Here is a 62425-nt window from a genome sequence, read left to right as displayed (position 1 = left end):
AATAACTTAGGTATCATCTTTAACAAATATGATTAAAACTCTTAAAAGATGCTCTGCAGTGCAGGAGATGATGGTTGCAGAACTAGCATGCGTATACTGTAGAGAAGATTATGTTTTTAATGAATGCCTATCCAATCCAGCCTTTGCATATTACATGGGGAATTTTAATCGTAGCAACAACAATTCCTACTCCAACACATACAATCCAAGGTGGAAACAACATCCAAATTTCAACAACAATTCCTACTCCAACACATACAATCCAAGGTGGAAACAACATCCAAATTTCAACTGGAGTAACTAAGGAATGGGAAATGCCAACAATGTTAATCAACAGAATGTGGCTGGTGTACCACCTGGATACTATCAACTAATGCCGCGGAAAAATATGCAACAAAGTTTGTCATCTTCAAAGTCAACTATGGAAGCTCTATTAAAAGAGTATATGGCTAAGAATGATGCGATTATTCAGCTTCCTTAAGAGCTCTAGAGAATCAAGTTGGACAAATTGCCACTGCATTAAGTTCCAAACAAAAAGGAGCATTTCCTAGTGACACAGAAAGTTCTCAATCTCAAGGAAAGGAACAATGTAATACCATAACACTCCGAAGTGGCACTCAATTGCCAAGAGTTGTGAATGATGCCTTTACTAGGGAGGAAAGTTTAGAAGTTCCCGAAAGCACAACTTTCGAATCAGTGATGGAACAAACTACAAAAGAAGGGAGTAAATAGAAGCATATAGAAGCCTTTATACTAACCTCATAAATATTAAATAATAATATTTACAAACTCGAATATCAGAACTTTAGTTCTGAAACTGACATTTTTGACACCAATGAAAAATGAGTTGTTATATTTTATATATAAATTTAATATTTGAAAAACTAATCATAGTATACAAAATAATAGATTTTTTTATGAGAAGTTGGACAGCTTTTGTGGGTGGTTTAATTTTTTAAATAATTTTATAAAAATATTATATAAAAATTTAATTATATAGTATTTTTATAATTTTATTTTTATTTAATGATATATAGTGTAAATATAAAGAGATAGTAATTGGCATTTTGTTTGTCAAATCTTAGATTACATTATATAATAGGATTACAATAATGTAAGATTACGGTGGGATATAGATTACTTTGTTTGGTTTATTTGGCTAAAACAAAAGATTTATATGTTTAATTAACAAAATGTTACATCATCTAAAAGCAATTTTTTAACCTCAATTTATTTTTTAAGGATCATATGAATTCAATTCAGCCATCACTAAACTTAAATACGAAGATTTATTTATTTGGTTTGCGAATTGATTGTTATAAAGGAATTGGTTGCTTTTAATAAGAAAAGAGAAATGAATTTTTTTAAATATGTCATATATATATATATATATATATATATATATATATCAATAATAAAATTGCAATGTCCTTTAATAAATACTAATCGTTTTTGTTTAGTTGCTAATCCCTCGTTCAACCAATATGCGATGACAACTTTTATTTGTTAAGTTTATGACCCAATGGTATGTAAAAGTTAATTTTTTGGGTTTCTAATTCTTTGATTCACCTTTTGAAAAAAAAAATTTCTCACTTTAAAAAACCCAGTTACGATTGGGGCTGATGATGAAACCCTTTCAACATCTCACTGCGTGGGTTGTTGATAGCAACACAGCCAACAAGTGAAACACAATTGAATTATTACTGAAAATATATAGAATTATATTTTAAAACCCAGAAATTAATTTTTTTCTTCTATTTTTTAAATTCATAAAACATAAGAAAAGGAGAAATAAAAATTTTTCAAATGAATTCAAAAAAATCTTTAAAAATTTTAACAATTTAGAAAATATATGGAGATTTATATAAAATTTCTAGAAATTAATTATATTTTTTCTAAAATGCATAAAACTAAATAAAAATCTAAAATACATATATTTGTCAAAAATTTTCCGAAAAGTCTCATAAACATTTTATAAAGTCAGAAAAAATATAGAAAGCTTTAAAATATTGAAAACAACTTTTTCACTTTACGCATAGTGTAATATATTCTTAAAAGATTTTGAATTTAATAATTTCCATGTAAAATAAAATAAAATAAACTAAAATATTTCCATATAAAAGATTTTGAAATTTTATATAACTTTCCATATATATTTTTCCAAATTTTTATTTTTTTGAGAATTTTCTCTTTTTTACAATTTTTTGTATTTTCTCTATTTTTGTGTTTTATGTATTTTAAAAATAAAATTTAATTTTTAATTTTTAGATTTTATATAATTCTATTTTTTCTGATTTCTATAATTTTTTAGATTTTCTTTTTACTATTTTTTTATTTTTACACTTTTTAACAACATTAACATATGGGACAAACTGATAATAGATTGGAACCTTCAAGTATCAAACTGAAAAAATATATATACCAAAATGACAATTGGATGCAACTTTGAGGGCAAATAGTATATTAACTCTTACATTTATTGTTTGGATAAAAAATATATTTAAGGGTTTATACATATTTGTGTATATATCTAATTTAAATTGCTAAAAAATATTAACAAAATATAAAATAAAATTTGAATAATTGGACGACAAGCTATCATCCATTTCAGGTATCCGGATCGAAATTTGTATAAATTTTAAATAAAATTTAGGTATTGAATTTGCAAATTTCTTTATTATTAATCTAAAATTAAGAATAATTTTATCCTAAAATTTAAATTCAATTTAATATCTTATATTTCATAATGAATGCACTCTATATTACGGAATCACCATAATGTAAAATTATAAAATGTATATTTCAAAATGTGACTAAATGATAAATAAAGAAAGCCAGAAATTAAAAAAAAATTACATGTTTAGGCCATTTTTTTGAAAAATGAGAAAAATAGGTCGATTTTATGAAAATGCTTCCACTTGGCAGTGTTTTCAGGTGAAATATAGAAAAACATATCAATGTGAAAGCATTTTCAGCTTACGCACAAGACAACACTTCCAACTAGAAGCGTTTTTCCCAAACGGTCATCACCTCAACGACTATTTAATTAACCGTTGGGACCAACGACTCCCCCCCTCCCTCCCAACCCCCACAATTGTCAATTTCCATTTCTATATACCACCCAACTTATTTTTCTATTCAATTCAATCTCAAAACTCTCTCACATTCTCAAATCTCACTTAAATTTCTCTTAGTTCCCTCATAATTTCTCACTAAAAAATTATTTCTCTCCCAACTCAATTTTTTAAAAATAAATTGTCCTAAGTTTTTCGTAAAATATTTTTTATATTACAATTTATTTCGTGTTTTCCTAATTTAACAATGACACTATCTCTAATCTGTTTGGACGAGAAGCACATTTCCATCGATCAATTGCAAATAGTAAGATTTTTTTTATTATATTTGATGTACATTAATTTAAATATTTTATTGTTATATTGGAATTTAATATTTTGTATTTTTTTTTATATATAGGCAGAAGATCGAATTTTGGAAACTTATATTTTTAATTTATCCACTCCTCAATCACCCTTAATTGAACCGTATTTAAGAGATGTCAGATTTTTGCACGTAGCCCTTATTGGTCGAGGGTGTAAATTGGACCACTCACTTATAAACATGTTGGTGGAAAGGTAGAGACCCAAAACGCACACATTCCACCTTCCATGCGACGAGTGCACTATCACTCTGGAGGACGTGCAGTTACAATTTGGTTATTGATGGATGGGTCAATAGCGACTGGGTCTGTTCACGCAGACGATTGGAGAGATGTATACGAACAAATTTTGGGGCAGGTTTTGAAAACCAGTTTTGGAGCCCAGATAGATATGCATTGACTAAGAAGAAATTTCGGTGGGCTCAATGAAGATTCGACTAAAGTCCAAAGAAAACAACACACTCAGGCGTACATCCTTATGATTATTGGGGGTTCTCCTAATGCCCTATATGTCATATTGGCGACGTTGTACTAGGAGATGTTTTGAGCAACCGAACCACATAAAATCAAAATTGGTGGTTGTATGCTTTTACTACAATCATGAGCGCGATACCAGCTACCATTTTTACGTCCTCGAGTGGACTACCCTTATACATTTCTACTCGTAACAAGGTAAAATTCATTAGTTAATATATTTACCATAATAAAATTATTTAAATTTTAAATTGTTGTGTTAACATATTATTTCAATAGATGGAACCATGGTCCAAGTTATGGGACTACCTGACAAGCTCCGAGAAATGCAGCTTCTGTTAGGCCAACGAACAGAAGAAAAGGTATATATTTTTTTTAATTTTGAACTATATAATATAAACGTAGTTCATTTAAAAATTAGTAATATATATAACTAAAACTTTTATAATTTTAATATAGTTTGAATGGGCGTCTTACTCTGATCTGACAATTCAAAAATCCATCCTGTCGGAATTCTTGGTTAATCCCAACATCTGGCATGTAAATGTGCCATTGGTAATGTATGCTATTGTGGAGATGCACGAGTCAGATAGAGTGTTGCGATAATTCGGGTTCAGGCAATCAATTTCAGTGGCACCCTAAGACCTCGATGATCTGCATCCCGTTGATTTGCGGGGGAAGACGGATGAAAATTAGACTACATTTCATGCCCAATTTATCAACATGTAAAACATTAGGTACGAGTTTTTACCTACTCACGAGTCCATTGTTACTCCCAAGTTAGCCTGTTATCCGGAATATATGCCATGGTTTAAGGTCCATAGCAAGCCATGTCTACTACGTAAAGAGGTAGAGGGTAGGCCACCACATACAAGGAGACCACGATAGACACCTAAGAATCCAAGGCAATGATACCACAACGAAGCTGATGAGGCGGGTTCAACATCTACACCGACTTAAGAACCAACACCAATGGTCCACCACCCCTTGGTTAATATGACTCGACTTATATTGGTACTTATACTAGCCCATTTTTTTCTTATACAAGCACCACACATTGTACCACATTTTATTACTTCTACTTTGATGTTAAGTTTTACTTATAAGCCTCCATCCTCAACATATGCCAATGATAATGTATAGGTCATCTATGTTTGGCGCACCGACCGGGAGTCTGATTGCTATGCACCAATGTTGTGGCAGCATGTATAAGAGCCGAAATAGGAGTAGGCCCCTCCATGGCATCAGGTAACCATACATGAAGAGGAAATTGCGCAGATTTAGCAAGCTAGCCAACAGTATGTTATTATTTCAATTTCACGAGTGGTGCGAGGATTTAACGGATTGGAATCGAGAAATGCATGTTAAATGCACTTATAATGGTGTTCAATTATCCAAACAGAAATTCCAAAAAGCTGGTTAATGAGACGGTATTGAGATAAAGATCCTATTTCCTTTTTGCACGAAACCTTGGCACGATTTAAACTACAACCCTCTCATAAAGATCCAATGAAAAAAAAGAAAGGTCAAAAGAATGATTTTTGCTTTTTAACAGTTTGGGGAATGGAAACTGAACTACCTTTCGGCTCTCCTCGAAAATGAGACACAATATAGTTATACCCCTTACATCGATGGTGTCGTAAACACCTCCGGGGTTACTGGTCTACCAAGGTAGACCATTTTCACAACCACTTATTTCTAAACCAGAGGATACACGATGGCAATCGAGGAGCAACTGATCGCAATCAACTATAGGCGAAGGTGAATAAGATGAGAGGAGAGATCATAACCTGTACCAGAGGTTGAACCAAGAAGGAATCCGATTCACAACCGTCGACCACCGCGATGTGGCACACATTCTAATCATGGATTGAATTGATATATTTTATTTTTGTACTTGTCATGTAAAATGTTTAAATAAATATGCAATATTTTTATTGTATTGATGTTGTAAATCCTTATGGTTTTAAATAAATATCGTTTTTATATCAAAATTGGTTACCGTTGTCATTTTATATTATTAAATCAAGTATGTACATGAATAATGGAGCAAAGTTGTATTAAAAATACGTGCTTACAAATTACAACAAAATATGTGTAAGAATGAAAAAAAACAACAAATAGATTATAGTTAATAAGTTAATAAACAGGTTAAAATTTAATAAATTTGTTAATGAGTGTTGTCCTTATATCATCCTGTCGATGTGGATATGACAGCATTGTATACCCCAGGTTCCTAAATCACCCACATAACCTCGGTTGGTTTGACATCTCTTGAATGTCTATGTTGTCGTGTATCCTAGTCGATGTCGGTCGACTTTGTGGTTTGCGACGCAATGATATATCAGATAAAAACTTAAATAGAGTAGTCGATACAAGCGACTACATATGTTTATCTAGGATAGGTGAGAATACGTTTCTCCACACATTATATATGTTTTCTAGTTTGTCAAATTTATCTACAAAGCTCATGTGATCCAAACGAAGATTGCTACATGTTGCAATTGCATCAGCACATGGAAAATAAAGTGCATCAAATCTCCTACAGTCACAAGTCGTTGTCTTAAGTCTACTTGATATGCTCCCCCAACAATACATTGGTCTGGTCTATCAAACTCCGTAACCCGAAACCATAGGTCTTCACACGAGTGACATACTGGATGCATATAGTTTGCTCATGTTGTAACCTTCCTAATTTCTTTTAGTACGTCATCACTCCAAACGTGGCTGTCCTACATCTGTTTGACATATTTAGCCACTCGCTTTGGAAACAGTTTAGCCAAATGAAAATATGCTTCTTTGACAATCAAGGTTATCGAAAAAAATGTGTTCCCTTTAATACGGAATTGATGCATTTCGTCAAGTTTGTCGTCATGTGCCCATATCGTAGACCCTCATCATACAATTGTGTCCACTGACCAAAGGGTATGTTACATAGATAGCTCACACCTGCATCGTTAACGACCAACAAGTTTTCTAACATTTAACGAAAATAATGTCGAACGTGCTCGTACCCTATCGGTGAAAGTAAATAGGTTATCCATTAATTACAACATCTACTGGCTAATTAATTATCAAACAGTTAGTATAGTGGCAAATACATACCCATGTTGATCACTTGTACATGCCAAGCTGTAGAATTATATTGTTTGTGGTAGTTTGCCGCAACATGTCTTAGACAATACATACCCATGCACATCTGCTGTCTCGTATTGCGCACTTCGCCTCTAACTTGTCAAATTGAGACTTAACAACATTGAAGTTTACCTCGTTCTTGATATTGTATTACTTCATTGTAGCAACAAAACCATCTTTAGAGGAAAACTCTTTCCCCACTTTGAAATCACCTGAATCCAACGAAGAACTCTCATAGCCCGGTTGTTTGTGTGATAGCTTTGCAAACTCTAACACATTTTCTGTTGATAGGTCTACATTATGTATGTAGGCTGGAGATGAGTGTGCCCTGAACTGTGGATCTTCTTTGACATCTTTTCCTAGACCTTCACCGTCTGAACCTCCATCTTCTGGCTCAGTTGGAACCAACTCCGGTAAAAATAATAATACAATTCCTGATTCATCGGCACTAGGCTCTTGAATTGGATCGGTATCGAAGTCAGTTCCCTCTTTATTCTCAACCCCACCAATATCTCCGGGGTTAGATGTCTCCTCGATGGTGGAAGTCGTAAGAAGTACATTATCCCTTTTTTGTGTAGTTGTCAAAACAGCCAAAATCAAGTGTTGATTGCCAACCGTTGAAACTTGATGTCATTCTCTTGTAAGTGTTCCCGACATTGAACATCAGTTGGCCGAAGTTCAAATCAAAACCACCAACTAAGTGTCATGCAAGAGTCCAATATTTTGTGTTCCCCCTGCCATTGTTGACATCTAGGGCCAAAACAAACAACAACCATCAACTATAACCCCAAAAGAACCCGATTTCGTAAACAACATAGAGGAAGAATGAAGGGGATATCTTATCGAGGTAATCGGAGAGTGTCTTCCCATTGAGGATTTTGGGATATCATAATGGGAACTTTCTAACAAAGCGATGAATCCAACACACAATTGTGTCGTTGGACTCTCGGCTTGTTCTTCTATTCTGGCCTCTTAAACAAGAACATATATCGAACTTCGAAGGCCTTCACCTATCCTTGCAAACTCCGCATATAACTCGAGAAATGGTAATCCAATGCCAATATGCGTCTGCACCATCACCTCCAAGCCTCTAGCACCTCTGATATTGAAAGTGTTATATCTGACGGCATCGACCGAAGCACAAAATCGATATTTAAGGGACGATGCTTTCATCTGGTTTGATCCGACGATTTTCTGCCTAATTCTTGTCCAAAGTTCTGACAATTGTATGTTCTGGTTAAAAGTTAATCGTGCTGTGTTCTCTGATAAAAAATGACCCTTCTCTCGGTGTCACGTACTTCATTGTCGTAATAAACAATTGCATTAATTTGTCCACTCATTTTCAACGAAATAAACTTGTTCCACATGTTTGAAACAAAAAAATCATGCAAAGAAATAGTGTTGTAATTAAATATAAACAACAAAAAATGATAATTACTTTATGCAAATTGAGTGGTAGCTCCAAATTACCCTAATCTGTGAACTTCTCTTATTTTGATCTTCTTTCAATTTTCTTTACTCGTAAATGTCTTATGGCAATCAACCCTAAAATAGTTTGCTTTTATAAACCCGGGGGTGAGTGCTAATTGATTCAGAAAATTTTCTCAAGCTAGTGGGAGTTGAAATTCTTAGAAAGAAAGTGCTCCATGTAGGACACATTTTCAGTGCATATCAAAGAAATGCGCTGAAAGCGCCTCCAGCAAGATGCATTTTCCTACCACGTCAACTAAAAACACATCTAGCTGGAGGGGCTTTCAGTGCTTTTCTCTAACATGCACTGAAAAAGCGTCTTACATAGAGCACTTTCTCTCTAAGAATTTCAACCCAAACTTTTAGCCACTCAACCATCACATATCCCGGGGTTCCCAATATATATTTTTTAAACATACATCAGTGTTCGAAAATAATGCACTGAAATATTTAATTAAACCAAGTAGTTCGAATTTCAATTATGATGTGAATTGAATTTTAAAATTCGAATAATTAAAATATACAATTGGTGTAAATACAATGTCTCTAAAAATCGAATTAAATAATCACTGATTTTACATCTCAAAAATTATAAAAATTATATATAAAAATTATAAAACTATAAAATATATATAACAAACCCTAAAATCTAAAAAATCCTAAACCATAACTTTAAATTAAAAAACAAAACCCTAACTTTAAATTTAACATTACACATGGAAAATATTTTTCGGTAGACGCGTTTTTTTGCATTTCACTTGAAAACACTACTAATTAAAAGCGTTTTCGTAAAATCAAACTATTACTTTCATTTTTCAATAAAATGCCTTAAACATGTAAATTTTTTTTTTTTTGGCATTTCTAGAATATTTAATCCGAAAGGTTTCATTCCAATATGTAACATTTAAACAAATAAATGCATCCCTGTTTAACTTGGCGTATATGGATTAATCTCTTTTGAACTTTTAATGTGTGACGTTTGATGATAGTGACGCATATACTCGGGTGGTCACGCATGTCGAGTAGACTCATGACTGTTAGATACGAGATCTATTAGGCGAATAAGACTACGACACGTAAGTAGACAAGAAAAATGAAGGCTGGTTGAAGATATTAAAAATATTTGGAGAAAATATCATTAGTGTTGGGGTCTTAAGGGTTAAGGTGACGTTTGGTCGGACGAGACATTGATAGTGACAGATTGTGAGTGCTCTCATCCTCTGACAGCTTTGAATTTCAGAAGAAATAATAATAACAAAAATAATCCAACATTAAGATGCAACCAAATTTTTCAGGAAACAAATGGAGCCAAAATCTTTTAGTATTTTGAACCATTACTTTGGTAGTTACAATGAACCATTGCTGTTGTAAAATAAACACTCTATCAAATCTATAGTTTTGATTCGACCCAAAACCCTCTCCACTCATATCTTGTTTCAACTTTTCAAGTGAAGTTTTAATAACATTTGGCAGCTATCTTCTTCGCCAACAAAGTACTTGGTTACATGATTATTAACACCAACACTGCACGTCCCCAAATATTATTAATTCTCAAGTTTCGACAGATTAGCTCACAACATCTAGGAGATGGTTAGGCTTAGGCAGGTCCAGGACCAGGCTAGCAGATGGCAATAACCAAATGGCAATGGAAGCCTAACCAAAAGGGCAACCAACTTGCCAACTTGTGCAAGCAATCAGTTTCCAAGCATTGGAAATGGAGTAAAACAATCGAACCCGACCCTCTTTGTCAAACTGGTGAAATTCATGCAACAAAATAATCAAACAACCAGCCAGGATAAATTATAGTTCAGAAAAGAGAGATTTTGAAGTTAGGCAAGCAAATAAACCCTGGTTTAATCACTCACTCGCTGGTAATTACTTTGGTGTTGTTCGGTTTGTGTCAGTGACTAAGGAGTAGTGAGTGGTGTGATATAGTCAGTCTTCAGAGACTAAAATTTACTGAGAAGTGAGCAAAAGCACCCGTACGAAATACATTGGGATTAGCTGATTAAGCTCTGGGAAAGCCTGCAAATGTTGTGACCACTCAAACTCTAGCAAATTCCAAGGTATCGAATGCAGAAGATACTCCACAGTAGCCAAAAGCCAGCCACCAGCTAGCTACATCCTTTTGAGGTGGTTTTATCACTGTATCGCCATTTCAATTTACAAACTAGAGAAGCTGAATATGATTTTCAGTTATGCACCTTGTTCAAGATTTTGGATATAAAGAAAATTTAGAAATATAAAATTCACCAAACTATATATGTGTTTGATGGTAAAAATGTAAATGGAAGGAGGTATCAAATAGTGTGGAGATAGTGTGATGCATGGGGAGAAATTTATTAAATTCTATTTATTAAAGCTGTCAATTTTTAAGTATGGAAAATTAGCACACTTACGATGACTTTTCGAAGATGTATCTCTTATCTTCGAAAAGTACTTTGGATCACTCGATTTCGAGTTCGGGAGCTCAAGTTTTTGACCATTTTAGTGAAAACTACGCGAATAGAATTTCTAGACGGGATTACTATAGAAATTACGAGTTTCGGTCTTGTAATTTGAGTTTAATTCATATTGGTTGATTTTTAGGCTTAATTTTTATTATAAATGAGCCTAATATTGTATTTATTAGGTTTTATTATTTTATTATTTATTTATTCCGAATTTTGGATACTATTTAAGTATTTTAAGTTTGTTTAGGAGTTTTTGTTTCTTAGTCAAACAAGAAAATTTAGTTTAAAACCACTTCTTAGTTAGATTAATTAGAGTTTCAGTATATTTTAAAGTTTTATTTGGATGTACTTAACTAGCTTATATAAAGAATTATTCGTTGTTCATTAGATTTCTTTCTTGTAATTTTTAGAAATAGTTTTCTTCTCAATTTTTTTTTGGATGGTTGATTAGAGCCATTAATTGAGTTTATTGGGATTTATATCTCAAAAGGTTCAATTGGACACTTATCCATCTATCCATCATATCCATCAATTTACTCGTTTCATCTTCCACTTTGGTTTAATCTATTTTTATTTAGATATTATTTATATTTTTTCTTTATTTTAAAATTTCTTATTTTTGTTATTTCTTACTTTTTTCTAAATCTATTTAGTTTCTTCCTTTTAGGTCACATCCAAATATTTGTTTATCGAGTCAAACAACTTGAATATAATCCGGATCCACTTCCTTCGCCTCTTCTTTATCACAATGATTCACTCTATTAGACGGAGAGTTGTGAAGATAAAAGAAAGTCGTTGAGCTATTGTAGTTTTGGGTCATAGGGAGAGAATGTTGATTTAGAAAGAAATTGAAGAAGAAGAAGACCATCCTCTCCGCAAGAGCTAGGAGAGGCATATATAAGTTTGATCTATCCATGTCATGTAACCTTCTTTGATAGGCAAGTCTGTCATTTTCTTGGTTCCATATTAGGCTAGCAATATGATCTTATATGACTTGATTGCAGGGTATGCGGTTGATGATAGTTGTCTAGTCAGAATGGTAAGGTTGTCAAGGGAAATTGACTGGCCTACCCTCGACCCCAAATAGAGTGTGCCATGGCCCTATAGTAAGGGGTATCGGAAAGTGTATTTCTAGAACTCCGTTCCTGTAAATTGGACTCCTAAATATTTTTAATAAATATTTACGAAGTTAGTTATGTAGTTAATTAGATTTCGTTTAAGTGAATTTGCTTGAAATTAAAAGTTATTAAGTATAAGGACTAAATTGCGTATAAGATAGAAGCTAAATTTTGATTTAAAAACAATTAAAGGGACTAAAGAAGCAATTCTACCTTTGTTTCTTTAAGTGGACGGTAAATGGTTAAAACAATATAATATATTATATATATTATAATAGTTAACAAATTTAAAAGTATGAAAACATATATTATATAATATATGATATATGATAAAAACATAATAAATGAAATAATAAAAGTGATAAAAAGAAAGTAAGTGGAAAAGGTGGAGAGAAAGACATGCAAAATAAAAGAAAAAAGAAAATAAGGAAGGACGCACGATATGTCAGGGTTTTTAAGGTTAAAATTTAAATTAGTTAATCAATTTATTCTATTTTTTTGTAATTTTTATTTTTTGAAATTTCGCTATTTAGTACTACCAGACCTATGCTAAAATTTTAGCAATTATTAAGATTTTAAATGTTGTTAATGTTGTATAGTTTTAGTATTTAGGATTAAATTGATAGATTTTAAGCTAGAAATGGGAAAGGATTAAATTATAGAACAAATTGTAAATTTTGTGTAATACGGACTAACTTGTGAAAAATTCAAATTTTAGGGGTTTAATTGGAAATAGAGAGTTAAATTTAGCTTAAAGTGAAATTAGTATAACAATATAGGATTAAATGTGAAGAATAAAAATTAGTCTTGATCTAGGGACTAAATTAGAATTTCAGCAAATATTAAGAAAAAATTTAAGTAGTCAATGTGAAATTGAATTGTTTGAATTAATGTATTTTAATTGTTTTAATTTCGTACCTAACGTCATACCGAAATCCTTAATTAAAAAAGGGAAGGAAAAAATCGACGTCGAATAGCTTGGAATCTACTGTTTGTATTTTTATAATCTGAATCTAGTTACTAATTGCTATATTTTGATTTAATGCACATGGTAAGTGGTTGAGGTGAGTATTTTGGCACTTTGATATTTAATTGAAATTATAATTGATTGAAATGGATTAAATTGGTATATAAATTATGAATGTATTGGGTATTTGAATTGAAATAAATATATGTGTAAATGTGATAATGTGCAATTGTGATAATTGGATATTGGTTGTCTTTGGAAAGTGAATTGGAATCCTATTAACTGTCTCAGGCTGAGTTGCATGCCATAGGATAGAAAGAGTTCAAGGATTTCTTTGACTTCGAGTCGATGAGGCACTGGGTGCCAATTTATTTCAGTTTAACCGATGAGACACTATGTGTCAATTTATATAGCGCCGGGAGCAATTATTACTTCAGATTTATCCGATGAGGCACTGGGTGCCAAACTGATGTGTTGGTTGGATCTGTGTATCCGTCCGAGTCCAAGTCATGTTAATAGGGGTAATCAAATAATAAGTTTTGTAATTGATATTGAATGATATTGTATATGAATTGAAAATAAGATAATGATTTGAAACATGAAAAAAAAATGAGATATGTTGTAATTAAATGAGATGCATAAATTGAATATTGAATGGATAATGTTATTGTATAAACAAATGTGGTTTGATATGTGAAAAGCTTTTTGTAAAGCGTGTGAATTGGGACATTTGTTAAACAAATGAAATATGACAGCATGTGTAAATTGAATATAGTATGAAATGATATGCTATTATGTATGAATTCAAAAATGTGGCATATGGTAGTTGTGATCTTAGACATTAATATGTTTTTATAATTCAATTCTGCATTTTGTATTCTCTTGTCTTTAAATGTTTGGATTATAGAAATATCACTGAGTTTTACTCAGAGTATGGTTTTGTTTTTCCCGTCCGCAGGTTAGGTACATCTCTTTTGATCACTGATTCAGTATCTAGCAAACGATCTCGATCTCAAATGTGGTGACGTTTATCTTTTTGTGTTGGCATGTACTTAGGATGTCTAGTTGATAGTTATTTTGTAGATGGATTGTAAATGAAGTTATAAGTGTAATGTTAGTTTAAGTATATAAATGTATGTTTGTGTTTGAAGCCATAATTTGGCATGTTAGTTTGAACCAATGCTTGTTATGTGTATGTGAATATAAGTTGATGTTTTAGGTAGATATGAGCTAGGCCAAATTGATGGATTTTGGTATGTTTAAAATTTTGATTTGAATGATGCATTGATGATATATTTGGATTATATAAATGTTGTACCAATGAGGGTATATTGGTTAGGCACCTAAGATGATGGTTTTGGCATGTTTTGAGTGTGTTTGATTGTGATTTGAATAGATTAAATGAATGGTTTTTGAGTTGCTTAATGCCCAAGCAATTAGGAAATGGTAAACTTGTAGTTTAAGGCACATTTTAAGTCCACACGACTAAACACACAGGCGTGTAACTTGGCTGTGTGAGACACACGACTAGCACACAAACGTGCTCGAGGGTTACACATCCTGGCACACAGGCGTATGGCTTGGCCATGTGACCTAAGTCAGTGAGTTACATAGGCACAAACACGAGCTAGGACACGGTCATGTGTCCCTACTTCGAATGCCCACACGGTCGTGTGTCCCCTACAGTTAAAATTTTTCTAACTTTTTCCTAAATTTTTCAAATGTTTCTGATTTAGTCCTAAATAGTTTCTAAAGTGATTTTTAGGCGTCGAAGGCTTGAATAAGGGATGTTATGCATGTTAATGATGAATTATATTATGATTTTTGAAATATTTTAAAATGAATGATTTAGATTATGGTTACTCGGCAATGCTCCGAAACCCTCCAGCAACATATACGAGTTAAGGGTGTTACATTTAGTGGTATCAGAACATGCAGGTTTAGTCGATTATTGGACTAAATCGAACTCAAAATTGAGTCTAGAGGTACATGCCATAGCTGAGTTGAATTGAGTCAGGATTTGGATGCTGATATATTTGTTTTTGTTTTATAGTTGAAAATGTCGGATGATTATAATAACGATGTTGATCAAAAGATGTATACCGGAGATGATGTCTCCAATGAGTTAGATGGAACCGAATTGGTAACACCAAATATTAATCCAGTTACTACTCAGCAACTTAACATTAAGCGACGTAATACTGAGGGAAGAGATAATTTGCAGCTACTTTGAGCTATTGCTGATGCTCTTCAACGTGTTGCGGGAATCATATCCGCTAAGGCATCTGCACCTCCTATTCATCGAGCTCCGATAAAAGAGTTACGTAGATATGGTGCGATCGAATTCTTAGGGTTGAAAGAAGTTGATCTTTCCGCAAGTGAAATTTGGATTGAATCCACTAAACATGTTTTGCAACAACTTAAATGCAACCCGCATGAAAGCGTAATTTGTGTTGTTTCTTTAGTGCAAGGAGAAGCATGTACTTGGTGACAGTCAGTGACACGCCACGTATCTGCAGATCAGGCTAATTGGGAATTTTTTCAAAAAGAATTTCAAAAGAAATATGTGGGTGAACTGTATATCGAAGATAGAAGACGAGTTTTTAATGCTAAAACAATGTGGAATGTCTGTGGTTGATTATGAACGAGAGTTTTCGTGACTTAATAGGTACACCATTGAATTTGTACCGACTGAAATTGAAAGCGGCAAGCGATTTATGCGTAGTTTACACGATGAGCTACAGGTACAGTTAGTATTGCATAGAATTACGGAGTTTGTGGATTTAGTTGAACGGGCGAGAATGGTAGAAAAAGCTATGGGTTTTGATAAGAAGAACGAGATTACTCGTACTATTTGAAAGCATCCTGGAGCTGCTAGTTCAAATCCACAACCAAAGAGATCAAAAGAATTTCGTGGTAGCTGGAGGTCGACTTATAAGTCAGATAAAGCTGATGAAACCATGATTGACAATCGACTGTGCCCACGAGTAAAGTACAAGGTCCAATCTGGGATATTGATATTCTAATTTGTGTGCATTGTAAAAAAAAGCACCGTGGTGAATGCTAGAAGTTAACTCGATGTTGATTTCGCTGTGCCTGCACCTAGGGGTTGCGGGTCGAGTTGAGGTGGTTTATTTTCGAGAGGTGATGTCAAAAACGGAAATGATGCTGTTACTCATCAATTGGAGGCCAGAACGCCAGTTCGAGCTTATGTTGTACAGACATGTGAGGATGGCGATGCTAATAACGTTGTGACAGGTATCTTTTTATTACATCCAGAACCTGTTTATGCTTTGATAGATCTAGGATCTTCGCATTCATATGTTAATACTGAATTGGTAAAGTCGAGAAGTTTAAAATTTAAGATGTCTAGTGTATCGATATTGATGTTTAGTCTGTTAAGACAATCTCTGTTAGTGGATCAGGTGTGTAGGAGATGCCCGTTAGTGATACAGAATATAATATTCCCTGTTGCTTTGTTGATAATTCCATTTGGCGATTTTGATATGATTTTGGGCAGGGATTGTCTTACAGATTACGGGGTGATTCTTGATTATCGTAAAGAAAAGTTAATTGTTCAGAGCAAAGACGGTGGTATGATTGAAGTGAATGGTGTTCGAACGAGTGGTTCAACCTGTATCATTTCAGCAATTCGAGCTGATAAACTTCTCAATCAAGGTTGTGGTGCTTTTCTAGCCTATGTTATCAATTTGAATTCTGGTGATAGTCAGAGCAGTAAAATTTAAACTGTTTGCAAATTTCCAGATATGTTTCCCAAGGAATTATCAGGATTACCACTCGATCAAAAGGTTGAGTTTAAAATTGAAGTGTTTCCTGGTACAACTCCGGTGTCAATGTCCCCCTATCGTATGGCACCTACAAAGTTAAAAGAATACAATTGCAAGACTTACTAGATCGCGGCTTTCAAAGCCCTAGTATATCACCTTAGGGAGCTCTAGTGCTTTTTATCAAAAAGAAATAGGCTCAATGCGGCTTTGCATTGTCTATCGGTAATTGAATAAGTTGACGATTAAGAATCGATATCCTCTACCCCATATTAATGACTTATTCAATCAACTAAAAGGAGCTTCTGTCTTTTCAAAGATAGATTTGAGATCGGATTACTATCAGTTGAAAGTGAAAGATAGTGGCATATCGAAGACGACATTTCATACGCCTTATGGTCACTATAAATTCTTAGTGATGACTTTTGGATTGACGAATGCTCCAGCAGCATTCATGGATATCATAAACCGTATTTTTCAACTGAATTTGGATCAATTTGTGGTAGTTTTTATTGACGATATTTTGATCTATTTGAAATCCGAATCCGAGCATGAGCAACACCTCAAAATTGTTTTACAAGTGTTATGAGAGAAACGGTTATATAGAAAGCTTAGTAAGTGTGGATTCTGGTTATCAGAGGTTGTATTTTTTTGTCATGTTATCTCAGCAGACGAGATTAGAGTTGATTCAAAAAAGATCGAGGCAATTGTTCAGTGAAAAGTACCGAGAAATTTGTCAGAGGTAAGTAGTTTTCTTGGACTAGTTGGTTATTACCAAAGATTTGTAAATGGATTTTCGAATATAGCTTTACCGATGACAAAGTTTTTGCATAAGAATGTTCAATTCATCTGGGATGATCAGTATCAAGAAAGTTTTGAGCAATTGAAGCAAATGTTGACTGAAGCGTCGGTTTTAACTTTACCAGAATCAGGAAAGGATTTTATGGTCTATAGTGATGCTTCTTTCAGTGATCTCGGCTGTGTCTTGATACAAGACGGGAAAGTGATCACTTATGCGCCTTATCAGATAAAGATGCATGAATGCAATTATCTGACATACGATTTAGAGCTAGCTGATGTGGTTTTTGCTCTAAAGATCTGTAGGTGCTACTTGTATGGCAAAAAGTGTCATATCTATACCGGTCATAAGAGTCTCAAATACCTCCTATCTCAAAAGGAGTTAAATTTGAGACAACGTCATTGGTTAGAGCTTCTAAAAGATTTTGATTGCGTTATTGATTACCGCCCTAGTAAAGCTAACGCCGTAGCTAATACGTTGAGTAGAAAAGCAGCGGTTGATTTAAATAGTCAATGTAAAATTGAATTGTGTTGAATTAATGTATTTTAATTGTTTTAATTCCTTAGCTAACGTCGTATCGAAATCCTCGACTAAAAAAGAGAAGGATAAAATCGACGTCGAATATCTCGGAATCCACGATTTGTATTTCTATAATATAAATCTAGTTACTAATTTTTATATATAGATTTAATGCATATGGTAAGTGGTTGAGGTGAATGTTTTGGCACTTTGATATTGAATTGAAATTATAATTGATTGAATTGGATTGAACTGATATATAAATTATGAATGTATTGAGTATTTGAATTGAAATAAATATATGTGTATATGTGATAATGTGCAATTATGATAATTGGATATTAGTTGTATTTGGAAAGTGAATTGGAACCCTATTAATTGTATCGGGCTGAGTCAGATATAGATTGCATGCCATAGGATGGGAAGAATTCAGGGATTTCTTCGACTTTGAGTTGAGGAGGCATTAGGTGCCAATTTACTTTGGTTTAATCGATGAGACACTGTGTGTCAATTTATATAGCGTTGGCACAGTTATTGCTTTAGATTTATCCGATGAGGCACTGGGTGCGAAACTGGTGTGTTGATTGGATTCGTGTATCCGTTTGAGTCCAAATCGTGTTAATCGGGGTAATCAAATAATAAGTTTTGTAATCGATATTGAATGATATTGTATGTGAATTGAAAATGAGATAGTCATTTGAAACATGAAAAAAAAAAGAGATATGTTGTGATTAAATGAGATGCATGAGTTATGTACTCACGAATTGAATATTGAATGGATAATGCCATTGTATTAACAAATGTGGTTTGATATGTGAAAAGCTTTTTGTAAAGCAAGTGTGTGAATTGGGACATTTGTTAAACAAATGAAATATTACAGCATGTATAAATTGAATATAGTATGAAATGATATGCTATTAAGTATGAATTCTAAAAGGTGACATATGGTAGTTGTGATCTTAGACATTAATATGTGTTTATAATTCAATTGTGCATTTTGTATTCTCTTGTCTTTAAATGTTCGGATTATAGAAATATCACTGAGTTTTACTCAGCGTACGATTTTGTTTTTCCTGTGCGCAGGTTAAGTACTTCTCTTTTGATCACCGATTTAGTATCCAGCAATGATCTCAATATCAAATATGGTGATGTTTATCCTTTTCTGTTGGCATGTATCTAGGATGTCTAGTTGATAGTTATTTTGTAGATGGATTGTAAATGAAATTATAAGTATAATGTTGGTTTAAGTATATAAATGTATGTTTTTATTTGAAGCCATATTTTGGCATGTTGGTTTGAACCAATGCTTGCTATGTGTATGTGAATATAAGTTGATGTTTTAGGTAGATATGAGCTAGGTCAAATTGATGGATTTTGGCATGTTTAAATTTTTTATTTGAATGATGCATTGATGATATGTTTGGATGATATAAGTGTGGTACCAATGACAGTACATTGGTTAGGCACCTAGAATAATTGTTTTGGCATTTTTTGAATGTGTTTGATCGTGATTTGAATGGATTAAACAAATGGTTTTTGAGTTGCTTAATTCTCAAGCAAGTAGGAAATAGTAAACTTGTGGTTTAAGGCACATTTTAGGCCCACACGGTCAGACACATGATCGTGTGACTTGGCCGTATGAGACACACGACTAGCTCACGGGCGTGCGAAGTTACACGGCTGGTACACTGGTATGTGACTTGGTCGTGTAACACAAGTCAGTGAATTACATGAGTTGGGACACGACCGTGTGTCCCTACTTCGAATACCCACACGGCCGTGTGACCCCTGCAGTTAAAATTTTTCTAACTTTTTCCTAAATTTTTCAAATGTTTCTGATTTAGTCCCAAATCATTTCTAAAATGATTTTTAGGCCTCAAAGGCTTGAAAAATGGACGTTATGCATGTTAATGATGAATTCTATTATGATTTTTGAAATGTTTTGAAATGACTGATTTAGATTATGGTTAATCGGTAATGGTTCGAAACCCTATTCTGACGATAGATACGGGTTAGAGGTGTTACAGAATGTGCATAAAATTAAGTAGCTTTTGTGGTAAAGAAGGCCACTGGCAAAGGTACCTTAAGTAAAGTATGTCTAGCAATGTAAGGTGGTGAATGTACCTTTAGTTGAGTATGTCTAACTCAAACACCAATAGATCTAATTAGTAGTTTAAATAAGTTATAGTACAATGAAACATAAAGAAGAATTTTTGGATTTTTATAATTGACGAAATAAAATATGCATAAATAAAGTAGACTTCGGAAAACTTAATCTATAAACTTAATCAAATCTACATATCGATGATTAGCTCGCTTTGGTGATTATAATTAATTCCTATTTTAGGTTTCTATTTAATCAACTAGTCATTACCCTAACAGGATCTCTCGATCTTCCACTAAACTAATGAGTCGGCAAAAACTAATTATCTTTCGACCTGACAGTCTAGACCAGTTCAGGGCTAAGGTGTTCATAGATAGACCATACCAATTTTTGGTTAATTCTCACCTAAATAACTTCTTAGGGTTTAAGTTCTTCCTTTTCCCAAACAGTTGATCCGCTAAGAAAACCCTACATAACAATTAGTTAATCACACCTCCACTTGCTAATCCCCCATAAAAGGATTAGTCCCTCATGGAATCAATAAACATAGTAAACTTGATGATAAATATATGTATGAAAAATAAATCAAGAATAAGTTTAGAGAATCTTGATTGTATTCGATTAATGAAGCGTAGAAATCCTCAAACATTTGATTGCATCTACAAATCAAGTTATCTGAAGAACACGAATGAAAAGAACTGAAAAGAAATCTAAACCCTAAGAGAAAGTGATAAACACACTAATTTACATGATTCTTGTGTTTAATTTGGTTTATTTCTGAATTAATCCCTACTTAATTGGTGTTTTTTATGATTTAATCTTATCAGGGATGCAATTGGTCAAAAACGAGCAAAAAGAGACCAAATTGAAAGACAAATCATTGAGTTGGGGACAAATCATAAAGATGGGAAGGCCAAGGATTTAACATCAATTTTGACTTTGTAAAAATCTAAAAATAGAAGATATTATTTTGTTTTATTTAGCTTTGTTATTTATTATTTATTATTTATTATTTATTATTTATTATTTATTATTTATTATTTTTATTTTTATTTTTATTTTTATTTTTATTTTAGAATAGGGTATTTTTAGTAACCCTATGTATATAAATAGGGGCTTTTAGTTTCCTAGAAAAATCATCCTTTAATTTGTATTCCTTCTTCTACTTGGAATAGAATTACTCTCTCTCTTGTATTTCCTTTTTCAATTTGGAGTTGGAATATCATTTCTTTTCTCTTCATTTTGACGTTGCATTTTGTAGCTTTGTCTCCAATTTTTGTTTCTTCTCCACAACTGGGTCAATTGCTTCCAAGTCCCCTTTCCTTTCCAAAATTCCATCATCCTTCACACCAAGCCAAAACACAATCCACAACCTTCAAGCATGATTAAATTCATGCCACACTAAACCCCTTTCAGCTTTAAGCCGTTGTTAACCCCGTCAAAAACCCGTGAGTTATGAACCCGAGCTGTTTAACTCCCAATTTTTTATATTTATTATTTCTCCGGATTAAGAGTATGACTTCGTCAACTCACAAAGTCAAGTCAATACTAAGTCAAAAAGGACGTCGTTTGAGTTAGTGTGGCTAGACGTACAGTTGGAATTCCGAAAGGATCGATTGTCTAATTGGTTTTCCGTGAACACATTGGCGTGCCAAGTGGGGATTGTTGTTTGGTTCCTTCAAGGGAAATAGTAACCGGATTTAAATGTCCCGAACGTTTAAGGGCATTGGTTCGAGCTAGGCTCTTCTAGAACGCAAAGTTGCCGGAGTTTTAAATCACGAACGTTTCGTAAGTTGTTCAATCGGTAAGGGTTAGTTATAGGACGTTCCATAACTAATTTACACAAGGAAGAGTTGGTGTCCAAGGCGTCCTTGGAAGCTATAACTAGCTTATTGGAAAAGAGGAGTTCACCTAATTTCGAGGATCAGGTCAAAGATGGAAGAACCCGTGCTTAAGGCTGAGCTAAGTTTAATTGATTTTTCTTCAGATTACTTCGTTTTTATTTTATTTTATTTCATCTTTTACTTTTTACGTTTTTTGTGTTTATTTCAGGTTTCATATTTTATTCCCCCCCAAACATCGCAGGCTCGACGACTGCCCAGACATAAATCTGGTCGAGAGATAAACAATTTTCAGTAAACCCAGTCTCTGTGGGATCGACCCTACTCCCTATACTGCTTTAATTTGCAAATTAGGTGTAGGTTTATATTGGTGGAATCGACAGCCATGAGAAAGAAAAAAACTAAAAACTAAATTACAAAGAAAAACTTAGAATATCAAAAGTTGTCCATAACAATTGTTAAATGAGCCTATTTATAGATTTATGGTAGCTGTCGTCCTTAACCCTTTGTTAGCTAACATTCTCATGTTAAACATTTGATTGTGTAGACTAAAACACCCTTAGCTCGTAAGTGCTTCTTGTACAAGACCGATGTCACGACTTTAACTTGAATTTTGACATTGAGGGTAGTACGGTCATATTCAGGGTATCTTCAGAGGTGTTGCGACATCCTTAGGTAGTGTCGTGACACCGAAGGAAGTCTTGGAATTCTTCTATTCTGCTCCTTATGTTGCGACATCAAACTCTCTGTAACACCCCTATCCCGTATCCATCGCTGAAATAGGGTTACAAAGCATTACCGGAATTTACAGATCAAATAAACAGACATTTCAAACATTTCATATCATATAATATTCATGTCAAAAACCAATCGAAATCAAACATATTGTCCCTTATACAAGCCCTCGAGGCCTAAAATACGCGTTAGAAACAAGTCAGGACTAAATTGGATACTCAAAGAATTTTTCAGAAAACATTGAAATTTTTCAAAGCTGCAGAGGTCACATGGGCCGTGTGGCCAGGCCATGTGACTCACATGGCCAAGAGACACGCCCGTGTCTTAGGCCGTGTGGACATTCAAAATAAGAAACACATAGCTGTGTCCCAGCCCATGTAACTCACTCACTTGGGTCATACAGCCATGCCACACACCTGTGTGCTAGGCCGTGTGGGCATACTAACTTGTGCTCTTAAAAAGATATAGGGGACACATGACCGTGTCACTGTGTCACACACGGCTAAGACACATGCCCAAGTCTCTGCCCATGTGGAAAAAAAATAGACCATTTTACAAGCCACATTTCTCCCCCAATTGCCATCCACCTTTACTCAACATTTTGCATATATACAAGTCATAATTAGGTATTCAAAACAAGCCAAAATTAAGCTTTAAACATGTAAAATCATCACATACAACCAATATACCTTTAGGCACTTCAAATGACAATATGCAAATATGTCAACCATGTATCCAAATTTACCTAAGCGACCCAATACATATATGCATAATTATTGTACCAAAACCTATCATGTAGGTCATTTATCAAGCTCACCCATTTGGTACCAAATATACCATTCTAAACCAATCATCAATATACCTATATGTTTTCCATAACAAATCACTAAATCACTCCAAGGTATATAACATATCTTATATACATATTCAAACCACATTTTAATTTCCATCATTCAACCATATCAAACACACATTAAATATGATAAGGCCACATATATATACATCAAAACATACCAAACACAAGTCAAATAAGTGACTAATCTCAACAAAAGACTTTTATGCCAACATTGGCCAAATTAACCTATACATGCCATTATAACCAGAATTAATTAACTGAAAGTACCAAAAGAGCCTATGGATAGTGTGATATGGCTCTGACAGGCTTTCAACCCGAACGAGCTTCCGAATTACTATAAAACAGAGAAAATAACACAGAGTAAGCATTTAAGCTTAGTAAGTTTGTATAACAAAGAAATTAACTTACCATTTAATCACATTTAAGGTAAGCATACAAAACATATCCAACTCAATTTGGCCAAAAGCCTAAACACATATCCTCAACAACCATGTTAGTCATGTAATTCATATAATATCAAGAAACATGTATGAATTCAACCACTATTCAAATTTCATATACATGTAACATCTATACCATGTATCCATATAAATCATAAAAAAAATTGTAAATTAATCCTCGAGCTAGCTAGATTAAGCTACAACGATTCCGGGAACATATAAATCATAAAAAAAGGGGACAAAAATTCATACATAATTGAGCAAAATAAGCTTGCTAAAATTTCAAGCTTCCATGGCTAGGTTTTTTTTTAAAAAAAAAATTGGTGAAAGATGATAATAGTTTGTTTTATTTACTTTATCATTTATTACCTATTTACTAATTTAACTTTAAAAACTAATCAAAATTTAAATAATAACAAACCATATTTATCCACTAACAACCTTAATGGCTAATTACCATATAAGGACCTCCACTTTAAAATTATATAGCTATTTAATACCTTTAGCTATTAAAACATAACTTTTGCACTTTATGTAATTTAATCCTTTTTATCAAATTAAGCATGTAAACAGTAAAATTTCTTATCTAAATTTTTATATGGTATTTCTATCATACTATAGACCATAAAATAATAAAATAAATTTTTTGACTTCAGATTTGTAGTCCCGAAACCATTATTCTGATTTCACTAAAAATGGGTTGTTACACTCACACGATATATTAGCTCGCCCTTAGGCCTCATTCGGCCCCTAAGGTCAATGAAAGACTCAAATTACACTTTTTATTGAATGTAAATGAAGTTATAAAAACTCGACTAAAACATAACAAAACTGCTTGTATTCAAGCTCTTCAAATGTGAAAACTAGTTTAATCTGCTACACCGAATTACGGTAGATCAAAGAGGTATGTTAGATTATAATAAAAAATCTTGTTGATGAGGAACTTGCTTATGAATAGGTTCACCAATTCATTGAAAGAATGAATAAAGCCCTTTGGCAATAACATATACCAAGTTCTCGTGTGGTCCCTCAATATCGTTCAAAGGGCACAACACTTTAATGCATTGGAGCGCCTAATATATTCATATGGTTGTTGCAGTGTGTCAATGCTCTTGAGGTTTACCTTGATTGATGTACATTTCCTTAAGCAATTTTAAAATTGGATACATGAATTCCATCAGCTCATTGGAATGGTCCCATTCAAACTTGACAAACCCAGCCTTACAAAAAGCTTTCATCTCTTTTTTGAAGGCTCGTACTTGATTTTTGAAGGGTTAAATTATTGTTGAAGATCTTACATTTGAAATCAATATGGTGTCTGTCAATGGGTTTCCATCAAGCCTAAGGTTTCTCCACCTATTGGGAAAGGATTGGGAGGTTTCTTCTTGTTGTATCTTTAGTTGGGAATTTTGTTGTTGAGGGTTTTTGTTTACCCTGAGCTTACTTCCTACTACAGATAAAATTATTGTTGCATAGAAATTTGTTCTTTAAGAATCCTCATATTACTTTGCATTTTAGTAAATTGTTTGCGAGCCTGAGGTAGGATTTTGTGAAGTTGTCTCACTATGAGTGGCATAGGGGTGACTCTAAGGAGGTGGTGGGTGGGGTTGTTGGTTTGGATACTAATTGTAATATTTGGGTAGGGGATATTGTGTGTACTTTGCATAATATGGACAATGTGAGTCACATGAGTTGTATGAATCATCGTGGCAACATGGTTAAGGTTATTGTTAGGGTAACTACTATCGTATGTTAGTTTGAAATTGGTTGTTTAAGGTTATGGTTGGGTTTGAGGATCTTACATTTGTTCATCTTTGTTTGTAAGAATGTCTGGGTTGGAATGAGCCATGTTCAATCCACGTTTGCCATGCCAATTTTTAATGGTAAAATTATGGATGAAAGGAGGTATCATATGATGTGAAGATAATGGTTCACCCTATTGGGTGGAGAGTCATGAAGAGAGGAGAGATCAACAAAGGTATTGTAGTGTTCGGTTGTAGGGAGAGAAGGTCAATTCAGAAGAAGATAAAAGAAAAAGATCATCCTCTACCTTAATAGCTAGCAAAAGCATATAGAAGATTGAAATATCCATGCCACATGTCCTCCTCTAATTGGCAGGCTTGTCATTTTGTGGTTCCTTATTAGGTTGGCAATGTCATATGATGTGACTCGAATATAGAGTATGTGAGTGATAGATAATAGCCGCCTTGTCATGATGGTTAAGTTCTGTCAGAGTGTGCATGAAATGAAGTAGCTCCTATGATAGGAAGATCACTGATAAAGTTAACCATTTCCATAATGAACTTGGACAAATGGTAATAATAATTATTTTTAATAATTTTAAAATAAATTTATATATTTTCTATAATTTGTTTATAATTGCTTAAAAATCACAACTAAGATAAATTTGTCCAGGTTCAAATAATTATAGACAACTATTTATCTAAGTTCATCTTAGATGTGATTTTCTAAATAATTATTTAAAAAATTCGTTTTTAGGATTTTTATTTTTTAAAATATTTGCTACAAGATATATACATGCTCGTCATGTGTCGTCATCCTATTAATCTATCAACCATGTCATCAAAACTTAATAGTTAAACTTGGTCAACATAAAACCTTGGTTGATTAAAATTTTCAACTTTAAAATTTAATCTGGTGTAAATTTTTCACGAGAGATTAATTGATTTTTTTATTGAGGGTTTTTTACTATTAAACCTAATTTCAATAAAATTTACATAAAATCTTTTAAAACAAAATAGAAATAATTAAATCTTTTAACAAATGATATCATATAATTCAGTAAATTTGTATATCGAAAATTTATTAAATATAAAGTCATATTTATAAATATTTAATAAATCCAAATATATAAGGATGGAGGTCGGGGTCCAACATTATAATGGAAACAGAAATTACAAAGACAATACCTCATGAGAGCATAGAGAAAATAAATCTGTTGTATCCATCATTTGGGACTACACTTTGTCGGGGTTATTATTATTAAATGAAAAAGGGAAGGGAATATCAATACCAGAAGTAGAACCCTAAATTTTAAAAATACCAACACAAAAGTTTAATCAATTGCACTTATGGTTATCGGCGACTTTGTGTCAACTTTGAATCCAAATCAACAACAGCTGGCTATCAGGATGACCTCATTTGTAGATTTCGGTGACGCTTATTTTGGCTCATTTCCTTCAATTACTAATCTATTTTTATCAACCCTTTTTATATTCTAGTAAAACTGAGACATATAGGCTTTACATCATCTAAATCTTATCTTAAAACTAGACAAATCGAGATTATTGCTTCGTCGCTTTGTAACATTTTGGAGCCCAAAGATGTTTGTAGGGAAAAAATGAAGCAAGTAAAATAATTACCTTTTTTAGTAGTTGGAAAAAGTAATTTTATGAGATCATATACAAGATTAATTTCTATGTAATGTGGCATGCTCATCGTAAAAGTAATATTTTTAACATTTACATTCAATTATCATATTTGAATAAGGATGATGGTAATGAAATATTATTGATTTTAGATGGATAAAGATGATTCTCATGATTTTATCTTTTTATGATGAAAAGTTTAACTTTTACACTATATATAACCACAATCTAATCATTCACTAATTGATATGAAGTAATATTCCTTGTTTAACTTATTTCTAATTAATTTCAAATTTAATGTTTAACAAAATGATTGACTATTTTAATTAAAAACAAAGAGAAGCAGTTGCGGGACCAATTTATGACTGAATCTGTGTCCGAAAACACATGAAACAAACAAAAAGAAATTGTAAAAGTAATAATAGGGTTGATTATTGATTAATCAGTATTTAAAGAATAAAGCCATGATTTAATGTCCCCGCACGTGCCCCCGTGACCGTGAGTGCGAGTTTACCTGACACTGTAGTAAAACTTTCTTTAGTCTCACCTTGATATGTCACTATTGTTGTTTGACCGCCCAATCATTCGCCGTAAAAACTACACCTGTTCCCGCCTGTCACTTTTTTACATAAGTCTCTACTGAATTTAATGTAATGTAATAAACCATAAGTTAAAATGCTAATAATATAATTATTATATTACAAAATCATCCACTCTTTATTTCACAAATACTTCATTTTGTCTTTCTTTTTGTCGTTAGAAAATAAAAACCAAACCGTGCAAAGCTTTTACGTTGTACAAACCAAAAGCCAAAGCAAAAACGACAGTAACCGAAGCACATGGATGAAGAAAAGAGAAAAACCATTTTAAACTGAAAAAAAGGGAAGGCTAGAAATGGGAGATAACCTTAACCTTAACATGTTTCATTATAAGAATATCAATAATAATTGCTATAATTATAATAATGGGACGTGTTTACCTCCTCCTCCTCCTTCAGATGATATATCCAACCTTCTTCATCAAATTCTAGGTCATTCTTCTTCTTATTCTTCTTCGTCTTCGTCATCTTCTGGAATGGCCCACTTTGGGGGACCATCTGAGAATCCACGGCGGTTATCACCGTCACCAGCACCGCCCGGTGGTGGAGTGAAGCAAGGTGGAGGGTGGGGTTTGATTGGAGCTCCTGGTGAGAACGATACCGATGAGTACGACTGTGAAAGTGAGGTGAGCTTCTGTTTTTTTTTTTTTTTGATGATTTCTATTTGTTGCTGAGAAAAATGGTGCTTGGAAAGGGATAAAATTTGAGACGTTTTGTTGAGAAAGGTTAAGATCTTAGTTAAAAATGAGTTAAGATTGCATGCACTTATATTTGATTACATGAAGCAAACAGTACGGACCCATTCCAAGATTCTGTTTTTGAATGTGAAGATATTCATTTTTTTAAAGAAAAATATTACCTTTTAGCTCTGGTAAAGTAAAGGTTTCTTGCTTTGTTTTTCTTTGTTATAATTCAAATCAAGCAAAGTCTCAAACTTTTTTATATATATAGTTTGAAATTTGTCATAAGCAGGAGGGTATTGAAGCACTGGTGGATGAGGCACCACCAAAGCCAGCTCCACCTCGTAGTTCCTCAAAAAGAAGCAGAGCTGCGGAGGTTCACAATTTGTCTGAAAAGGTTAGTTTGATTCTAAATCTTTACTAATGGGGAAGCATTTATTCGATTTGATTTTATTTTTATTGAAAGTTTCTTCATGGATTTCTGAACTATGGAGTTTGATTGTGGCAGAGGAGGAGAAGTAGGATTAATGAGAAAATGAAAGCATTGCAAAACCTTATTCCAAATTCTAACAAGGTATTCTTTTTTTTCCCCAAATATTGCTGCATTACTCATTTGGGTGATATATAAGAGGGATTGAATCTTATATTCATGGCAGACTGATAAGGCTTCGATGCTTGATGAAGCTATCGAGTACTTAAAGCAGCTTCAGCTTCAAGTTCAGGTATATATGTCAACAACTTTACTACTTTTGCTCTTTTGTTGGTGAATCCACAGCTGTAGTTTAGTTTATATTGCCTCTCTTGGTGAATCCGCATATGGGGTTTTGATATGTAAAAAGAATTTGCATAAATATTGGTTAGGCTATTTTATGACATTGAAGAATCTCAAAGCTGAGTAGCAAGTTCGTAAATCTACTATTGTCTTCTTTCAGAAGCAGAAACGGTCTATTTCTTGAAAGTAATCTTGAAGTTGGTTGAAATAACCACATTTTAGTTTGCTTTAGCACGTTTGGAAAAATATGATCCTATTAATTTCATTGTTAGTCTAGCTTGTTGATGATTGAAGTTCAAAGACTCTAACTTGATTGTAGATTGATATGTCTATAGAACTTCAGCATCCACAAGCGGCATAAAGTTGAAACTTGACCAATAGGGTGTCTATTATGTACTGTGACATTATGAAAAATCTGTTGAATTAATCCACTCATGGTATAGTTCCATGGAATACTTGCTTTAGAGGTGTTGCCAAGTGTATATGACATGGAAGCTAGTTGAAAACAAACATTATATAAATGAGAACTCAATGTCGAAAACCCCGTTAGTGCAAGAAGATTGTCTGTGAGGGTTTTAGTGGCAGCTTACATCTTCTATTACAAGATAAGGTTTATGTGACACGTGAATGCCTCATTTTAGGTCTGCATTACATATTAATAGTTGTAAATCAGTAAAAGTTTTATCATAAAAGACTGTTGACTTCGGTTCTATCTGTAGCAGGGTGTTGTTTCATAGCCTAGTTAGTATATCCTTTTATTTTCAATGTAGAATTGCTAATAACAAACAGAAATACGTGTAGAGTGAGAGATGTGTTTAGAAAGTTTGCTTCTGATTTGTTTACATTGTCTTAATTTTTCAGATGCTATCAATGAGAAATGGATTAAGCTTGCATCCAATGTGCTTGCCTGGAGTTTTGCAACCACTACAGTTTTCCCAAACAAGAATGAACTTCGGTGAAGAAAATGGGTCTCTACCCATAAACATGTCGGAAACAGTACCAGCAAATCCGGAAACCTCGGTGCAGATGGTTTTTGATCTACCCAACCAATGCAGTTCCTCAAACCCTGGATCAGTACCAAACATTTCAAACATAATTACTTCGGAAACTTCATTTGGATTGGAATCAATCCAGGCTCATTTTTGGCCATTTCAGCTCCTCCCATCATCTCAGGTAAGTCATATGCGTGACAAAGCATGAAAATTTAGGGGAATTATCCTTACTGGTCATCTTATGTTAAGGGATTGTGAAGGATATTTGCAGGGAAGACATTCTGCATCATCATCAACTGAAGACAAACACACCAGGTATGCACAAAAGCTTGCAATTTTCAACTTAGTTGAAATGGTATGACTTCTTCCTGGTTTATCTGTCTGTCAGAATTTGGTCTAGTTGCAACGACCACAGTTTCACTTCCCTTTGATACACAAGAATCTGATCTAAAGGAAATCTATTCCCTTGATGCTAGTACGATGAGAACAGAGCAATCAAACAGTGTACTCTTAAAGAATTTGGACCATGACCTTATACTTTCTCCGCACCATCCCCGGTAAATTCGCTTCCCCCCCCCCCCCTTTTTTTTTTTTCCTTATTTTTCCACATATGCAGACACAATATCATTCCATGGATTAATTTCCATCTTTTAATAAACACTTGAGCAGTAAGCAAGCAGGAAGAAGTGACACCGGTGATGAAATAGGGATAGACAGACCGAACTTCTGAATCTTCTGGTTAACTAAGGCTAGCATGTTAACATTTCGGATTTATATAGAGATAATTACGGTCAGGTTTTGTGTCTTTTTTGTATTTCTCACAAAGCCTCCATAGAAACATCCAGAAGTGGATGAGTAGAAATGCAGCAGTAGCCTCAGATGTTTCTGACTGAAGTAAACTTTTTTTTCCTTAACCTTTTTCTTGGGTAAATTTAGCAGCTGCTACTTACTTTTTCTGATAATTTCTATCATAATTTTCTTGCTCAATCATCTGTAATTTACATGGGAAAAAAAAAAGAACTCAACTGATAGTAATTCATAGTTCTTGCTTTCTTGAACTAAACCGGGTATTTCATGCAGTAATCATCTATCATGATAAGAAATGCAAGTCATTTCTTCATAAAAATATATTATTTATTAAGTCACCATTTATAAACACTAATTTTCTGGGCATGCGTATTTTAACTAGTTTGATGGTCTTTCTAAATATTCTTGGATTCTGTGTTCTTCAATCTGCATTAATTATGATCCTCATCTTTCTAGCCGGAGGAAACTTGAAAATGAAATGTCATCTTTTTATGTAAACATTGGGATCTTAAATTCCTGATAAGGGTGAAGCTCAAACCATGGCTTATCTATGCTAAAAGATCATTCTGAAGAAGATGACGATAAATACAATGACAACGAGAAAGACAATTTTCTCTTTTCTATAATAGCAAAACATTAAAAAAAAAACAAATAATAAAAACTAAATTAAAGAACTAAATTGAAATATATGAGATGGAATAAAATAATAATAATAATTAGTTTATCCATTGAGCATTAATCTCAAAAGTAGTATCAATGACAATGACGAGCCAGGGTTACCTGGTAAGAGAATAAGATAAGGAAAGTGACCGGCCAGGTTTCCCTCGACCACGAACATGAGAATTAGATGCTTCTTAACGTTTACATCAATTTCGTTGCCTATTTTATGTTTGCCAGCTTTGCTCGGACTTGCTGTATGGAAACTTTCTTTTACGTCAGTAGGAGTTTTTGTAACACTAGTTCAAAGCGGCATTGACTATTCATATTATGATATAGTTAATTTGATTTTTTTTTTTTTTGGTTCAAAGAAAGAGATAATATGTTAGTATATTCCAAAGTATTTTTGCATTGATACAATGGGAAGTTCATATTTATTAGACCTTTTTTCAAGCATATGCAATTTATATTTACTAAAATATACGCTTCTTCAGGAAGGAAACAAATCCAAGGTTAAAACATGGTTTTTGTAGATGTTGTGCACCACTCTTTTATCTCCTTTGTGTCAAAAACCAACTCTCCTTCATTTATCCGTAAGTTTAAGAACCACAAGTCACTTTCATTAGAAAGATCATTGTTAATGGGATAATGCCTCCCATGAGTAAAGATGATCTTTCTGATCTAGGCAATTTTACCAAAGCAAGACCAGCTATATGGACTGATGCAATTATTGTACATGAAGTGGTCCATTTATTCGAAGGGAAAAATAGACGGAGCGAGACCTATGATTATTAGGTTGGACTTAAAGAAAGTTTAAGATAAATTTGAATTGACATTCATTAGTAAACTCTTTCAATATTTCTATTTTCTATAGAAATGAATTTAGTTTTTTTATGAATTGTGTTTCATACAGTCCCTTTTCTTGTTCATGTCAGTAATTGTGGATGAAGATAAACTCCAAAGTTTTACCCCTTCACACATGACCCTTGTCCCCTTATACTTTCATTCTATGCATTGAGTTCCTACATCTCCAAATCATATAGGAATATCAGGCAAAAAAGTGGAAACCTATTAGAACTTATAACAGAGGACCAACTATATCGCATCTTTTTTTTTTTTTTAGATGGTGTGATTTTATTCTCTAGGACTAATAGAAACTCAATTGCTGCAATTGAAAAAGGTCTTAGAGAAGTTCATCGAGGAACTAGGGCAGAGTGTAAGCCTCAGTGTCTCGAATATTGTTTTCACTTTAACACTAATGAAGAACAAAGAATTTTGGCGATTAATAGACTGAACATCGGACCAGCGGATGAGATTGCCCAGTACCTTATCGTTTCAATGCAAACGAAAAGAATCAACAAAAGGGGTAATGACTTCATAGTTGACAAAATTCTGGCCAAGCTGTTCTTTTCGAAAGCCAAATTGTGTTCCCTACTGGCCAAGTGATCTTGATCCAATTCACCATGATAGTTCTTACAACCTATTTCATATAGCTTGCATCTCTTATGGTGGGAGATGATCACTAAACCTAAGAAGCAAGGAGGTTTTTGGAGTTAGAGAAGCAAAGTTTAGAAACCAAGCACAAATCACTAAACTCGACTAGAGACTTTAGAAAGAAAATGACAAACTTTGGGCCAAGATCCTTCTATTTATGTATGTCAAAGAACTATCAAAACTTGAAAAGTGTAAAAAAATGTCTCCATAACTTGGAGGGACTTATGAAAAATTAGCCTTTTTCTTGAGGAATGGATCAAATGGATTGTGTGTAATAGTGAACATTTGTTAATTTTTGAATGGATAATTGGATGGCCTAAGTCCTCCCAAAACTTTTGTGGAAGACCATATGACGCTTAAGGAAAGGTCTTAACCTCCCTGAAGCCATCCTTCAAAGCTTCTACCACACCTCTATAACTATTCGTTACAATGTGCGAGATGGTTTTTTTGGAATTTCTCAACCTCATATGAATTCACACTCGATAGAATTTATCAAATTGCAGCAAATAAACCTATGGAAAATCAGAACAAACAAGATGAAAACTGTAGTTGGATCTAGAAACAGAAAGTACCTTCTAGGCTTGTGCTTTTCATATGGGAGTGTTGCCATTAAACCCTTCCCACAAGATTCTTATTGAAACATCGAGGTGTAAATTTGTAGGACCCAAAGCGAAACCACTGGACATTTCATAAAGAATGCATAATGACAAGAAACTAGCGAGTTACTTTGTTTCCAAGCGAATTGTAGCAAACTCAGACAACATAACTTGGAAGGACTGGTTAAAACTCAACATTAACGCTAACTCTTGTATCAAAACCACAGGATACCCTATAAATTAGTTTTTACCTTCACGATGTGCTAAATTTGGTTGTTTAGAAATGCGGTGGTGTTTAAAGACAAGCATGTTGATAACATTACATCTATTCGAACAATGGTGAAACAGGTGAATTGTATTTCTTGTTGAACCTTTTTAAGAGCATGTCGCCACCTATAGCTGTTGGGAATTATATGGAAGGCCCCAACTCATGGATGGCTCAAACTCAATATAGACGAATCTTTTGTCGAGGATCCCAAAAAGGTATGAGCTAGAGCAATTAGCAAAGATCATGATGGAGGTTGGATTGTTAGTTCCTATCGTCACATTTCTCTCACGTGTGGAAGCCAATTTATGGGCATTAAGAGATGGTTTTCAACTTGCTAAATCCATTACTGTTGGATACCTTGAAAGCAAAGTTGATGCCACTTCTGTGATCAACTTTGTGGTTAATAAGAATGACATTAACAACTCTTCTTGTTGAGCTTCTACATTGTGTGCACACATTAAGGAATAAGTGTGTCAATGCATTAGCACACATAAGAAGCAATTTTTCAATCCTTTAAGCTGAGGTTAACCTTAACATTTTTAATCTTTTGTGTGTTTATCTAGATGTATTTTATAACATTCTTCTTTTTAAGGTTCAGACTAAAATTGAAAATGTTACGTCTAACAATATTTTAAGTTAATAAAATTCTTTTCCGACAAAAAATTATATTATGTCACATGTGTAGAAATATTTTTAAAATATTTATAATGTTTCAATAGTTATAATTTAAAATTACAAGCAATTCAAAAGTTATCACTAGTTATTAATTAAGAGTTGTCAATATTCATAGTGATAAGTTATATCTCTTGTTGCCAAAAGTTATAGTACTTAATTAATAACAAATAGTTATAATTATTCAAGTAAATGTCTATTAAAAAATTATGTTTATGTGGTGCTCAAATCCAGTCAAGACAATCCGACCCGAATTCCGAACGTCGCATTAGCCCAAACCACCACAAAGCACATCAACCACCAATTATTCATGGAATATTTGATAACCTTAAGTCATGTTTCTCTTGTGCTACTCTGACCATCAAATCATCAACATAATTCGTAAATTGAATTTTTAACAAGCAAATATTCTAAAAGCTTCAATTGGACATTAATGTAGGTGATAAGGTATTTAAAAGGTTATATTTGAAAGGATTTTAGAAATCGTTTTATTTAAAAACAAATGATTAGATTTAAATCGTAATGTAGTAAAACGTTGAAAAACACCATTCATAAGGTTAAAAATAATATAGTAGAGTAATACGATAAATCTTATTTAGGAAGATTCATTAAAACATCATGCATCTCTCCATAAAATCATCATCATTTAATTAGTTCATACTAAACTTATAATTAATTTCCAGATCACACATAAAACATATAAGACTTACCTTAATAACCAATAGATCTTCAGCTTGCATTTACAAGTTAGCCGAACAATTACTCATACCATTCAATTATCTATTTGAAGTTGTAATAGAAGCTTTAAACCAAACCAATTAAAAGTTTATAATGTCCAATTACAAACCATTCACAGTTCAAGGTCTAAAACTTCTTTTAGATATAAAAATTAAGTACAATTGTTAACATTGTTAAATTTTTATCAATTTTGTTGATGTCACATTTTAAATAAAAAATATTTGGTATTCATGTAACTAAAAATGATGTTATAATGAACATGAATTTAATAAAATATTTTTAATAATGCTAATAAATGAACCTAAATTTTGATATTTAAAAAGTGAGACTAACCCAAAAATAAATGTATATTGACTAAATTTCAAATTTACGAAGATTACAAGAACTTATGACATATTTTAACCTAGTATAAAAATATGAATATTTTTAATCATATATATATATATATATGAGTATTTATTTAAATCATGCTTACCTTCATATCTTACAGTTTTAATGTGTTAATATGTACTCTCATATATGTAATATATATAATTTAATTAAGTTTTAATTAAGCATTATATATTATTAAGTTTATATATAACATTGATTATTATAAAATATTTTCTTATTATAAAATAAATTTCAATTATTAAAAGGAAAATACACTATAATATTTTATAACAAATACATTTATGCTGAGTTTATTTTACAAAAACAATGTAAAATATAAATTTATAAATATAAAATAAACTCAATTAAATAATGAAAAGATAAAAAATCTTAGAGGAATATTTGTTTCATTAAAATAATTTTTATGAAATATTTTTAAAAAATCTGTCAAATAACAATAAATATTTTACATAAATTTATCTAAACAACAAAAGTACTAATTCTTCAAAAAAATTATTTTTAAAAATTATTTTTAAAATTATTTTAAGTCAAACAAACCAAGAATAAAATTTAAGGAAATGAGAAAATGGAATCAAAATCAGAATATACATATATATATATATATAAACGAATAAAAAGAAAAAGTGTCGGATGAAAAAGGAAAGGAGAAAAAAAAAAGGGAAAAATGATGCAATAGAAAGAACAGTGATGTTTTATACGGTCCACAAAAAGGCAGTGACGGTTCAAAACCATGAGGGAGTACCTAATTCCGGTTTGTACACGTCATGATTCTTTGAAGGTAGACTGCGCTAAGCCAACCCCCCTTAACACTCTCCGTGTTGCTATTTTCCAGTTTTTGATGGAATTCAATTTGAACTCATAATTTCTTTGTTCTAATTTTCTTTCTGAAGAACGAAAAAAAAAAGAGTACGAAATACGCTTCAATTCAACGATCTCTCCAAATTTCTTTTGTTGTTTTCCTGATCCATACGCTATGTTTTCCTCCACTATATAAAAGCAGACGGGTTTTGAACTGGGAAGTGAGAAGTTGGTAATAATAGGCCAGGAACGATTGAAAATGGAAGCGAAAGCGAACGGACCGAGTGTGAATGCGGGTCGGGTCATGGACGGGCCGACGAACCCGATGGTCACTCCTCTTTTAACCGATCTTTATCAGTTCACCATGGCTTACGCTTATTGGAAAGCCGGCAAACACAACGACCGAGCCGTGTAACTTTCAAATTCTTCCCTTTTATACCTTTAATTTCATTCCGTTATGAATAATTTTTATGTTTCTCTTTCATATCTAATCCGTTTTTTTGGCTACTACGAAAATCGGATTGAAAATAGAGTTTTGATGATTCGTAGTTACTTTTTTCAGTAGAGTTCTTTTTCCTTCGAACTTTACTTCTTTGAAGTTCAAGTTGTTACCGAAGAAAACAAAAAGTTATTGGAAAATCAGGGCTTCCGATATTCGAAAGTTAGTTATTTAAGTAATAATCATTTGGTTACCTGTTAGTTTAAGAAATGAAAAATGAAAAATTGCAAGTGTTTCCCTTTTGAAAGATTGAATATTTTGAGCTTCGGACTAGCGTTTAATAATATGCTTTCAGGTTCGATCTATATTTTCGAAAGAATCCGTTTGGTGGTGAATTTACAGTGTTTGCTGGTTTGGAAGAATGCATAAAGCTCATTGCTAATTTCAAGTTAACCGAGGAAGAGATTTCCTTCATCTGTGAAACCTTGCCTGGTTCATGTGAGGTAAGCTAACTACTTCGCAGATGATTCAAGTTATGATATTCTGCGTTCTGTTTGTTTTACTGTGCTTGTAATTGGATGTTTAACTTTTTCACTGTTTCTGCAAACAACAGGAAGGCTTTGTCAAGTATCTAAGAAATATTGACTGTTCTGATGTTGAAGTTTATGCTATTTCGGAGGGAACAGTTGTTTTCCCAAAGGTGCCCCTGCTTCGAGTTGAAGGACCAGTTGCTGTGAGTGCTATGAAACTTTTTTTTTTTTTTGCCACATCTGTTTGTCTTGAATTTGGTTCTTTTTTTCAGCTCCTTCGTTTTTATCTTAATTTTTCTTGATTCGTGAATTTTTGTTTTTAGGTGGTTCAATTGTTGGAGACTCCAGTTCTGAATCTTGTAAATTTTGCGTCCTTGGTGGCTACAAATGCGGCTAGACACAGACTTGTTGCTGGAAAATCTAAAATGTTGCTTGAGTTCGGGCTTCGACGAGCTCAGGTTGATGAGTTTTTTCTTTTTTATTTTCTTATTGTAAATGTTAATAATTGAGTTTCATTCTGTCAGACATTTCCATTCATGTTAATTGCAGGGACCTGATGGCGCTATTTCAGCATCAAAGTATTGTTATATTGGAGGCTTTGATGCTACAAGGTGGTTTTCTAAAATATTCATATCCTGTTCTATACTGCTTTTATGACTTCCTATATCATGTTATTCAACTGGATGGAAATGCAGTTAATTTGTCCTCAGCTTGATCGTGAAGCTATTCAGACAGAGCTTATGGTTTTTCTCTATTCTTCACTAATGTAGATTCTTTATCTAAGCTAATGTTTGTATTGCTTGTTTCTGTTTTATGCTGTGTGTTGGCCAGCAATGTTGCTGCTGGGAGGTTATTCGGGATACCTCTTCGTGGGACACATTCCCACGCTTTTGTTAGCTCATTTATGGTCAGTAATTTATTTCTGGAAACTTTCAAGCTCTATAGCAATTATCGTAAGACTTTATTATATATTTTCTGCATGTACTTCAGTTTATAACTATATGGTAGACTATAACCTTGTATGTTGCAGCAGTGTTCTTGGTCAGAAAGTATGTTTTGTTCCTGCTGAATCTCTCCCCCTATCTCTATATGTTCTCCTAAATTGGGAATCTTTGTATTTGACTGGATTTATTTTGAGGTCAAACTAGTTGATTGATAGCAAGCCTGATTAAATTTTACCTTTTTCGTTGATCCTGTTTGTTTTTGTTTATCACATTAATGGCACACTAATAAATATAACTTAATACCTTCATAAACATGTACGACATGAATGAGGTGACTGCCAGATACTTGATTTCAGTGGAAAATATTGTTTCAATCCATATATAACTGTTTTTATAGAAGTATTTAACTTTTCATTTGACTATTAGAGTTATTAGTTTCCTTTAACATGCTTGAGTTTAACTTTACTATTGGCTCTCTTTGTTTTATATCTAAAATGGTTTTTCATTGACACTTCATTTTCTTGGTGATTCTTATCTCTTAGTGAATTGGTTCATGCTCCATAAATTTTAACGTGTAGAAACAAGCTTGGATTTCACACTAACCTTCAAAATTGCTTACTATTTTCTATCAGTTTTCTGTATGCTGTTCTATCAACCTTTTTCTTATGTTATTTTCATGCATTGGATATTATGGATGTCTTCCTGGAACTTTTTTGTTTCTTTGAATTTATTAGGTTATTCAAATTTTAATTTGCAGAGCCCTGATGAGATCCTAGAGAGATCGCTGCATAGGTCTGATGGTTCAAGTACTTGTGAGGACTTTGTCAGTCTTGTTCAGTCATGGTTAAGCAAAATACAGGTGTTCTGCATCGGCCATTTACATTGTTGTCAACAATTATTTAATTTTTTTTTGTCTAGAAATATACTTCTGTCCAAATACATCAAACTGAAACCCACTGGTGCAACTTGTGCATGTTCATCAAACTCGGATATTAAAACTTGCATTTCTTCTCTTCCAAGAATCGCAGTGGCCAAATGTTGCAATCTTAGATCCTAAAGATCACCATCACCCCATTTAAAAACAAAGTTTTACAATAGAAAGCTCAATGCATTGTTGCAGGATTTTGTTCCATTTAGTTCTCAAAACCCATGTTAATCTAAATATATAGATTATGATATATAAGGAGTTTGGAAGAGAGAGACCAATGCTTTTTCCGTCTATTCTCTTCTCTGCAATATTGCTACTAGTTAATTACTGAATGCTTCATCTACTTTTAACTTATTTAATTGGTGCATATTTTCTAGTGGTCAAAAAAACTTGGTAACAGTGTTGGTGAGACCAATCAGAGTGAATTAGCAGCTTTCACCTCATATGCCTTGGCGTTTCCTAACAACTTCCTTGCTCTTGTAGATACATATGATGTAAGTACAACTTCCTTGAGTGTTAGCTGTAGAACAAGTTTGGGGAAGCCTATTTTATCATAACATATATCAGCACTAACATTGCTGTTGTGCCATCCGTTTTATAGGTAATGAGGAGTGGAGTCCCCAACTTTTGTGCAGTTGCTTTGGCACTTAATGACTTGGGGTATGTCTCAAAGGCTTATAGATATGGCAGTTCATTTTCTTATAAGAACGGTTTGTTGCATGCTCAAAACTGGGTTAAAAGAATTTCTGTTGTTCCTTTTTGATACTTTGTATGTACTTACATTCAGTTCAGTAATTTGTTATCATCTTTCCAGTGGTTTTCAAAGGCGAATTTATGTTCATAAGCTGATTAATTGTATTAGTAGCATTCTTAGTTTGAACTGAAAATGAATTAATGTATGATTAAGTCTTCATATTTCATATGGCTATACTTAAAGTGAAATCGAAGGCATATGAAGAAAGGCATGAAGTAACACCTTTATGTGCCATGCATCAGCCGATACTGCCCCTGCTTCTGCCTTCTTTTCCATTTTATGCTAATCATTATCAAAGGGTTTTTTATTGGGCTTCTCAATTTATCACAGATCATATAGGTTATAGGTCTTCTTTTTGTTTACATAACATCTGACAGCATTACTTTTTTGTGGATTTCATCTGCGCAAGTAAGCATTCAGTCGTGCTCAATTTCAGTGATAAGTTAAATATGTAAAATGCAGTTATAAATCAGTTGGCATTAGATTGGACTCCGGTGACCTAGCATACTTGTCTGGTGAAGCCCGAAAGATCTTTCAAATAATTGAAAAAGAATTTGGGCTGCCCGGTTTTGGAAAGACAAGCATTACTGCTAGTAATGATTTGAATGAGGAAACTCTTGACGCACTAAACAAGCAGGTTCTCAGTCTAACTAAAATTTCTTTGAATAATTTATTTGACTCTATCAGGTTGACAATGCCTCCTTGATTCATTCTTGAGCACATCTATTCATGAGATTACACTTTTTCTTCGCAGGGTCATGAGGTGGATTGTTATGGAATAGGAACCTATTTGGTCACTTGCTATGCTCAAGCAGCTTTAGGTTGTGTTTTCAAGCTTGTTGAGATCAATAATCAGCCACGCATCAAACTTTCAGAGGATGTATCCAAGGTTTGACCTGGCAGCCAAGAAGTTTTAACAGCATGCTTCTTCATTATATAACACATTTCCTCTTTCTTTCTCTCATCTTTTTATTTACTTTTTAAATACTAGGTCTCTATACCATGCAAAAAACGATGTTACAGGTTATATGGAAGGGAAGGATATTCACTGGTGGATATAATGACAGGGGAAAATGAACCATGTCCAAAGGTAGTTCCCATTACTCTTGCTGTATAGACTCCAAAGTTTTTAGTTTTCAGTAATTAGCAACCAACACCATCTTCCTCTTTTTCCTTTTAAAAAAAATGTGGGGCATCATGAATGTGTATTTAAGAGCATCATAAATGCTTTAGATCTAATTTTAACTTAGCAACATAAGAATTCAGTCTAGAATGATACTATTATTTAATCTTTTAAACTTACATAAATGCTTCACTTTTTTGCATTATAAAGATACCAAAGTCGAGTACACCCACCAGTTCGTTTTGTACATATAATCAATTATCTTATAGGTTACCCACGTCCTAAAATCCGCTGGTTCATTTTGATTTTGATATACATTAACTTGGAATTTTTATAATTCCTCTGTTATGCACCAACAACTAATAGCAGCATACACGGCAACAATATATAGACTTAACTTCATAGATGCTACAATGGTAAGGCCAATAGGCCTCATGTTTACCCTCTTCAAATTCGTAGGTGGGAGAACGTATTTTATGTCGCCACCCTTTTAATGAATCCAAAAGAGCATATGTGGTACCACAGCGCGTGGAAGAGCTTCTGAAGTGTTACTGGCCTGGGAAGTCAGGTAAAAGCTCAGAATATATGTAAAACTAATTCAGCAGCTACCATAAAGGAGAAGAACTGATAACCTTATTTTACTTAAGTGGTCTTCTTTATTCCTTAGTAACTTTCAATTTTTTTAGCAGTGTCTTTAGTCTCAACTTTTTAGTAACTTGCTGTTGAACAGAAGAAAAGCTCATCAGCAATTTGTGCATCTTTTTCCATTTTTCTGACACAAGCTTTTCTTTTGCCCCTCCTGAAGGTAAAGTAAGAGAAGAGTTACCAGCTCTCAAGGACATTAGGGACCATTGCATCAAACAGCTTGAGCAAATGAGGCCTGATCACATTAGGAGATTAAACCCCACACCATACAAGGTATTGCAGCAGCCTAACCTCTTCTCCCCCCTCTCCCCAACAACAAAAAGAAACTATTCTTTTAGTTCTTGTTAAACTTGTTGTTAACATAAAAAAAAATGGTATATTTATCCATAAACAGGTGAGTGTAAGTGCAAAACTGTATGATTTCATCCATTTTCTATGGCTGAATGAGGCACCTGTTGGGGAGCTGCAGTGAGAATCCGAGACAAAGGAAAAGAGGCGTTTTGGAGGAACTTCTTTAACATAGATTTTCATGCATTAAATTATTGTCTTAAACCTTGATGACTACTAATAATCCGTTATATTTTCACAATGCATAGTGAAATGAATGATTGCGTTTTCTCTGCTTTGCAAATTCCGGCTATCATGTCAGCGCTTTAGTTGTGCCTCGATCAATTCTTTTCTATTTGGCTTTGCGATTTGGGTTACGTGAAGAGTGGTATTTTATAGATTTATTCAATTTCTTTGATTTGTTATTGCTATTTTGAACATTCCTATCATTTTGGTGCCTATATGGCTTTTACATACGCCTTAATTTTATTTGAACATGCTTGTTCTTGTCCAATGAATGTAAAGGTTATGGAGGGTTAATTTCTTTTTCAAAATTGAGAATCATTTTTCTCCATTTGACATTTTATATGTTTGATTCTAATAATATATTCTTTAGAATAAGGTTTTGGTAGAGGAAGAAAATTGTTGCACTCATTGACCAGATTTTTAAATTTATTTATTTATTTTGTGCCATTTTATCATGTGTTTAAGACCCAAATTTACTACATGTGCTCATGGCATTTGAGTTATTTTGTCTTCGTTATTTATTCTGCAGTGTATGTGAATGTGCAGTGTTATATTACACAAAATAATATTCTTTTTAGGTGTCGCCGTTAAGTAGTGAAGATGCATTTTTGTGGGACTTTTGCTCAAAATAAGTGACGTATATTGGTGGGGATGTTGTTGTATGGGATATTGAGTGTGATAGGGTTAGAGAAGCAATGTATGGGCTTTTTTGAGGGTTTCTATTATTTGACGCCAGGGTTTACATTTGATGATGGGTTATTGTATTGTTATGACAATGCAGCATGATTTTGATGTTATCGAGGATTTAATTGGACTATGATATCATGAAAATACAAACGTGGATGAGGTAATAATGGTAAGGAAAACAATGTAAAAAACCACTTCAAACGTAGGTGGTGGTGCAGAATGTAATAACGTGCTTGGGTCCGCCAACGCAGTAATGGTGAAGATGGAAGTCGCTTTGTAAATCTTTAATTTTCCTACTTTAACCAAAATTTTATTTTAATTTATTCTATTCTTTTTAATTTTATCATGTATATTTTATTACTTCAATTGTTAAGTTAGTGTTACAACTTAATTGACACAAACTAAAAATTAATTATAACACTATGATAAAAATAATTGTAGTCTATTTAGTATTCTTAATATGATATATTTATATGTTTAAATTTAATTTTTCTCAAAATTTTTTTTATTTTGATATCGTATATATTTCATGTATTATTATTAATTAATTTCAAATCATACAATTTATTTTTTAACATATTTTATATTTTAAATTTAGAATTTTTACATATATATACATCTACATGTGATAGGATTTTGAGTATAAAATAAACAATTTCAACAATTTAAGCCGATTATTTTTTTGTGACAGGATAAAAAACTTCAATTATAAGCTAACAGTAGTATCTAGGTTGGATAGCATAACTTGTCTGTCTGTCCGCAATTAATCATCAACCTACGAAAGGGTAACATAATATATTCTCGAATCTATAGAAAAACCTTTCATCAATCTAACTAAAATATCAACAGTCAAATTCACCTCTTGATACTTATTTAAAAAGTAGTATTTATTCACGCTTGCATAATGATATAAGTTTGTCTCTTGGATAAGCAATTTTTTCCTTTTACTCTTCTTTTTTATAAAAGCAAGCAATTAATTATATAAAATAAATATACTATAATTTTTATGTTATATAATGAGCTGATAAATATATATTTATTATCATAAATATACTTTATAACATAAAATAAGTTTAATATTTAAAATAAATATATTATAAACTAAATATATAAACAAAAGCTATATAATAATTTTTTTATTTATTATATAATTATATAATTTTAATTATATAATAATTTAATAAATATATAATTTTTATTATAAAATTTATATTATTTAATTATAAATAAGTAGATATAGTAATTACAAAAATTAAATATAAATATAAATAACCAAATTTAATTATTTATTAATAAAATTATTATTAACATAAATATAAATTTAGCATATATTTTATTTATTTAATATGCAATATGATTATTTATTTGACATATATAATTAAATTTAGGCTTAATTCACAATTTGGCCCTTAAAGTATACCAGTTTTCTCATTTTGGTACCTAAATTTTTTGTCCCAATTTGATATATAAAGTACATGTAAATTCCCAATTTGGTACCTCAAATATGCCTCTGATATATTTTTTAGTCCAATTTTTATAGATGTTGAAAAAAATTCTCATAGCAATAAAAAGTACCATGTGACATCTTTATGTCAAAAAAAACAAATATTTTTATTAAACATTATACACATTAAAAATCAAAATAAATATATAAAAATCAGAAATATATATAATGTAGAAAAAAACATATAAATTGTAAATATATATATAAATAAAGGTTACAAAAATATGATAATTGAAAAGAAATTAGTTGAAATCAATAATTTTATTAAAAATGTACAAAATTATAAAATTATAAAAGAATTTAAAAAAGATTTAAAAATATGTTTTATAAAATTCTAGAATATATAATTATAAAATTCTAAAAAGTTATTTAAGTTTCAAGTTTTTTTTTTGCAATTACTTAAAATTTAAGTACTTTTTATAATATTTTTCGATTTTTATATATTATTTTGACTTTTAAAATTTATAATTATATATTTTAGAATTTTATAAAAATTATTTATAAACTTTTTTAGTTTTATATATTATATATGATTTTTTTTACATTTTTAATCAGATAATATATATAATACTAAAAAGTAAAAAGGACACACAGCGTTTTCTAATAGCTTTACACGACGAGTCAACGTTGATCAATGCTCAATCACGACCGGTTAAAGTCAAGTGTTTTAATATTTAAATATTTAATATTATTTTTTCTATTTTTAATTTAAATTTAATATTTTTAAATAAAATTAATTGCCTAGTGATTTTTATTATTAGCCAAAAACATGTCACTTTTTCATTGGCCAAAGCTGCCTAATAGGGTTTTGTTAACGTTTATTACAAAATGGACCAAAGATAATGGAAATTGATACTTTAGAAACCCAAATGGAACAAAAAAAAAAAATTAAGTACCAAGTAGGAAAATGGGTATACCTTAAGAGTTAAATCGTGAATTAAGCCTTAAATTTAATGTCTTTAATAGTTATTTTTTAATCTCACATCATTGCTATAGCTACGATTGAATCTAAATACATATCCCACCATTAATTTTAATCTCACTGCTACAATATCTAATATTATTACTACAGTAATTAATTGTTGCCTCTATGTTTAATCTTACCGGATGCAATCTCACCACCCATCTAAAAGAAGCTTTAAGGAGAAAAAAATAAAAATGTAATGTTAAAAAAAATTAATCCAAACATCGAATCGATCCAATGTAAAGTTCTTCGTTTAATTGATTTAATTAAAATATATTTTTATTTTTATAAATAGGTATGAATTTGAGAAAAAAAGTTGTTTATATTAAAATTTAAATATCAATTTATAAGTTAAGCGCAAAGAATTTAAATTTCAGTATAAATAAACGAGAAGTAAAAGCTTAAAAGAATTGAAGGGTGATTGGTTGCTTCAAAAATTCTGAAAATTAAAATTAAAGATAAATAAAATGAAAAGAAAAATAGAAATTACAAATGTGATCGAAGATTATCTTATAAAATAAAAAGTAAGAAAATATATCAAGGAGTGGTGATCGAAAATTTCTTTAGAATAAAAACAATAAGACATTAACCAGAGGATGAAAAAGACTTGGTACTAAAATAGTAGATTTCTTATGTTTTCAGAATAAGATCAAGAAATGATTAAACTATCAATTTGTTAAATTTAAATGATTAAATTATTAAAATTAAAACTGTATATTAAAACAAAGAAAATTAATTTAGTTGTTGATTCAATCAATCAAATTAAATCAATTCGTGAATCAACCAATTTAACTTCTTATTCCAAATTAATATTTCTTTTTAATAGAACCAACCAACTCAATCTAGTTTTGAAAACAATAATTTTATTACTTATTATAATCATATTTTATTTTTATTTCAAAAAATTCCCATAATTCTTGTATTTATCAATATTTAAAATTAATTTATTATAATAACAATTATTTTAATTACATTTACATAACATTAAGATTTATCAATAATCACAAGCATAACGACTCTTAAATCAATCCATACTTAAAATAACGTGCTTAATTATGTTTATATCAAGAATCAACTTAGACCAACCTAATAAAATATACTTGCATATTTTACCATTTATATACAAAATGATTAATTAAAAAGCATTAAAAATGAGATATTGAAATATTAAGCTCAAGCTTAAATAAAACTCATTTATGGATTCAATAGTTAAATAAATTATTTATAAATATAATCTGAATAATATTAATTTTTCCAATCACTGGTTAAGACAAAATCTGATTATAGTGAAAGTATGATGACAATATAAAACGAAAGGAAGGTAATTTGGTTGTTATATTTGTTAGTGGCCACCACATGATAATTACAAGGCAGGAGAAAAAGAAAGATTCAAAACGTGACAATGAGGTCATTCATCTGCACCCAACCAAAGGCACAACGGTCTCTAATTCTTTTAACTGTGGATGCTGCCAAATCAACCACTGGCCGAACCTTAGCCAACTCTTTCTCTACTGCTATCCTCGCACTTGTATCCATCTACACCACCCGCAAAAACAAAACCAAAAAGTAAATCATTTAAATACCCTACTGATTCCCCTAATTTGTTACAACGCAACAGATACTGTGAACCAAGAATGAACCACCTTTTCTATGCAGCGTGAGGTATCCAAGAGATAACAGAAATAAGCAAGTTGCTTGTATAGATCTGCTTCCGTGTACTAGAGATTTCAAGGAATAAATGTCAGCTTCTTTATAATAATAATAAGCTTGTTAAGGGAAAAAAATATATATATATGTATAAAAGATTGTCATGAAACCTTTCTCACTAGATGCCCATTACAGCGGGGGTAGTTTGGACAAACTGTTCCTTTCTCAGAATCACCAAACAGCCGCAGGTTGAGACTTCGTGTATTGTGTTTGCAAGTTTCATCATCACACTGAAACCAAAGTTAAAACATGTTCTCAGATTTAATTGCTGCTAAACTCTAAAGTGTTTTACATGTTGTACATACAAGATGTTGCAAGAGATCTATTACCGTCATTAAGCATCTGTAGTACATTGAAACAAACCCATCCACTTGTCGTTTGACCTGGCACGCAGGACAAAGCACACATATTTGATTTCCAAACATGTTAGGATGACCAGACAATTGATGTATGCATGTCGTGTCAGAGCAAAGCAAGTGAAAAATTCAACAAATACCTGGTTTGCTATCATCCCAGGAGACATTCTACCCATGTCACCTTCTTCTGGACACTGGGGACAGCGCAACGTTCGCCAGAAATTGCTAGTAGATTCCTCTTGTTGCATTTTTTTTGGTTTCTCACCAATTGTATGAATGGAGCTGAATACAGCAGGACAGGTAAAAGTGGCTGAACAGCTCGGACACGACAATGTCAGTGGCTCACATCCCCGATATCTGCAACACAACCCAAGGCTTACATTACTTCATGGAAGAAATACATCCATTATGTCATTGAAGTAGATTCCGATAAGATTCTTTTTATACAAAAACCTGGATTATGGTAAACCATATGAAAGTTACAATCAGAATCATTTGCGAAGGAATAATAAACATTACAGAATATTGCAAAATTTTGACAGAAGTAAAAACTATTAAAAAGTTCTTCGATATTATGAAGGAGAAAACAGCATAGAAGGAAATAGTTACCTCTCCTCATCATCTACAGCAAATAAGAGAGCATTAGCGGTGTCACTGCTGACAGCTACACTTGATTTACTTTGGAACTGGCAAAAAACAATAAGATACTAATATATCACTGCCGAACCCTGTGCAAAATAGAACATTGAAGTCCTTCAAATTCAGGCATAGGGATCACCTTTGATGAGTCAAGTCCTAAACAATCAGCCAACCGCTCTGGGCTAGTCCCTTGTATTGAAGCACATAATCGAGATACAACTGGATGGATCTGCTGTGACAAGTAGTAATCAATGTCAATCATCCATTTCCCTTCATCTTTTTTCAACTCATCAGGATGCCTTGCACGGTAAGCTATCCCTGCTGAATTGCTTGAACTAGTCCCCTGTCCAAGACAGAACAAAAATGGGAAAAGAAAAAAATTGGATTAACAGATCGAGATGAAGTAAAATGGAGGTCTAAATGAAGCCTGCACCCAAAGTTCAGATATATTTCATGCAAGAACTGACATACAAACCTGTTCACAGCAAATTATATATGGAATAGTATCACCAGCCGAGCAACCAGTAGAATAACCACTTTGCTTCATTCTGAGAGCCACCTATAAATTGATTCAAGTAAAATCCATTGAATGAATTAGATACATGGTAAGGGAAATTATATTAAGATTAGATAGAGTCATAACACGTGCAAGGCCAGTTACTGTTTGTTGAACTCACCTGAACATGAGGTTGATTTTTGGCATCTGGGTAGGCTTCTGGTGGTTTAGTCAATGTCTTTGTAATAATGTACTTCTGAAGTTCTACTTGTCCATTCCTCATTTCTTCTTGCACCTGTTACAAGTAAACAGGTCAACTCTATAATAGCAGTCGAAGCACACAACTTCACCTTGCAAAGAAGTTTAGACAAATGATGAGTGTAATAAACCATACACAGTAGCCCCTTGATGTATTCATGAATGATTCCTAGGAGCTAAGACATTCTGTCCAACACCAAATCCAACCAAAGAACAAAAAAGAAAAAAGGTACTAATATAAGCATTTTCTACTTACCTTCATGAGAGAGTTATGTATTGATTCAACGACATCTTCACAAGACCTGTAAACATAGGCCCCAACAGTGACAAATGCTCAGTTAACAAGTTGTACTGGGATTTCCAAGTTGATATAAAAATCAACACAGCTTAAAATTAAAAACTAAGAGAATATCACATACCCTCCAGACAAGATTTGAGCAAGACAGAAGTCGCCCAATTCCTTTGACAGTAAGCTCCAGTCACGACGAACCATATCAAGACCTTTCCGCTCAATAACCTATAGCTAAAAGGTTATCTCTCCAATTCTTTTAAGACTCTGTACGAAATGAAAATGTATTTGAGAAATCAACCGTACCTCATATGTCATCCCATCCTTGAATTGCACCTTCACAGCTGCATACTTTTTCTTCTTCAGAAGCAACATCCTCTTGTACAGACCATCAAGGTCAATTTCTAGGCACCTATATTTTTTGTTCACCTGGGAATAAAGAGACAAGTCATCTTGCATGAGGTACCTAAAAAAGAGTTTAGACCCAAAATGAAAATTTTATGGCACATTAAAGCCGGTTGTATAGTTTATAAATCTTCACTAAAGACCTCAAGGGAAATCCATACCTTTCAAATTAGGAAGTCAAATTCTAAGAAAAAGGACTACAGCAATACACCTTATACAGTAATAATTGGGAATTAATGGGGACTGTTTTCTTCTTTGTTAAAGGTTTTTCATTTAAACAAACCCTAGCAGAAAGTCATATCAACCACATTCCTAGCTACAAACAATGTACTTGCATCACATTACAAGCAAAGCACAGAATCATTGAAGCTTTTATGAATTTAATCATTTTTAGTATGCAAAAGGTAGCCTACACAAGTGAAAACAAATCACATCATCAGAGCCTTACCTCCTGGATGACTTTTCCTGCAATTGCTTTTGCTTTTGCAATATCATCCAATCCACTATAAACCATAATAGAATCTGTATCACCATAGATGACCTGCAATAAAAAATACCATCTTCAGGAGCATAATTGATTCAGTAACATAGACATGATATAGTCACTATTCACAGCTTCTGAATATCAAGGCATAAGTCATAAGATACTACCTCTAAATTTAAATTATTCTGAACAAGATCAACAGTACTTTGTAGAATCTCCCTTCCCTAGTCAACAGCAATATATCTTAGACCAAATAAAAAGAAAATGACCCGCATCAAACCAACATCTTTATACTTGAGAACAAGATGATCTTTGCATTTCTGCGTATGCCACATATTGCTCTCTTACCTGTTGTGTTATAAGCTCTGCAAGAGGTTTTGCATAAAATCTCGAATTGGAAAATCCAAGGCATCCATACATACTGCACAGTAAACACTATCAGGTCATGTGCAAGAGGTGCCGTCTAAACTACAAATAAGAATAGTCAGTAAAATGTCACAAGCTGGATAGGAATTTTGAAATGGCCATCTATACGACAGGCTTTGGCAATCACTAATAGTATTCAAAGAAATCAAGGACAGCACCAAGGAGGGGCCTTGGTCCTCCCCAAAATGATAAAATTTTATTTTAATCCCTTTAAAATTCTGAAACTATAAGCTATTAAAATGATCAAATTCCACTTTGGCCCCCCAAAGATAATAAATTTCAATTTAATCTTTAAAATCTATGAAATAATAAGTTTACACAATGATAAAATTATCCTTTGTCTGTCCCCCCAAAAAAAAAAAATCTTACTTCGTCCCTAAAGAAATTAAAAGACATGAAGCTTCAAACAAATGACCCCAAAACAATAGTAATAATAACTAAAATACACACAAACCTATTCGCAGTGAGCTTTAGTGCTTGCTGCTGAATATCAAGTTGCTGAACCTTGATACCAGATGCATTTTTCATCCATGACTTTACCATTCTCCTTCTCTGAACCAGATTTTTCAGCAACTACAGAAGGGTTGAAAAACAAATTATCTTTTAATATTTACATATGAAGAATTGGAAGCTAACAGACAGTGTAAAGACACATCTTTGACGGAGCACTCTCATTTGAACATGCAGAACCATTCAGGACCCCCATAGCTCTTTAAAAGATGATCACGCATGCAGATTGCTCAAGTATCAATACACCATCCCAGGTTTCTTTTATCATATTTATTGATCACTCAAAATAATAACTAATAATCTGTGATTATAAATAGTTATAACTCATCTAATTGTCTTGCCAATAAAATCTCAAAATCATCAAAACAAGTGATTATTTATTCAAATTCCTTCTCAGAGTTTATGTGTTGTCTTCTCAAGATACAACCCAAAACACTAGTCCATTTCTGAAGACCTCAAACATTTTAAAATCACTCTAAAAGAATAATAGATGCCTTAAATGTGGATGTTTCTATTGTACACTTTACAATAAACCATAAAATAAAAAAACTTTAGTGCAATTAAAATATCTAAAGTGCAAAGGCAACAACCCTCATTAAACTTAGTGCACTTCTTCTGGAGATTCACACATCCTGACAGTTGGAGCGTCTACTTAAAGAAGAATTATATTGACAACTAGAAGACAAATAAATTGAGTGAATAAAGTTCGAACAGAATTAGGCATATTCAACTGTTCACAAGTAATCAGGAAAAATGGATTCAGAATGTTAGAGGCAATTATACCTCAGGTAGAACCCCAGCTGTTTTACTAGATGGCAAACGAGGAATTAATCCATCAGGAAATCTTTCAACAGTTGTGAAGCATATATTGTATTCCTGTTGGACCAAATTAGCAGCTTGTACTAATTAAAAAAGTATATAACAGAAGTAACCACTACCTCGAGCAAGAGGGAAAAGAAAGATAAAATTCAAATCTGATTGTGAATAGAAGAGGCATGATGTAGTTATTAGAACCTGAATAATGGAAGGGTAAAGGCTATTGAAATCCAGCAACAATACATATTTGTCATATAGTCCTCTTTTTGGCTCCAAAACCAGTCCACCTGCATAGGCAGGACCTTTTTTGCCTTTTCCACGTTCATTGGGAGTTTCCTCTTCAAAATTCATATCATTGTTATCCACCTCATCCCTATTTCCATTCTCAACACCATGATTAATTCTCCTTTTTGCAACTTTTGTTTCCTTTGTGTGAGATGAAAACTTGTCTGGGACAATGTACTTTTTTGCATGAAATGCATGCAACAAAAGATACTCTACTCTTTGTGCCCTAGCACCCTGAAAAGGAATGTGTGCTTTTATTAAGTCAATGAACAGATATTGAGACAAATGCACATAGAACCAAGCAGAACTCACCTGGAGGGTTTTTCCCCAGAGATTACCACTGATATTTGTCAGCTGGCGGGTAAGGGGAAGAACACTTAGATGAAACATTAGTTCCATAGATAACCATGCATCAGTCTCACCATATTCAATCTGAACACATCACAAGATATAATTAGAAGCATGATAGCTCAGACCAGTAGCAAATTTCTAGTTACAGTTGTATAATTTGCCCTGTTCGACATTCGAAGTATTATTATCCTCAAGTTCAAACAGTAAGGTCCACCATAATTTGTTGAAATGCACAAATACAGAACCACTAAAAGCTCTTCGTCAGAAATTCAAGTCATTAATTCATTTACAACATAAACTGAACCAGTGCAAGAAAAACATCAAACAATCATCATGCAAGTTGGGTACTTGATATCAAATTACAGCTAAGATTTATATTTTTAATTACTTGTTTAATAATGATCTGTATAAATGTTATTAAAGTTTAGATGCCACCTACTTGAAATGTAATTAGATATTAAAAATAAAGAATTCAAATCAATACTACAAGTTATGGCTACCAGAACCTACAAGTTCCATGAGCAATTCAGATGTTTGGAACATTCGGGGAATATCTTGAGGAGCGATCTCCTTGCGGTCTTTGTTGAGCTGAGTCTTTGACAGTTGTGTCAAAGAATAGCTAACCTGATAACAAATTGCATGTTTAATAAGCAAAGGTTTCCATCATCTAGGTTCACATATTGAATCAAGGGTGTAATGCACCAGTTTACATGCCTCTTTTAACAAGTCACGGGAACACAAATATGTATCACATAAAAGGCGACCAGCAATGCATGACATGATCCCGGGGCTGGCTCCAGACCCAAATATGGTGCTACCTTTTGTTAACCTGGGCATCACAGAACGCTTCAGACGGCCAACTTTGGACCACATGCTGCTTGGCACTTTGCAAGCCTGCATAAGAGAAAATATTAGCACTATAGGGTTCATGGAAAATAATCAAATGGGCATTTGATAGGTATAGAGGAAGATTGCATTTAAGGAATGGCAAGAGGAAAGTTAAAGTAACCTAAAGACAGTTATTACCATCTAAAGATTTGATAATGAAGAAAAGTTGACAATTACATCTGGAAAATGAAATTTAACAGTATGAAAATATTGAATGTTTCTAGGAGACTATTATGTGAATATAGACATTGATTAATAGTGATTCAAGAGTCTTGCACCTACTAAATAGCATTTAGTTGTGATAAGACATCAATGAATGCCAACTCTTGCTTAAATATGCTCATGAGCAGCTGATTGAAGCCTGCCCCCATGATCCTTTACCAGTGGCTAAGAATATGCAAAAGGTATCTATAAATTCCTTCTAGAGTAAAGCACTTTGTGGAGATTCCCACCTGGGCTCTATGCAGGAGAACATCCAAGTCAAAGCCAGATATATTATGCCCAACAAGAACATCACTGTCTAACTTGTATAACTCAATCATCAGCCGATTTAATAAAGCTCTTTCACTGCAACATTGTGTAAAAAGATACTTCAATAGCCCAATAACTATAATCATTCAAAAGATATTATCACAATAGAGGCAACAGTCAAAAAGGTTTGATGGAAGACAGCATACACAACTTACCTGCTCTCAGAGACTAAAACATTTGATCCAGCTTTTGAGTTTCTATCTGTCACCTCTTTGGTAAACCCCATAGGAAAAATACCTCCATCAAGTTTGCGTACAACAGTAAAGTGGCTCAGTAGACCAGGTTTCTTCCATTCTGAAGCCAACATAGGAGTGTCTATCTGAAAACCCAAACAGCAGATAGTCCATTATTTTCTTAGGTCAACGCAGCAACTTGTGATATCTAAGCCAGTATAGAACATGCTTAACAAATATTAATGAAGTTCGAGTATATCAATGTGACATCTTTCTGCTGCTTTGATTTAAGATGGTTTCCTATAAAAAAGAATGTGCAGGTGTTTTCATAAATAGCTGAACCAGCCTAAAAGAAGATTAAAGTATACAAGCTATTAACTAAACACTGAAATGAATTACTGAAGCATTTAAGTGACTCAGCTATGCTTCGAAGTTTAAAATACGCTACTTCTTAGCTCCATATATCTCCATAATACGTAGGAAGGAATGCTTCATGTTAATTTTAAAGACCAGATCCCCAAGAATTAACATTTGAGGCAGCTTACCATACATGGGGGAGGGGGGGGGGGCTAATTTAAATCAACCAAAACCTCTTAGAAATATTCTTGACAAAATGTGCCTAGTTTACTATGTAGAACCATAACCAGAAAAAGCCTCAATAACAAACAAACCTTAGCCCTGTGACAGCAAATAATGGATGCTGAGACTATTTCATTTACATTCTGCCTCTCATTGATGATAGTCTTCAAATTTATGGCTGAAACAACAATAGGAGGAATTTCTATTGTTTTCTTAGATGAAGATGAAACCTTAATGTCTTTGGGAGAATCAACAATAATCTCATACTTGCACCAGCTGACCTGTCAGAGTTTAACCAAACTGTTAACATAAGAACTGAAAACATGCTTAAATTTGTAAATTTAGTAAAACCACACCATTAGATGCTTAAGTTCAAGAATCTTACCCTCTGAGGAGCTGGACAAGCAGAAAATTTAAAAACTGACAGCCAAGAAGGCCCTTTCACCTTCCTTTTAACAAGGAAAAGCTCCAATGCACTGCAAGTGATAATACTAGTAAGTAAGCTGTCCAATTTTTCAAGTAAAGAACCTATAGGTTATAGCATTGTCTAATCATGGAGAACATGCTTTGGTTAAAAAGAAACTCATCAAAGATGTGTTTTTAGGGAAAATAATTATTAAGTCAAATTGATTTAAAAAAATAACTTTATAACTTTGTCATTGTATTCCACAGAACAAATATTAAGATTATCACTAGCCAATCAATCAACTTCATATCAAAGAACCATGTCAATCACCAAAAGCATGTTGATTCAACTGTTGCCCCATAAATAAAAAGGGCTTTGCAAAACTAAACACTAGAATAACATTAAAACAGAAGGGAAATGCTTACAAAAGGCTGTGACAACTCATAAGACTGCATAAGAAGATTAGAATTTCTCCTCAAATGGAACCTCTAACAGGCGGAAGCAATTATTTTTTTCCAAGAGGCTCATTGTATGAACCTCTAAAAATCCAGGTCAATGAACTCTACTCAGCATGGTACTAAACACAGACTGGCCAAGATTTATGCTGAAGATCCCATCATTGTCTGATTGAGAAGGATATCCTCATGAATTTAAAGAACTAAAGTGCTTGGTTGAAAATGGGGGACAATAAAATTGGCAGATTACTTTGAAAAATGGGACATATTTGATGCATCTGTGTCTGAACCAGCCATTGGGCCTTATCTCAAGTGATTACAGGATGGATGTGGTTGATCTACGTGTTACCCTTAAATCTAAACAATCATATAGATATACAATCAAACAAGTATTAAGATTTGAACATGCACATGAGACTATTTAAACCTGTTGTGAGTTCCAAGCAGAGCACAGAACTTTTCTCCCTTTAAATCTGATGGAAGTGGTGGATCCTGTAAAAAATGAGGACAAAGAGGTCATAATAGAGGACAGAGTAAGAAACTAGTTTATCTATTTGTGACAAAGGAATCATGGTGTGTGGACAAGTTTAAAAGAAGGCTTGCTAGTGTCTCTAAATTTACTTGAACTACAAAACAAAACATAGTTCACCAGCAAAACCCGGGAAAATAAACTCTAGACGAAACCATATTATTGTTTGATATGGAGCTCTAGTGATATACCTTGAATGGGTAGTTAATTTTGAGGACATAATTCTCTCCAACAGGCACATCTGATCTCTCAAAAGCATATCGCCTCTGAAATTTGATCATCAATTCAATAGGCCAAGCAGAATAAGAACATGAGGAAATAGAAAAGATAGACAATTTAAAGCAGGGCATAAACCAAATTCTGAAACTCAGATTGATTGAGTCTGCAAACCTTAACAGGCGCCATGGTAAAACCTGAAACATTAAGGTTTAATAAGTGGTTTGCAACTTCATTCTTCAACTCTGATGCCATATCCTTGAAGAAAAAAATAGAAGAGATGCATCAAACGTTCTATCAGAATCCAAAAAGGTAAAAACAACAACCAAAAAACAAAGAGAGACAATGAAGACAAAGGAAATTAACTTACATGCAACTTCGATTGGAAACTAGAAAGTGAAATCTTTGATTCTTCTGCATCCTTCTCAAGTTTCACAATATCTTCATTGTGAAATATTGAACTGCCCGGGATTGCATAAACACATCTCTGAATATTCTTTACAACCACACAACAACTTTGGTATCCACTCCCTACTTTGACCTAAATTCAATTCCCGTTTCAGACCACAAATGGCATTTCTCATATTAACATACAAACATAGAAAATGGAATTTAAACCCAAATTTAAAGCCACAACCAAACATGGCACCATAATATTAATTCAAGAAAGCTATAGGTAAGTCAAGAAGAATACAATTACCTTGCCAAAGAGATAAAGAGTACCCATATTAGCACCATAAAACTCCTCGTGAGCATCAAGTATATAAAATGGCATCGAGCCATCCACATCAAGCTCAAACTCTGACTGCCCTTCACCAGTAAACCCATTGATACCTTCCACAGAGCCATTCACATTGCCATTCCCATCACCCTTCACTGCCTTCCATCCAGCTGTTGCACTCAAAGCCTCGTCCTTATTCTCCTCTGAGATCTTCGCATTTAATTTAAGCACACTCCCCTCTTTCTCTTCTTTCTTCTCCTCCACAATCTCCACTTTCAATTCAACCTCAGGCTCCACTTTGTCAACCTCGATTTCACTAGATTCCACAACTGGTTCTTCATTGCTCGAAGGATACTTCTCAACAAGTTCATTCAGTCCTTCAGAAACTAACTCACCTTCACTCTTAACAGAAGTTACCACCGAGGGAGCCACTTTGGAGGGCCTAACAGAAGTCAATTGACTGTTTTGGCCTCGTCTACGATGCTCCCTATCAGATTCATCAGGGGCAAACTGCTTGATCACATCATCAACAATACTTTCGCATTTTACCTTGTCAGTTTCTTTACCCTTCTTATTAAAGGCCGATGAAGTAAACATCGAAGAGACCCTCTGTTTCCCCATCATTGCCGCCGCCGCCGACAATGAAGCGCTACTTTTGCTTACTCTGCTACTATTATTGTTGTTATTTTCCTTCTTTTCCTTTTTCTCAACCTTTTTTTTCCTCGAGTATCTTCCGCCTTCGGACCCTTCATCATCGGACGACAGATAATGACTCGCCCGAGTCCAGTCAACTTCATTCCCGTCATCTCCATAGCCAAAGTCTCCATATTCATCGTCGTTCTCAATGAAATCTTCAGCCTCTTTTCGCCGCTTGTTCACGATCTCCTGGTAAGCATCTTCATCGCAGTTATCGAACACCGGTTCATCGAGCTTGACCAAGTAAGCAGGCACAGAGGCGTCAGAGCGACGCCCGCCCTGCCGTAAGGCTCTTAAGCGTTCTAGCGCTCCCGCACGCTTCTCCGCCTCCGCTCCCCGGCCACGGCGGCGACCTCCGGTGTCTGTAGGCTGATCAATCGGCCTATCAACGTCCATTAATCTACTTGATTTTGTCTCCTTTCTATTTTTTCTTTCGATGAAAGAGTTGCTGGATGCCTTTGATTTCGATGGGATTTTTCCAGTGAAATTTGGGAATTTAACTATATATTATAATATTATAAATGGCGGGAAGATTTTAGGGTTTTGGCGCCACTTCCCTTTGAGTTTGATGTGCTTTTGTTATAGGTCCAATTCTAAAGGTGATCCCTATACTTATCTATTTGTGTGAATTTAGTCCTTCTTCTTTTATTTGCTTGATATTAATCCCTCTACTTTTCAAATAGTTTATTTTCAGTGCTTTTATTAACTTTTTTTTTGTTGTCTTTATTTTAAAATTAGGTATGTATAATCACAAATTTAACTCTTAATTTTATAACTTTTATTAATTTAATTCCTACTTTTTTTAATTATATCGTTACAAATTTCAAAGGATAATTCAAATATAATTACATGAAACTTTAAGATTATGTTACACCATTATCTAAAAATCAATATATATAAATTTTAAAATTTTTAAAATTATTAGAACTATAAAAAATTAAAAATATAAAATATATATTGAATAAAGTATATCCATTTAGTTTTTTTCTTCAAAGTAAAAAATTACTCATTAACCAAAAAATTCATTTTTTAGATCAAAACTTTAAACTCATCCTATCTTCTTCAAGATAACTAATCATAATTCCCATTAGAATGGAGCACACATTTCATGGTCTGTTGTTTATTTTTTTAAATAGCACCCACGATGAGGGAATTAATCACTATTATCGACAGTGGATACCTTGGTTATGACAAAAAAAAACCCAATTTGATTTTTAAAATAAATAAAGCTTTTGAAATTCCATTTTTGGGTGGTATTTGGACTATTTGGCTTCATTATTTGTGGTGGTTGCTCGTTTACTTATTTCAATCTGTTTGCTCAATTGGGGAAATGTTTTGTCTTAAGTATTGGAGTAAAAGACTCCTAAGAGATATCGCATGGATATGACTGATTGGAGTGACTATATATCGGACAGAATCCAAGTAAAATAGATCCTAGATTCGTTTATAAATTTATTCACTTGTGACATTTATAATGTGACATACATTAATCCTAAGTGGATGATGGACTATCCATGCGTGACTCGTGTACTTTGATACAAGTAAAAGTCTGAGTTAAAATAGATAATGAACCAAAAGCTAGTGTGTTGGGTATATGACTTCTACAGTATATAGCATCATTCACAATATTGGAATTCATAGTCCAACTAATGGGTAAATGATATTCTCTTATTGGCATTACATGATAGATGAAAAGTAAACGTGGTTACAAGTCATTTGTCTTTGTGATAAATGACTTAACTACTAATTGATAATAATTGACTTTTCATGAAGAAAGATGCAATGATTAATTTGAGATAAAATAGGGTTATATTTGGAGAACAAATTTATCCTAAATAGATTACGGATATCATATGATGGTAATATATTGATGATAAGGTCATTGGATGAGAATTTATTAAGTAGTTTTGGTAATGACATGTAATTAGGGAGAGCTCAATCATGATACTATAGTGGAATGATTTCATATCTAAATAAGTTTATAATTAATAGGCAAAAAAACTATAACTTAATTGTAAATTATTTAAGCCCTAACGATATATGTTCAATCGATCTCTTTGCCATCTCATTGAAACCAGAAATGATTTGCATGTAAAACCTAATGAATATAAATGAAGTTAGAGAAAGGTGTTGTATTCACAAATGAATGTGTATTTTCACTGAGTATAGAAATGACCTAATATTTTATTTAAGTTTTTCAAATTATTATTTAATTAATTATAATTAAATAATTGAAGTTAGAAAATGGAATTAAATTAATTAGTTATTATAAATCTATTGAACATGTAAATTAAATATATTTCGTCATAGATTCCTTTACAATAAAATTAACATGACTTTAACAAAAATAAAATTGGGTTAAGAAAATTTTTAATTGGGAAATTATTTTAGTTAATTTAATTAAATTAATAATATTTATTTTGGGAATATAAAACAAATATTGAGTTGGATTAAATTATAATGTGTTGGGTCAAAAGTCCAATAAGCACATATAATTTGACTCAATACGTGAGAGACCCAATTTCCTTACATGTGAGGGGCAAAAACCCTAGTGCTTTTATCTAGTGTGTGAGTGTGTTAGCTTTAGTTTTTCAATTATTTTGATATAACAAAAAGTAAAAGTATATTAATAATTCCCTACTTAAATCTACAAAAATTATTTTCAAAGTGTTGAACAAAATAAATTGTTAAAAAGCCTTGAATTAACTTATTTTTTAACGAGTTTTTAAAGTCTAAAAGACTTCTATCGATACTTAAGTGGACAAGTATCGGTAGAACTCAAGATGAAAAGGCCTTGAAAAAGCTAAAAAAATTCTACTTGTAGAACAGAGAGTTCTATCGATACAACTCTGAGTTATACCAATACAACCTGGACTTCTATCAATATAACGCACTCCAATGAGCAAGGTAGTTTTGGCTTGAGACTTCTATCGATACCTTGATCTATTCTACCGATACAACCAAGATGCTACTGATACCTTGAGGACTTCTATTGAAACAAGTCAAGTCAGTAGCCAAAGTTCAGCATCCCCTGCACTTCTATCGATACTCTGATGGGTTCTATTGATACCAGATGAAACCCTCAAAGTTCTTCTAGTACAAAAGAACTTGAACCGATAGAACGAGCCCAAAGGTCATATTTTGGAAAGACTTCTATGGATACAAGTTTCCATCTACCGATACGATGAACCTACAGACTTCATTTAATGCTTGTTTCTATGGCTACAACGACTCCATTTTGTTTTTAACAACTACATAGGTTCACAAGGTTGTTAGAGGACTTAAATACAAGGTCAAGACACCCCATTAAAGTTGTAACACCCTTAACCCGTATCCATTACCTAAACAGGGTTACAGAGCATTATCGGAGTTTACAATCAAATAAACAAACATTTCAAACATTTCATGTATTTCATGTAAATACCGGTAATAGTTCATATCGAACTCATATAATCTCGTAACAGAACTGTGCCCGTTGAACCATTAAGAATATCATTGGATACATGGGTAGTACACAAGAAGTGTACTAAACTGTAATCCCTCAACTCCTGTACATGTATGCTCATATGAGTTCTGAATCGGTATGCTCTTACGAGCTGTAATTAGTAAGCTCCTCCGAGCTAGGTATCGGTAACCCTAATGACATGTCATTGGTATCCTACGGATTCCTAAGGTTCAAACGGGGCTCAATAATTTTTGAATATACAATCAGTATTCATTCATGACAATTATACAATTCACAAACAAATAATTCAATTTAAAACATATAAATATACAATTTAATTACACGAACTTACCTTGACGAGTGTACGTAGATACGGAGGCAACTAATCTAATATTTTCTCTTTACCTCGATCTAACCTGTACGAGGTCTTATAGGATCTATGCAAATGAATTTAATTCATTTCAATATAATTCTCATTCAATTTAATCCAACATGGAATTTGGGCAAAATTCCCATTTTACCTTATACTTTTAATTCCTTTGTAATTTAGTCCCTGAGCTTGAAAAATAAAATTCATGCAATTTAGTTCTTACCCAAGCCTAGCCAATTTTTATAAATATTAATAACAGCTCATATATTTTACAAAATTCACAAATTTTACCATAAATTTATCACCCTTTTCAATTT

General features: G+C 32.9%; 3 protein-coding genes across 5 annotated transcripts; 2 read left to right on the top strand and 1 right to left on the bottom strand.

The window, feature by feature from the left end:
• The first annotated feature begins 28259 nt into the window (after positions 1-28259).
• On the top strand, positions 28260-31626 carry LOC108461753 (transcription factor SPATULA-like). Of its 2 annotated transcripts, none has more exons than XM_017761682.2 (8): positions 28260-28745; positions 29071-29196; positions 29308-29373; positions 29456-29521; positions 30433-30744; positions 30824-30878; positions 30952-31120; positions 31233-31626. In XM_017761682.2, exons 1-8 carry the CDS (start codon positions 28416-28418, stop codon positions 31291-31293), a joined length of 1185 nt encoding a protein of 394 aa, XP_017617171.1. In that variant the 5' UTR covers positions 28260-28415; the 3' UTR covers positions 31294-31626. The 2 variants fall into 2 exon arrangements, with proteins under 2 accessions (XP_017617171.1, XP_017617172.1); XM_017761683.2 differs by having other exon boundaries at positions 28261-28745; positions 29092-29196.
• A 5157-nt stretch (positions 31627-36783) lies between these two features.
• On the top strand, positions 36784-42980 carry LOC108464402 (nicotinate phosphoribosyltransferase 2-like). 2 transcript variants are annotated; one of them, XM_017764690.2, is made up of 16 exons: positions 36784-36966; positions 37189-37397; positions 37781-37928; positions 38039-38158; positions 38279-38413; positions 38505-38566; positions 38787-38862; positions 39657-39758; positions 40205-40321; positions 40429-40487; positions 41044-41218; positions 41336-41470; positions 41573-41671; positions 42164-42272; positions 42510-42622; positions 42744-42980. In XM_017764690.2, the coding sequence occupies exons 1-16, from the start codon at positions 36919-36921 to the stop codon at positions 42819-42821; spliced, it is 1785 nt and encodes a 594-aa protein (XP_017620179.1). In that variant the 5' UTR covers positions 36784-36918; the 3' UTR covers positions 42822-42980. The 2 variants fall into 2 exon arrangements, with proteins under 2 accessions (XP_017620179.1, XP_017620180.1); XM_017764691.2 differs by having other exon boundaries at positions 36811-36966; positions 37079-37397.
• A 4315-nt stretch (positions 42981-47295) lies between these two features.
• LOC108464224 (DNA polymerase alpha catalytic subunit) lies at positions 47296-58831 on the bottom strand. The gene is made up of 30 exons (XM_017764389.2): positions 57577-58831; positions 57247-57417; positions 57051-57134; positions 56852-56926; positions 56559-56623; positions 55656-55746; positions 55363-55551; positions 54674-54837; positions 54440-54554; positions 53814-53993; positions 53610-53723; positions 53061-53180; positions 52662-52982; positions 52431-52523; positions 51592-51710; positions 51060-51132; positions 50879-50935; positions 50676-50768; positions 50129-50251; positions 49953-50050; positions 49790-49835; positions 49457-49570; positions 49255-49338; positions 48919-49122; positions 48750-48826; positions 48281-48497; positions 48114-48167; positions 47895-48014; positions 47721-47795; positions 47296-47613 (listed from the first exon to the last, which is right to left on the bottom strand). The coding sequence occupies exons 1-30, from the start codon at positions 58687-58689 to the stop codon at positions 47467-47469; spliced, it is 4596 nt and encodes a 1531-aa protein (XP_017619878.1). The 5' UTR covers positions 58690-58831; the 3' UTR covers positions 47296-47466.
• Positions 58832-62425: the final 3594 nt, after the last annotated feature.

This window comes from Gossypium arboreum, chromosome 11 (assembly GCF_025698485.1).
Source record: "Gossypium arboreum isolate Shixiya-1 chromosome 11, ASM2569848v2, whole genome shotgun sequence".
Taxonomy (NCBI): Eukaryota; Viridiplantae; Streptophyta; class Magnoliopsida; order Malvales; family Malvaceae; genus Gossypium; species Gossypium arboreum.
This window is presented reverse-complemented; position numbering and strand designations above follow the sequence as displayed.

Coding starts and splice junctions, on each gene's coding strand:
- LOC108464224 (XM_017764389.2), bottom strand. CDS start 58,689: ATGGACGTTGATAGGCCGATTGATCAGCCTACAGACACCGGAGGTCGC. Junction 52,524..52,661: donor TTTACCCTTCCATTATTCAG/GTTCTAATAACT, acceptor TTGGTCCAACAG/GAATACAATATATGCTTCAC. Junction 50,936..51,059: donor CAGAGCTTATAACACAACAG/GTAAGAGAGCAA, acceptor GCTGTTGACTAG/GGAAGGGAGATTCTACAAAG.
- LOC108464402 (XM_017764690.2), top strand. CDS start 36,919: ATGAGGGAGTACCTAATTCCGGTTTGTACACGTCATGATTCTTTGAAG. Junction 37,398..37,780: donor AAACACAACGACCGAGCCGT/GTAACTTTCAAA, acceptor ATATGCTTTCAG/GTTCGATCTATATTTTCGAA. Junction 41,471..41,572: donor TTTCAGAGGATGTATCCAAG/GTTTGACCTGGC, acceptor TTTAAATACTAG/GTCTCTATACCATGCAAAAA.
- LOC108461753 (XM_017761682.2), top strand. CDS start 28,416: ATGGGAGATAACCTTAACCTTAACATGTTTCATTATAAGAATATCAAT. Junction 30,745..30,823: donor AGCTCCTCCCATCATCTCAG/GTAAGTCATATG, acceptor GGGATTGTGAAG/GATATTTGCAGGGAAGACAT. Junction 31,121..31,232: donor CTTTCTCCGCACCATCCCCG/GTAAATTCGCTT, acceptor ACACTTGAGCAG/TAAGCAAGCAGGAAGAAGTG.